Below are 72,089 nucleotides of genomic sequence, written 5' to 3'. Positions count from 1 at the left end.
TTAGCCATCTACAGTTGGAAATACTTGACCCTGATTCCTGTTTTAAAGTTTTATGAAGCCAAGGTAATCCCCATGTTGCTATAGGGATTTAACATTTTGCCAACTAAGATCTTCAACAGTCTAGCGGCATTAGAGGACCTATTTTTGGAGAAATATCCTTCATTTACTCAGCATTGTTCTTTTATCGGTGATAAGATACAAACTTGGTATACGGTCTTTATTAGTAAGGGCACAGTGGACATTTCTAATGTTGTTTCATAGAATACTATGTCCAGAAATAATTCACTATATGCTGATCTAAGGATAAAAAAGGTGATTCTTTTATTGTTATATTTTCTAATTTGTGAATGATCTTACTCTTAAATCTGTGAAAGTTAAACTCCATCTGTTTCAACAAGATTGGTCTGTTACTATTAACAGAATGCATACCTATAAATCGTTAAATCATCTGAGCAGTGACCAAAACATGCTGGAGTTCTTGCCCCTCACGATTTACCCTGATAGAGGTATCAGATGTTGGTTTTTGTGATTCAGACTTAATATGCTATACACGCAGGAAATATTGCTTAAATATGGTAATCTCCAACCTGAATTCGCTAAGTGTGGTTTCTGTAACAAAAAATGTATTATTGAAACCTTAAAGCATCCGTTTATCTCTTGTGTAGCAATTCAAGGCCGGAGATTGATGTTTTTTTTAGAAGTTTACTTACCTTCATATGGTGGATGTTGAATCAGTTTGGCAATGTTGGTTGGCAGGATGGATTTGTGAAATACTTGAAATTGGACATATCTCCCCTTGCCTTGACATCATCAGGACAAATGGCCTTTCTAATTGTTTTAATGGCTGCCTTGTCTTAATATGAGAAATCTTCTTTCTTCTTAATGAATTGATCCATATGTTTTTATCTTTGTATTAATTGAAAGATTTTAATGCGGTTAATCCATATATTTATTGGTTTTGTGTGATTTAGATTGCTTAACTTGTATTCACTTGATGTATATGAATGACTTTGTATGAATTGTTAAATGCTATTTCTATAGCCATGTAACAAACAAGAAAAAAATACTTGACTATCCCATAAAGTAAGTATTCTGGAACATTTGTAAAGCGACTGGTTGAAACCTTAACAGTAGATACCCTGTATCCGGATAAAAGCAGGGTAAACCCCACAGATGCTTAACACTTTAGGTTACATCTAAACTAACTTTAAGAACTGTGTTGCAAAGAAAATTGAGCGAAGCGGGAACTAATCCTCTTTGTATTTTTTTAATGTTTGTAATTCTTAAAGCCACTCTTCTCTCTACCATTATTTTTCAACCCCAATACAACTCTTTGTGAGCAGTGATTGCCTGTGGAGTCAGGCCATGTTTGTTACATGTTACATTTCTGATTCTGCATGCTCTTTTGGTTTCTTTGAGTTTCATTGGCTACGAAAGGACTGGCCTAAATATTTGTCTGAGGACTGGCCTATCATCTGAACATCCATGCCAAGTGATGTCTCCGAGCACAGCAGCTCATCAGTGGAATGCTGCTTGCCTTAGAGATGGGCATGAGGACAGTTCCAATGTTGTTGGCCCAAGTCACAAGGCTGCTTTAGGTTGCCAGGCAAAGACATTATGCTGTTAAGAAATGTGTTTTCTCTCTCTCTGTTCATACGTGCTGTAAATTGGAGGAGAATAATATGTAGCTTCTTCACTGTACATGAGAAAGGCCTCGGAGGAGCAGAAACGAGTGCAGCCCCCCCAAGCACTGGTATGTGTAACGCTCACCTTGTTGGTCTCTGGGGTGCCTCTCGAATAGCTGGGATGCTCTCGGGAACCCTTCGCCTGTTCTGGAATCTGGATAATCGAGGGGCAATTCTAGAAGATAGGACGGGGAGATAAGCTTTGGTTCTTTCCTTCCAACCCACCTCCCGTGTTCCCCTTGCAGTTCCCCAGAGAAGGTCTCTCACCTTATTTTCTATAAAGGTGCGCTCTCCGTCCTGCCGCGCTGGGCAGGGACGCGTCGAAAGGTGGCACCGTTCCGCCGAGTTTCTTCACTGGCGAGGGCCGGAGTTCAGGCCGGCTGCAACTCCTTCTTTCAGGTAAGTCTTTCAGGCGAAAGCAATGTCTTTTTGATGCAAGCAAAGTCTTTAGTTGAATTTCAATAATGTCTTTCTTTCTTCTCGTTGCAGGTGGCGAGTGCTGCGCTAGAAGCCGAAGCCCAGTTCGAATAGGTAAGAAGAACGCCAAGCGGCGCTGGGAGCGTCCTGGCAAGAGGCTAACCTGTGGTTTTGTTTTGTTCTATAGGTCGCGATAACCAGGAGAAGAATGAAAGATGTCTTGAAGATTGTGGCCTTCCGGGCGACCAGTGGAGCTGGTAAGGATGGCGATGATTCTTGTCTTGGATGACATCGAAGCCGATGGATGCTGCTGAGCAGGTAAGCATGGCAATGGTTCTTGCCTTGGATGAGTTTGAAGCCGTTGGATGCTCCAGAGCAGGTAAGGATGGCGATGGTTCTTGCCTTGGATGACTTCGAAGCCGATGGATGCTGCAGATCAGGTAAGGATGGCAGGGCAGGATCTGATGAGCGGCACGCTGCAAGGCAGAATAACGTGAAGCGCGTGCCCTTAGTCGGGCATGGTTTAAGTAGCAAGGTGGTATCCCAGGTGTCTTTGGGGCGGGCCCCACCCTGAAGGCTAGACCGCAGAATGCAGTTCCCTAGTATTCCGCATGGGGGCGGCCATGCTTGTCCTCTGTCCATAGAAACCCTGGCCCAGCAAGCGTCTCCTATGCCAACAGCGCCAGGACTGGCTCCAAGGCATCCGAGGGGACCCAAATAAGGTCCTTAGGGCCCCGTGAGCCCTTGGGGGGGATAAGGTCGTGACAGCACTCTCCCCTAAACCCCCTCTCAAGGCGGTTCTCCGGCCGGGTCCTGGCTTGGAGGGAAACATCCGATGGAAACGCTGGAGCAAGCGAGGGGCATGAACATACTCACTCGGTTCCCACGTCCTATCCTGAGGTCCATATCCTTTCCAATCTACTAAGTAGTAGAGTCTCGATCTCACCCATTTGGAGTCCAGAATGTCTTTTACCTCGTACTCAGGTTCCCCCTGAATGACAATTGGCTTAGGGGGAGCAGTTACACGGGTCCCCGGCCTAAACGGTTTCAGGAGAGATACATGGAACACTGGGTGTATTCTCATATGGTCTGGTAGTGTCAGTTTCACAGCTGCTGGATTAATGATGGCCTCCACCGGGTACGGTCCCAAGACCGGGGATGAAATGTCCGTGTTCCTTTAATTGGTACATGCTTGGAAGCAAGCCACACTAAATCTCCCACCTGATAAGTAGGGGCTTCGGAGTGACACTGGTCCGCGCATCTTTTCTGGTGTGCCTTAGCATGTCGTAGGTGCTCCTGAGCTTTCGCGAAGGCTTGAGTGATGGTGGTGTGTAGAGTCTCGATTGCAGGCATTTCTAGGGTTGTAGGGATGTCGTCCATAGATTGTAAAGAATGGCGTTTGTCCTGTGCTGCTATGTAGCGAATTATTATACACGTACTCGGCGATCCATAGAAGTTCCTTCCAATCCCCTTCACCCTGGTGTATCATGCAGCGTAAGTACTGCTCGAGAGTCTGATTTGTTCTCTCCATTTGGCCGTCGGTCTGTTGGTGGTGGCTAGTGGACAGCCAGATGTCTATCTGGGCCAAAGAGCAGCATTTCTTCCAGAAGCTAGACACGAACTGGGATCCATGATCTGATATTAGGACTGACGGGAATCCGTGTAGGCTACAATATGTTCCAGGAAGACTTTGCCGAGGCCGGAAGCAGTCGGAAGACCCTTGAAGGGGAAGAAATGGGCCATTTTAGAAAATAAGTCCACAATCACCAGGATGGTATTGAAACCTTGACATGGAGGGAGGTCAGTGATAAAATCGAGTAAAACGTGTGCCATGGGGCTGGGGGAATGTCCAACGGCTGAAGGAGCCCGGCAGGGCTTTGCTTGCTAGACTTGTTTTGGGCACAGACACCACATGAAGACACAAACTCGGTTACATCCTTGCGCCAAGTTGGCCACCAGTTGTTCCTTTTTATCTTAGATAAGGTTTTGGCGAATCCTGGATGGCCCTCCATGAGGGAGTCATGGTGCTCGGAGATGACCTGTCCTTGTAATTCCTTCACTGGAACGAATAGCCAATTTTGGTAGTACGGCAGTTGATTCTTGACGCTATAGTGCTCTCCCCTAGAGGCCCACTCTTGTAGCTGCTCCTGGGTGAAGACCTGTTGAATTTCGTATAGTAGTTCACTCTGCGTTATGGTGGTAGTAATACCTAGTACTCTATTCTCCGGTATGATGGCCACTGGGTCCGGCAGCGTGTGTGCCATGTCATCTGTACCCGTGCGGGAGAGAGCGTCAGCTTTGCCGTTTTTGACACCGGGTCAGTATGTGATCACAAAGTCATATTCTGCGAAGAAAAGGGCCTAGCGTAGCTGCCGTGATGATTGAGCCTTCGCTCCTTTCAGGTACTGGAGATTCCTGTGGTCAGTTATTACAGTGACGGTGTGCCTAGCCCCCAGCAGGTAGTGTCGCCAGGCCTTAAAAGCTGCTTTAATGGCCAATATCTCCTTATCGGTGATGGTGTAGTTGAGCGCCGCAGGCGTGAACTTCCGTGACCAAAAGAGGCCACCCGGTGCAATTGGCCTGTTAAAGGGTCTTTTTGGACAAAACCACTCCCATGGCCAGACTGGACTCATCGGTTTCCACAATGTAGGGAAGATCTGGACGCGGATGTCGCAAAATGGGGGCGCAGGTGAACCTGGTCTTGAGTTCTTGAAAGGCCTTTTCCGCTTCTTCAGTCCAATTAAAGGTCTTGTTGCATTTTCTGAGCAATGAGTAATTAGGTGCACGACTTGGGAGAAACCCGGGATTAAACGGCGATAGAAATTCGCAAACCCCAAAATGCTTTGGACTCCATAATTGAAGTGGGGGCTGGCCAATTGAGGACTGCATCCACCTTATGAGCGTCCATTTGTATGCCTTGGGGGAAAGGACAAAACCCAGGAATTCCACCTCTGTAACATGGAACAAGCACTTTTCCAGTATTGCGTACAGATGGTGTTCGCAAAGTTTAGCCAGGACCACCCGCACGTGCTCAATGTGTTCTTTTTCAGACGTTGAGTACACCAGAATGTCGTCGATGTATACAAGAGCACAGACGTCGATGAGTTCTCGGAGGACATCGTTCATAAAGTACTGGAACGCAGCAGGGGCGTTGCATAGGCCAAACAGCATTACTTGATACTCAAACAGGCCGTATTTGGTACGGAAGGCTGTCTTCTACTCGTCCCCTTCTTTGATGCACACCAGGTGGTACGCCCCTCTCAGGTCCAGTTTAGTGTAGATTTTGGCCTCCTTGACCTGGTCCAGTAACTCCGGAATTAAGGGTAGTGGATAGCAGTTTTTGATGGTCACCTGGTTTAATGCACAATAGTCTATGCACGTTCTTAAGTCGCCTTCCTTTTTCAGAACGCAGAATAACGGCGCCGCGGCCGTTGACTTGGACGGGCGGATGAACCCATTGGCAAGGTACTGCTTCAGGTACGTCTTCAGGTGCTGATTTTTGGGCTCAGTGAGCACGTAAATGCGTCCACATGGAATATGGGCTCCTGGTAGCAGGTCGATTTGACAGTCGTAAGGTCTGTGGGGGGCAACGTGTTTGCCTGCTCCTTCTGGAAAACATCTTGGAAATGTTGGTAGTGAACTGGCAGGGTTGCGACCCCTGCGAGGGCATGAGCCAATCCCTCCCGCACCGGGGAACTTGCAAGTTTTGTTTTCCGCCCTTTCAGGTAACAAGTATGCGTACAGCTGTGGGCAAAAACCAGTTCGCGCACTCGCCAGTTGATTTGGGGGTCATGAGCAACCAGCCAGGGCATTCCCAGGATCAGCCGGAACTCAAGAGCTTTGATCAGGTCAAATACTATAATTTCATGTTGCCCATCTTTGCACAGGAGGGTAAGTTTAGTGGTGCACTCTGACACAGGACCCGAAGCGATTTCGGTGCCATCAACTGTGGTTACGGTTTCTGCGGTTGGCTTGGGGCACAGGACTAGGCCCATCTTTGCTGCAAGGTCTCAATCGATATAGTTCCCCACCGCTCCGCTGTCGAGGTAGGCTTCCAACGAATGGATATCTGAAGACTGTTGGTGTGGAATTAAAATCACTGGCAGCGCAAAATGGGAGGACTGAAGCTGGATTTCTTCGCTCGACAATTGGACCCCTACAATTGCTGGGCTTGGTCGTTTCCCGATTCCTCTTTGGGGTTTTCCTTATCCGTGGCACCGACGGTTCGTCTGCGGGGCTTGACCGGGCATTCTTTTAAGAAATGGCCTGCTTTCCCACAATACAGGCACAAATGCATCTCTCTCCTTTTGTCCCTTTCAGCTTTGGTTAACGGGGGCCTGACCCCTCCTATCTGCATGGTTTCACTGGTTCCGTCAGAGCCCCACAGAGCATGATCCTTGGGACGTACGAATAAGGGGCGCAAATCCGATTTCCCTCGGTCACTCTTCCTATCTTGTAGTCAACGATCCAACTGGACTACCAAACCAATGAACTCTACACAATCCCGGGGTGGGTCCACCACTTGGGCCAAGACGTCCTTTAACTCCCCATGAAGACCCCGGTGGAATAACGTAGTCCGTTTATCCTCAGGCCAATCTGTCTCAATGACCAGTCGATTGAACGTCGCAATGTAGGTCAGCAGATCCTGGCTCCCTTGACGAAGAGACAAGAGTTCGTTATCTAGGGCCTGTCCATGGTGGCGTTGGGCGAAAAGTTTTTCCAGCTCCCGCTGAAATCCATCAAAGTCTTGAAGCAGAGGGTCATTTTGGCTAATAAATGGAACTGACCAGTCAGCTGCACTCCCGCTAAGGTAGGATAAAACAAAAGCCACACGTGCCTGCTCCGTAGGGAATGCCCCAGGCCTGCACAGAAAGTGGAGGCGACATTGGTTCATGAAGGTGGCGTATCGCCGGGGATCTCCCGCAAACCGTTCCCGAGGAGCCAGTGGCACAGCCCCAGGGAGGTTAATCTGAACCGGATTGCTTGTGGTAGCCGAGGTGGATTGACCAACTCCAGGCAACGGGGCTTGTCCTGCTTTTGACTGAAGAAGTTGCCTCCCAAGGTCATCCTTCTTCTCCTTGGCAACAATCAACTCCCTTCGTAACACACTGGTTTCCTGCCACGCCGAATGAACCTCCGCGCGCAACTGCCCCAACAACTGGGCTAACTGGTCTGTTTCCGAAGTTTCCATGGTAGACGCCCAGGTGGATGATTTAGTTGGCGCTTCACGTTCTGTAACGCTCACCTTGCTGGTCCACGGGGCCGCCTCTCGAATAGCTGGGATGCTCTCGGGAACCCTTCACGTGTCCTGGAATCTGGATAATCGAGGGGCAATTCTAGAAGATAGGAGGGGGAGATAAGCTTTGGTTCTTTCCTTGCAACCCACCTCCCGTTTTCCCCTTGCAGTTCCCCAGAGAAGTCTCTCACCTTGTTTTCTATAAAGGTGCGCTCTCCGTCCTGCCGCGCTCGGCAGGGGCGCGTCGTAAGGTGGCACCGTTCTGCCGAGTTTCTTCACTGGCGAGGGCCGGAGTTCAGGCCGGCTGCAACTCCTTCTTTCAGGTAAGTCTTTCAGGCGAAAGCAATGTCTTTTTGATGCAAGCAAAGTCTTTAGTTGAATTAGCAATAATGTCTTTGTTGCTTCTCGATGCAGGTGGCGAGTGCTGCAGTAGAAGCCGAAGCCCGGTTCGAATAGGTAAGAAGAATGGCAAGCGGCGCTGGGAGCGTCCTGGCAAGAGGCTAACCTGTGGATTTGTTCTGTAGGTCGCGACAACCAGGAGAAGAATGTTCTCCGGGAATCCGATGGTATGAAAGATGTCTTGAAGATGATGGCCTTCCGGGTGACCAGTGGAGCTGGTAAGGATGGCTATGATTCTTGTCTTGGATGACTTCGAAGCCTATGGATGCTGCTGAGCAGGTAAGGATGGCGATGGTTCTTGCCTTGGATGAGTTCGAAGCTGATGGATGCTGCAGATCAGGTAAGGATGGCAGGGCAGGATCTGATGAGCGTCACTCTGCAAGGCAGAATAACGCGAAGCGTGTGCCCTTAGTTGGGTGTGGTTTAAATAGCAAGGCAGTATCCCAGGTGTCTTTGGGGCGGGCCCCAACCTGAAGGCTAGACCGCAGAATGCAGTTCCCCAGTATTCCGCATGGGGGCGGCCATGCCTGTCCTCTGTCCATAGAAACCCCATCCCAGCAAGCATCTCCTATGCCAACAGCGCCAGGACTGGCTCCAAGGCATCCGAGGGGACCCGGATAAGGTCCTTAGGGCCCTGTGAGCCCGTGGTGGGGATAAGGTCGTGACATGTGTGTGTTAACATTGCAGCACTTTTCAATCACACTTCTGGCCGTGTGTATTATTTGTGTATGAGTGCAGAGTGACTGGAATGCCTGAGACGGTGCGAGGGAGCTAGATGAGCACTGGTATTGTGGGGAACAGGACAAGCCTGTGACATATGGTGCCGATACCCAGGGAGCTTCCCTTCATGAAGTGCATAACTGGAGGTTACAGCGATACAACGGGTACGTGAAAAAAGGGTTTTCGCTGTACCTGTTGCACGTTTGACTAGTGGAATTTGTGGAATTTGGAGTCTTCGGGGACTCTAGGAATAATACAGAGATAGTGCCTCAGAGTGCTGAAGTGATACAGTACAGGGTCACATGGGCAACTACAGGACTGTAATAAGGTCAGAGCATTCTTAGGTACCAGTGATACAGTTGGAGCACCTGTCGTGGAGAGGCGGTGTAGGGTTGATGCTGTAAAGGGCACAGGGTGGGAGTGTGAGGTCTGAAGCTTGAGTTAAAGTGGAATAAGACAGATTACAGATTCAGTCACAATATGACCAGGGAAAAGGTGGGGGCAGATCTGTCATATAAGTCAGGGGTGAGGGCTGTGCTGGAGAGGCTGAGGAGCATGTGGACAATTGGGAGGTGGTCCCCCAGTGGGTACAAAGGAAAAAGGAGGTGGGGGTTGCCCAGGAACAGCAGTTACAAAGGGTACCGCAGGGCAGGGACAGGGGAGATAATTCTGAATTACAAGCAAAACACAAAGATATCACAAAGTGGCTGAAGGTAGAGAGTGATCAGAGACCCTCAGATGTTGCAGTACTGCTTACACAAATTTTGATGAGGGCCACAATGTGGCGGCTGTTGCCAGACGAGATAAGGAGGGTGGTGGAAGGGAATGTGGAGGAAAAGTTACGAACCGCACAGGGTACTGTAAATGGGAGGAGAATAATATGTAGCTTCTGCATTGTACATAAGTATGAGAAAGGCCTGGGAGGAGCAGAACCAAGTGCATCCCTCCTAAGCACTGGTGTGTGTGTGTGTGTGTGTGTGTGTGTGTGTGTGTGTGTGTGTGTGTGTGTGTGTGTGTGTGTGTGTGTGTGTGTGTGTGTGTGTGTGTGTGTGTGTGTGTGTGTGTGTGTGTGTGTGTGTGTGTGTGTGTGTGTGTGTGTGTGTGTGTGTGTGTGTGTGTGTGTGTGTGTGTGTGTGTGTGTGTGTGTGTGTGTGTGTGTGTGTGTGTGTGTGTGTGTGTGTGTGTGTGTGTGTGTGTGTGTGTGTGTGTGTGTGTGTGTGTGTGTGTGTGTGTGTGTGTGTGTGTGTGTGTGTGTGTGTGTGTTGAAATTACAGAGCTTTTTGATCACACTTCTGGCCCTGTGTATTATTTATGTCTGAGTGCCGAGTGCCTGGAATGGCTGAGACGGTTTGAGGGAGCTAGATGAGCACTGGTATCATGGGCAGCAGAACGAGCCTGTGACAATGTTTGTCTCACATAAACTTAGTGACATATGATACCATGAGTGGGACTACCATCTCACCCTTGGGTGTCACCGCCCGACTTAAACTTACACAGTGGCTACAAGAGACGTTATGGGGACCTTCATAAATCCTTCCCCACTACCCTCCCTTCCTTTTAGAGGTTTCATACATTGCATACTAGCCCATTGAAGAACGCCCTGATGAAGAGGCATAGGTTACTTAAGATTCTGAGAAGGAATACCAGACACAGTAAAGTAGGGTGGTCCAGGAATGTCAGAAGGGTCCTTGGGACCCTCTAGACCAACCTCATTCCATATTCTAGCCTCCAGTATTCAGAGCAGACTACCATAAATTCCTCCACAACAGACACAGGTTCTCCATCTTGGGACCAGTAAGATCTCAGGGATCTGTGGCGGCCAATCAAGTTAAAAAATTAACTAGTGTCTGACCCGATAAGACCTTCTCTTCACCTCCTGGCGAGCCACCTGCTAAATTAGACATAAAAGGTGCTGTGACATTATCCACCGAATCAGGACAGTCCACCAAGTACAAATCAGCCATTCTGAAAGGTATATTACACTCATTGAGCCCATTCCCTCCAATTTCTCTTTTACAGGGGTTTCAAAACAATGCAAGTCCTGAAGCATCTCTGAATTTGAAGAGAATTGAAATTGATACATACTTTTGTTAGGAGCCAGTTCATTTTTTTAAAATGGGTAGATGTGTTCACATTGACAGGTGTGGGTGATTATTCCAGCAGCATGTTTTTCAGAACCTGAAGACTGTAGGAGTCTTTAATTGTAAAAAAGCACATCATCTATTTTCACCCCAATGCCGACTCATGCTACAGTAGCACTTCTTTTAGCTCATGGGATATTGCATGGTCTTGGTTCCACTTAATCTTTGGGAGAAAGTGAAATGATACTATCCACTCTAACTACATGACTTCTGTCCTGCAGAACTACAAGGATGAGCACTGGCTAAACTGCCTACTCAGCCCCCACACTTCTACAAAACAAGAGTTCTCCCAATCATAAAGGTAAAAGAGCCACAGATAAGAGGTATACCTACTTTGCGTTTTCTGGTAATGGAGCTGCAGGGCAGGCTATACTCTTAAGAGGGGTTTAAATATATCAGACAGTAGCAACCCAAAACAGCAATAGTCAAACAGTCCAAAATAAAGGAATCTCCAATCAAGATCTATAAAAATACATGTATTTTAATTAAACACACCAATATGTAATAAAACTGTACATGAACATACAAACCACTCTAGCCCCTTCACAGAAGACAGAGAAATGCAGAATATAATGAAGCAAGCAGTCTAGATACTCAGCCAGGAGTAAAAAGGCAATAGGTCGCTTCAGTGTTGTTGAAAAAGAATAGGTCTTTGAGAAAGAAGTGCAAAAGAAGCCTTAACCAGTCCCTAGGTTCCAAACAAATAGACCAGGGGGCCTGGGGACTTACAACAGTACCTTATTAGGTTCTTGGTGGTTCAACAGTGTTGAACCAGGCTTCCTATCGTGTTGAAAGTGGTTCAAATCAGGTTTGGATGCAGCAAGTAGTGGTGACCTAGGCAGGGAACCGGTGTTGAGTCTGGTTCAAAATGAGGCACGTTGTAGTTCAGTGATGCTTGATGCAGCGGGTCGATGGCGCCTCCATGGTCAGGTCTATGTTCGATCACAGGTCCAAAATGAAGATACTGGAGACATGAGGCACTAGGTCAAGATGCAGAAATTGGAAGTCTTTCACACTGGCACGCTTCTGCTTCAAGCCGAGGTAAGAACTTGCTCAGCTGGCACGGTGCAGCTGCAGACCGGTTGGAAGATGCAGCAACAGTAATTTGAAGTTTGAGTGGGTGCCAAAGGCAGCACCAGTGGGTCATGTTGGTTTAAATGCAGTGCGCACAGCTGCTCTGGTTCTCAGGAAGCCATGTAGTCCCAATCCAGGGATTTAGGGACAAGATTAGTCCTTGTTATTATTCTCCCAACCCACGGGAGTCTGGCTAACACTAGAGGAGTCCTTAACCTCCAGTGAGGTCCTGGGTATCGGTGTACCTAGCAGAGAGGCAGGTCTTGCTCCAGCAGCAGTTCAGTCCCGTTGTTCCCAGGGATTGGGTAGGGAGCAGAGCCAGCCTCTAGCTTGGAACACCCATCTTCACCTCTGGCATAGGGTTTTGAAGAGGACTACTCTCCCAACAGGCTCCAGATACATACTTCCTCGAGTCCTGGATGGTCCACAATTGAGTCAAAGCAGGGGTAGGAGCAGGGCCATGTTAAGCAGTTTTGGGGCCCCGGGCACAGACATATCTGGGCCCCCGCTCCACAAAACCAAAGGAATTAAGTGATTAAGCATATCTGGTCACACACCTCCTCGTCACGATCACAACCTATAGGTTGATATGCTGCCTCACAACATTCAAAATAAGCATGTTACCTCCCTTTAAGTACTCCTACCATCTTCATTCTTGCTCTGATCAGAATGATAAAACAGGAGCATTTGAAGGCCAACATTAAGGGTCTACGAAGAGGTTACTTCTGTTCTAGTATGGATACAGGATGCTTTTTATCAATAGCATCCAGGAAGGCATGCAGCCTGTAGTATTAATGCAAGACTGTATGTAAAAGGTACATGCAACCCAGAACAGAGAACTCACATTAGCTGCGTCACCGAAAATGCAAAAGTGATAAAGCATGCATAGAGGAGACCAATTAGAAGGAAAGAGAAAGCTACATGATAAAGAATGCAGATTAGAAGCCACCAGGAAGGTTTCTGTATCCAGACAGACAGACAGAGATTTGAAATGGGACATGGTTTTCAAAAAGTGTTGCCATTTGAAATCAAAAGAATAAAGTGCCTGTGGTGTGCGATATATCAATGCTCACTATTATAGTGAAAGCAACACTCAAGCCAGGCTTTTTTGAAGATCATACCCTGAGAAGGAAATCACTCTGAAGGGCTGACAATTGTGAAAGGTTTAGGGACTGGCAATGTGGTTAGGCAATGCAAGATAAAATTAGATGCCCAGGATCACACTTTGGTTAAAACTGACTTGGAAAGTACACAAATCACATTACCAAACATGACCATTTTTAAAAACAAAATATTATAGAAGGGTGTTACGCAAAATGGAAATGATTCTAGCTTCATTCTTTCCACCTCTTGTGGAACAACCTCTGCCTTCCTCTTTGTCTTGAGCCGGACCTCCTCAAATTCCAGAAGCTCCTCAAGACTTTCCTTTTCATTTCCTCCTTCCCTTCTTCCCTCCTCTGCTAACCTCACAGTCGCTGTGATTGGTGACCACAGCCTTTATGTGTCCTCGGGGCCCTGGCCTCCCACACCCAATCACCTCAGCTTCTGCTTACACCAAGCACTTGCCACAGCACCCACTATCCATGCCACTGTAGACTTGCACTTACCCGCTTGTTGCAGCTCAACGCTCCCTAGCACTTAATATGCATAGCACTCACATCTGCTGCTCACCCACGAGCCTGGATACTCCAGCACCTACCCGCACTCCCTCCCCCCCTTCTTCTCTCTCTGCACTTGCACCTTCTGAATACACACAAGGCATAGTAGGTTTGTCTTTATCCTCCAGTGTATATATTGTTTTTCAATCCCATGTTCCCTCCCTGTTGTCATGTGGGAGCTTTGAAACACAATTTACTTGTTGTATAAGCACATAAGCACCTTACAAATGCACAATAAATAAAATAAATATATATATAAGTACCAGCATACCAATTGATGTGATTTAACAGATTTTACCTGGGTTTGTCTTTTGTATTGTAAAGCTTTAAATACTAGCTAGTGAAACTGTCATTTGTAAAAGTGCAGAAAAACCTTTCACTTTTACAGAAAAGCAAACCATTGTTTGTGTCAAATGAGCAGACCTTAAAATATGCTTGCCTGAGGCCTACAACATCTGGTGCACTCTCTTCTTTCTACCACCCCCGCCACTCAATGGCCTACATAAGAAAAAAGATCAAGTAATGTGCTAAATGATGCCACAGCATGCGAGAAGGCAAACCTCACACCTCACAGAATACAGCATAGTGATTGAAGAGATATTAGAGGATTTGACCAGGATCACTGTACCGTCTGCTGGCAAAGCCAGGATACAAGCATGAACACTTTGGTTCCACAGTCTTGAATTTGGATACTTATTCACCTCTTGGACTAACAGTTTATGATCATTGTTGGCGGTGATTGCCTAGGTTTTACAACACTCCAACTGAACAAACCAATTTCTAGACCTTTACCATATGGATGACATTTTAATTCTTATAGCAACCCCTATCTGGTGCAAGCAGGATTATAAATGTCAGTCATAGGAAAGGCTCAGCCAGACTTGCTGGAATGTGCTATTCTAATCAACCATACAAACATTGTGAGGAAGGCATGGTATCAAATGGTTAAGACAGACACAAGTGATAACGGTTCAAGAGTGTTAACTGAACTTCAATGGGTTGATTGAGTGCCTATTTAACCCTAATTCTAAGGATGGGAGGAAGTTATGACCGTCAAATTATAATAACGCCGTCATAGTGGAGTCTCTGTCAAAATAAAAGGGCCTATAGTAATAAATTTGCCAAACCTTACTTCTAAATACAAATGGTGTGGGAAAAGGATGTATGCGGATGAAAAGTGTTTAAGAATTATTATGTCAGGATAGTTGAGAAGTTGGCTTCCCTTTCCCATGTTTACAGCATGGTACAAGGTGGCACACTCGAGCTTCGCACACACTCTGACTTCTCTGGCACGAGGACGCAGTTCAAACATAGGTATCTGGGCCTTCTGCGCCAAAGTCTCTTTTCCAATAACAGTCTCTTATTGCAGAGTGCCTGGCGTAACAAAATAGTGCCAAAGTTCCTTTCTCATCAAGATTTTCACATTCACAAGTTCTCCAGTTTATTGTTCAGCATGGGTCTCTCTCGAACTGGCTTGGACCACGGGTCTCTCTCAATCGGGCTCGGACCTTATAATCTCACTTTCTTTGCTTTCTTTTTGTTATCAACATTTAAAGACTTTTGACTGTGCGATGGATTTTTCTTGAACCATTGCAGGACCACTTCCATTCAATTCATCCATAAATTTCACTTTATTGCTTTTGTTTCTGCCACTTCTTGGCTGGGTACATCATACAGAGACCTTCGAATGAGCACACCCGCGGTGCCGGACCACTGTGTTACTTTGTCGCGTACCTTCACTGATTCATATTAAAGTTCAAACATTTATCTGCAATTGAGCTTTACTAGCATCTCTCATTGCACGTGTTAATATTCTTCGCTCTTGCGCTCTTCATACAATGTTGCCGCTTACAACCTTGACTTCGACACAGACTGGTTTTGCATCAGTCTCCCCAACTCACCGCTGTGCTGATTTCTCTGGCGCTGCTCTCCCTTCTTGGTTTGCAGCCTTTCTCCCCTTGTTCAGCTGCCACCTGGAAAACGCTGTTCCTTTGTGTGCTTTGCCTCGCTCAGTGTGCGCTCTCGTGCTCCGTATTTTATCAGTGTGGGTAAGCTTAATGGAAGTCAGGTGTGAGTTGTTAACAGTAATTGCCTGACTTTGCCTGTTGATAGTAGTGGGACATGTCAGGTACAATGCTCAGGTATGAGTCCCTTTTCTCCCAGAGCTGGCTGTTTGTGTGAAAGTGTTCTTGTAGTGAAGGGGGTGTGTACAGTTCCCAGGTATCCTACCAGGTAGGATGGAGTAAAGGTGTTATAGGAGGGATACCGCATCTCACCATCAGGTGTCCCACTCTCTGAAGACCCCTCACCCAGGTGATCCTCCCGCACTGGTCCACCCATAGGATCTGGGTACAAAGGCGATGGCTGTGCCCTGGCCACCTGAGAGTGAGACCCCTGGGGACTAGCGGATGAGACACCATCTCTGCAATGAGTGCTTAACGCACTGAGCTAATTTCTGTACCATTGTGGCACTTAACTTATCATTATGCATTTCAGCTTTGGGTATTGCACATGATCAACATAATTCCCACAGGAAGAAATTAATGCTACAGGAGTTGTGCGTAGTAAACACACAGCCTGTGTATACCAGAGTGAACACAGAAAGCATTACATGATGAATTGTTCAATGCAGAATGTACTTGTCAACAACCGACAGGCAATAGGTTTAGAGCCTCAGCAGCATGCCATAAACTATCCTGACCTGTGCTATTTAAGTCTGGTGAACAATGGTATCTTACTTCTTTAGAGCAGGGAGCCTTGTGCGCCCCCCCCCAAGGTGCGGGCCCGGGGAGTGTGCCCCTTTTGCCCTCCCACAAAAACATCTCTGGGTAGGAGACACTATTTTATAGGCAAAAAGCCACACAGCATTGGAGGAAAGAAAGCCTGCTTTATGGGGTCCAATCCCTGTCCTTGTGACAAGTAGTCTTTGCCTTCTTGCATCATACCCAAAGTGCTTTCTGCAATGGGAAGTGTAGGATACAGGAAGGAAGGGGAGGTACAGAGAAAAGCAAGATAGTGACTCCTTCGCAAACCATGTTAAGCTCCCTCTGACTACACGAATTCCACCCCCTTCCCCCCTTCTGAAATCCAAAGCTTCAAAGTCCCTCTGGTATGCAACACCTGGTGTGAGGCTAGTCTTTTTGATTAGGCTGAGCCCTTTGAATCCTGTTTCCCATGACAGCTCCTGCTGAAAGGTGTCCTGATGGAGAGAGGTGTCACCTGACCTCGAAAAGGATCAAAAAGAGAGGCAGCTCCCACGGACTATTGTTCTGCTGGTTGCAGCAGAGACAGCAAGTCTAGGGAGACGGCACATAGCCTGTCCAAGAGTTGCTAATCCCATAGGAAGAGCACTTTTTGGGTGGTTTATAACTTCGCTCCCCCTGGATGAATCCTCACCAACCTTTTCATAAAAAAGTATTTGGCCCACTCTGAATTGTTCTGCAAATTTTGGTGAGGTTTGGCACAGGTGGGGAAAAGTTGTAGGGGGGTCACAAAACGTCTGTTTTTCCCATAGACATAATGGGAAAAAACTTTGCTCATGCCTACAGCCCAAACCACTGGACGGATTTTCACCAAATCCATGGCAGGAGCAGCAGCATTTTGTCCCAAAAGCATGCTTTTGTTAATTTGGTGTAAATGCGTCCAGTATTTTGTTTTTATAAACGGCCAAAACGTAAGGTAAAAGAATTAGTGATATCTATGTCCGCTCCGTGTACACACTTCCCTGTTCGCTCCGCGGACAAGACACTGATTGGCTACTTTGCTTGCATCATGTCCGCGGACAGGCAACGTGTTCTCTGATTGGCTGGGGTGAGGCGTGAGGTGCGTCACATTGTTTCGATGCGCCAGCCATGTTGGATCCGCCGACAGCGTGGCGGCGAACAGAGGCAAAATGTAATTTTGGGGAGTGTGTTGGGGCAGAAGTGCTTGGGGAGTAAGAGAAGGGGAAATACTGTATTTGTTTAGGTGGCAGGTGCCCCTGATGTGTTCATCATGTCCGCGGTCGTAGCGGTTGTCTGTGGATATAGTCAATGCACCACTGGCTATTTTACTTTAGTATGATGTTGGTTTTGGGTTGTTCGTAGTGGATTGTAATTAATATCCCCTATAAGCAGTCCACATACCAGTCAAAATGTTTGGTATTATAGGTGTGTTATGCTGCAGTGGTTGTGGCCAGGGCCTAGAGTCTTGGGTGCAAGGCCGAAGGCCGTAGGCCATGCACCCAAGACTCTACGCCCTGAACACAACCACCGCAGCATAACACACCCATAGAATCAAACATCCATCAAATATCCGGAGCGCAAAAGTTTGTGTACTGTTTCATTTGTAGAGTTTGGAGAAGGACTGCGTTATAAGATATCTTTGGAAGTAAATATTTTAGATTGTGGTGTATGATTGTGTACATTTTCTGTGAGATCTAATGCCTTTCACTAATTTACTAATTTAGAGGGAGGTAATTTTGCTGTTTTTGTTGAAGGTGTACTGACAGTGCAGCGGCGAACAGATGCAAAATGCAATTTTGAGGAGTGTGTTGGTGAGCAGAAGTGCTTGGGGAGTGTTGGGGAGTAGGAGATGGGTCAAATACTGTATTTGTTTAGGTGGCAGGTGCCCCTGATGTGTTCCCCATGTTTGCGATCGTAGTGGTTGTCCGTGGATATAATCAATGCACTATTGTCTATTTCACTGTAGTATGATGTAGGTTTTGAGTTGCTGTGTGAACAAGAGATGGGCTGAGGTGACAGGTGGTGTGGCCTGACTGTGGGAGTCGCTGGGAGACTGTGAAGTTCTCCAGAGGAACAAAATAAATCTGTAGAAATGTCGGCCTCATTGGTGAATGGTAGCCAACAATTCATATGTTTTTCAAAAATATTTGTAATGCCTCTGTGCTGTGAAGCGCTATCAGTTTCCATTCTGAGTGAAGGTCAGCGCCCTTGAATTTTTGTTTCCTAGCTGAGGACAGCCACACATGGTACAGAGTATAAGGTTCAATTGTTTTTTGACCTTGAAACAAAGGGAGGATTGCGAACGGAATGCGTGAAGGATTACGAACGGAATGCATGAAGGGAGGGATGTAAGACTTTCAAATATGATAATGTTCACCATTCAAAAATTGGACAAATGAACATGTAATTTCATTTTATGAAAATTCGTTGAAGTGGAAGGAGTGCTTGTTTTACACCGATAGAATAGAAATGCCGAATATTATGTAAATTTTACTTTGGACGATTTTATACACAAACTAGTCAAACTAGAATTTGGTGACAATTTTGGTGGGGTACATTGTATTGTGTGTGGTATATTGCAATGACACACAATTAGAACTTGCGTGTGTAGTTTGTTTTGTCGTGGGGATATGGGCAGTGCAGCATCAAGATGGGTGTAGTGCATTAGTAGGTTCCCCCAGGTTCACAAACGTGTAATTGAACACTAATATTTAAATAAAATTCTGTGTATCTGTTCTTTTTGGGTTTTTTTAGGTCTCTGATTGCAGCTTCAGCGTTAGCATCCCATTTCAAGCTCACCATACTCCGTAGCATTAAGGTGTACAGCAAACTGAAGAGTAATTGCACATTCTTTTGTAACGTTATCACATAGGTGATGATTGGGTGTGTTTTACTACGCTATATAGCAATGTTCTGGAGATCGGTGGAGCATATCACTAGGTTTGGTGATGTTAGAGTCAGGGGCGGGGCATATGCATTAGTGTCGCCAGGGCAGTCCACCTTGCGTGATGGGGGTTACAAGTAAAACTGAAAAACCTCCGAAATTAACCAGTTATGGTAAGCTAAGCAACCATAACTCGTGCCACCACTGTGCACTGCTAAGACTAACACCCAGGACATCCAAGATGAATTTTATAGGTTTTTATTAGTGCAACTTAACCATAACCTCCCTTTAACAACGTTTTTTCACTGAATTTCATAGGTTTTTATTAGTGTAACTTAACCATAACGTCCCATTAACAAAGATTTTTCAGTGAATTGTATAGGTTTTTACCAATACATGCTATTTTCCTACAATTTACTAATATCATACTTACCCCAATATAGCAACATTTTTGTCCAATGTACAACGTTTCACCTTAAAACTCTTCCATTTCCCACCTTCTAGCATAATTTTTACCACTTCTATACTTTTCCACTGTTTTTGCTTCCGTCAATGTCCGCGAAAATCTGATGTCATTGTGGAACTTCCAGACAGTGCCACGTGACCATGAACTTGCGCGCGGTATGATGACATGTCCATGAAAGCATTTGCACTTCGCGTTCGGGTACTTACTTCGAGGACAGTTCGGAACTGCATTTTCTACTGATCTAGGAATGTTCTAGCTCAAAATGTACCTTTGTACAGCTTCTACACCTATTCTTACTCATTATTCATTAATAATCTAGTACAAAGCACATACTTGGAAGAATATTAGCAAAACCGCTAATTATCTTAAAAATCGCATCTGCTATTGCCATCCCTCCTCCCAAGAGCCACTACCACCACCAGCTGGTGGACCCACACAACAAAAAAAGCACAGTACTTCCAACGACAATGAAGAGGATCAATAATATGAGGTAGAGGAAGTGCCTACCTCTAGCACCCAGAGAGAATGAAGGGTGTGGCAGTTCTTTACCACTGTTGGGAATGTACCAAAGGCTAAAGCTACAAAAGTGAAATGCACAGAGTACTCATTCGCAGACTACCCGGACATTACTCCTACGGGACCACCTCCATGCGCTGCCACACCAAATCCAACTACCGCAATGCTCTCAGAAAGATTGTTCCTTTCTTAGCAAGTAGTAGGCTGTCTTCCTCCACATCATCATCCTCAACCAATACTGTAACCACACAGCCTACTTCTGTGGGACAGAAAATCCCACCAGCTACCTTGCAAGCAATAAAAGAGGCTGTTGATCCATATCTTTGGAAGACAACAGTCTGTCCTCTGTATATACTTCAACACACCACTCTGCAGGGGGAAGCAATTTCGACGTGTGTTTGAAGCTGTAATCAAGCAGCATGAGAAACACTGCCCACTACCTTAGAAGAACACACGTGCAATCTTCACCTGTCCACCTGCTCCTCCATATTAGTGCTTGGTGCCTCTTCCCTCATTTCCCTTCTCACCTTACATTCTAACCTATCCTGAAAACATTTCTTTTTTAAAGCAACAAAACTAAGGTTCCTTTAGGAATAACCTTTCAAAAAATAGAACAAAAGGGGGGTGTTGTTGAGCAGCCGACAAAATGGCTGCCTAGCTTTCCAGCTCCGTGCCCGGCTCCTTTCCATCTGCTACCATCTGCGGTCAGCTACTCTGCTCCGTCTCCAAACTCGACCCCTACCTTGCTGAAACCTGGGGCTACCTGCCTGTGAAATCTGGACCCGAATCGGACCTCCTGACCCGGTGTATGGCCGCCTGCGCTGCCCCTGTGTTGGGCCGGGGCTGGGCCCTTGCGCTGTGAGTGTGCGTGGCAGACCCGAGTGATGCCCGCTGCTGCCTGCGGCCCTGCGGCTCCCGGGCTCTCATTACCCGTCTGCCAGACTCTCTCTTGGGCCCCGCCGTGCCCGGCTGCCTGGAGGCCGGGGCCGTGCCTGGAGCGCGGGACCCATCCGCGGGACCTACGCCGGCATGCATGGGCAAATCCTATGCGAGACGCCGGTGCCTGATGTCTGGAGCTCACGGAGACCTGCCGCCGCTCTGCCTGGCCCTCCTCGGCCCCTGTGATACTGCTGCACCCTCTGCAGATACTGCTCCCACCACGCTTAGTGGCCGGGGACCCCGTTGGGACACCGCAGTGTCTGGGCCACCCGCCGCGCATGTTCACCACATGAGCTCTGTGTGGGCTCATTGAGGATCCTGCCACCCTGATTCTGGACACGGACCCGAGCCAAGCTAGAGGTGAGGAGCTGGGGAGGCTACTGTGTGTGGACTCTCTCTGTTGTCCCCCTGGTCTGGCTACTGCCCCCCACTCCCTCACTAGGACTGACCTTCTGGCTCTGCAGCCCTGGGATCCTGCGCTGCGTGCCCATCTTGCCTTCTATGAGCCATTAGGGTGAACCTCTTGAACGGACCCCCGTCCTTCTCCCCTGGCACTGTCTCCTCTGAATCCCGGCTCCAGAAATTGATAGTCCTCACCTGATAGCTCTGTGTTCTGTACTACGCCACCAACAAGAGAGCTGTCTCTCCATCTTGTTTCTGCTTCTGGGTGTATAATACCCACACGAGACTCAGCACTGCACTCTGAGTATTCAGACTCTATACTACACAATGTCCAACAGATCCAGGAATACTAATAAGATTGGAGCCATGGACAAATTTGCTAAAGCCACCCCAAGGTCTTACTCTGCCCACGCGTCCTGTGGACCCAACGGTCATGATGGAATCAATGGCTAGAAATTTTGCAGTCTTTCACGAAAAGCTGGATGACATTAATTCAAATGTGGCATCTCTCAGGGCCAAACTAGATCATCAAGGGATGAGAATCACCAAAACTGAAAACAGGTTAAGTGCTAATGAGGACAATATAACCACACTACAGAGCATGATATTCACTCTGGTCATGGACATGAAGTCAGTTAAGGCCAAATGTGATGATCTCGAATCCAGATCACGGAGGAATAATATATGTATTATCGGGGTCCCGGAAAATGCGCTGAAGGGCCGACTCGAACTGGCAGTTGAGAACCTCTTGAAAAATCTACTGGGCAACCCTGACATGTCCCCCTTCTTCACCATTGAAAGAGCTCATAGGGCACTGGCACCACGTCCAAATCTGGGGACTTCCTGAGGCCCATCATTGCGGAAATCTTGAGTTTTAAAGACCGCGATCAGATCCTCTGCCTTGCATGTGAAAAAGGAGAGCTCAGGATGGAAGCACAAGTGATCCGAAGTTTCCCGGACTTCTCAACCGGAGTGCAGCAGGAGCGCCACCAATTCCTCGGAGTCAAAAAATTGCTCAGGGAAAGAAATATTCCTTACGCCATTTTATTCCCTACATGCCTGAAGTTCACATTCAACAACAAACTTTATTTCTTTACGGTGCCCTCGGAAGCAGTGAAATTTATAGAAGCACATGTTCCCCTTCGTCCGCCTGCTGATGACATAATGGACAATGACTGAACTTGTCCGTGGCCTGTTCCCTTTGGTCGTCCTGCTGATATGCGGATTGAGAACCTCACTGGTCATTGACCTTACTCACAATTAACTCTGTTATTATATTTACCCTGTTACACAGCTCGGGCTGTATTTATGCCATCTATTATCTCGGATACACACTGCTGAACTACCGTAATATTGAACTGACCATGTTGATTGTCTACTAATGTTCAAAATGCAATGTTTCACATTTATACCCCTAATTTCTATTAAGAGATACAAGGGCATACTTTATAAGACCGCAAAATACTGCTTGTTTTGCAACGGATCCCTTTGGGTGCCAAGCGTGCTAGTGCACGGCAATAGCGCACCCCACTGCGATTGCACTGTTCTCTAAACCTTTGTTGTGGGTTAGCCCCAGTTGGGCTTCTGGACAGGCTGGGCCAGGTTTGAGATGGCTCAGCTGTGCACAGTTAAGGGTGGGTGATGTTTACACTGCCAATCTTGGGTTGGTGGTGAGGGAGGTGGGTGGGGATGGGGTTTCATCTTAAAAAGGCATACGAGGTTTCACGGCACGTACATTAAAGGGCCACGATCGCACTTTCAACTCCAATTTTGGGAGCTCACACTATTGCTGGATCTGGGATGTTCACTAAAACATGTATGGTAGGATTCGATATCTGTCACTGAAATGTCTACCGTCATAATGTCCTGGAACATCCGGGGGTTAAGCAATCACACCAAGGCCCGTAAAATCATGGCCTATGCTAACTGGCATGGCTGTAAGGTACTGCTTCTACAGGAGACACACTCCAATGGCCACATACCAAGAACCATAGCCCCGGCATGGGGGCCTGCTAGATTCTTTACTTCTTATTCCACCCAATCCAGGGGCGTTCTCACGATGATTCATAAATCACTTAAGTTTATATTACATAAAAGCTACACAGACTCTGAAGGATGCTATGTTATACTATACTGTACACTGGTCAACAGAGAATATCTCCTTGTCAATACCTACTGCCCCAATGTAGACTCTCCCGAGTTCTTTGACACTATTACCACCATACTGCTGGGCTACGTAGGAATTCAGATTATATGGGGTGGTGGGTCTAAATCTTACTCTAGATACTGTCCTGAACAGGACTGGTACCGCTGCCCATGCGCTGTCCAATACTGCACGCAGACTACATGGCCACATTAAGACACTTGACATCTGCAATGCCTGGAGGACGCTGCACCCCCAGCAGTGGGAGTACACTTATTATTCATCTGTGCATGACAGCTCATTCAGAATAGTCTTCATGGGTAGGGTGGAGGGGTCCCGGATCCTACCTCGCACATTATCAGACCATGCTCCAATCACAGTATCTGTGGGGCTGGGAATACCTATCCTGACATTCAGCACCTGGCGTTTCAAATCCGAGGCTCTCAGGGATGTTGTATTCAAGGCTGAAATACTTGCGGACATTGTATCTTTCTTTGAGCACAACACTCTTCAGTACATGTCAGCTGCGGTTAGATGGGACGCCTTCAAAGTGTATATTAGGGGTATGTCTGTTTCCCATGAGGCTGGGGTGCTGAAAGCAATCAGAGCTGCCCTCGGTCGCTCTGAAGCCAAACTGAGCAATTGGAGCTGCAATGTTCCACTGGAGCCGACCCCGCCATACTCGCCCAAATCAGTGACGAACTCCAGGCATACAACGCACTTACCATCAACGAAGTCCAGTACTTTAGCCGCCCACAGGCCGCCAGGAAATATGGCGGGGGGACAGACTGGGGAAAACATTAGCGACACTAGTAAAAAGGGAATCTAGCCGACTCAAATCACCTCTATTAAAGATGAACATGGCAACGCACAGTGGGCTGACCAACAAATCCTAGACATATTCACTGAGTTTCCCTCTATTCCCAGCCTGCCGAACACACCGAACAACATATGCGAGAGCTTCTCGACCAGATCCCCACCACAGAGATCTCCTCCCCCACCCAGGACCAGCTGGATTCCCCAATAACACAAGACGAGATAGTAACGGACATCTCAGACCTGCCCAAAGGCAAGGCCCCGGGCCCTGACGGGCTCACCGCCGATTTTTATCAAGAGCACATCGCCATATTAGCCCCCAGGTTGCTTGAGTTCTGGGACGAATCACTGTGTGTCTCTATCCTTCCCCTTTCCATGCGTGAAGTTGTCATCACGGTGCTGCTCAAGCCCGGCAAGCCTGATGACGAATGTGGGTCTTATAGACCTCTCTCCCTTATGAACCTCGATACAAAAATCTTTGCTAAAATTATAGCGAATCGCTTTCTGCCCATCATGACATATCTAGTCCATGAAGACCAGGCAGGCTTCGTACCTGGAAGGTCTACCTCCCATAATATCAGAAGACTGTTTAATGTTATGTTCCGCATAACGAGATGCACAAGCTGTGGCGGTCACGCTGGATGCTCAGAAGGCCTTTGATATGGTCTCTTGGAGGTACATGTAGCTAGTGCTGGAGACAATGGGTGTCGGCCCAAACATGATTGGGTTCATCAAATTGCTATACACTTCCCCTGTGGCGTGGATGAGAGCTAATACATTGACATCCGACCTTTTCACACTCTTCAGAGGTACCCGACAGGGATTCCCCTTCTCTCCGATTCTATTTGCTCTAGCAAAAGAGCCGATGGCGGACTATGTGCATGCACATCACGCCCGCAGGGGAATAAGACTGAAAGATAACCCCGAAATTATATCCCTATATGCGGACGATGTTCTGCTATACATCAGAGATCCCACAACCCATCTTGACCCTATATTGAGAGGTATTACCCGCATCGGCACCCACTCTGGATTCACAATTAATTATTCAAAGTCAGAGATCTTCCCGCTAACTAAATCCACCCAACAACCCACCACCGAATACCCCCTCCGCTGGTCCCTGGATGGTGTCAGATATCTGTGTGTACAAATATCTCTGACCAAATCTACTCTGCATGCCGACAATTACACTGTGGTAGCACAAACAGTCGAGATAAAAATCTCACTGTGGCGTACTCTTCCATTATCCATTGCTGGTCGGCTTTCCCTCATTAAAATGATTCTACATCCCAAACTCCTTTACACTTTCAGTAATGTACCCGTATGGCCTTAGAGGGAATTCTTCACTAAACTGCACACACTATGTGCACAGTTCCTCTGGCATTCTGGCGCGGTGTGCAAAAAGTGGACTGACAGGGCGCTCCCATACAGCCAAGGGGGACTCATGGCTCCAGACCTGACACTTTACTGGGCTGCGGCTCAAGCCCAACACGCCACTTCATTGGTACCCTGGTACTCCGGCGCGTCTGCACGTCAAGCTGGAACGACTGGCAGCTGCTGGCATCAACATGATGTCCCTCCTACTACATCAGCATTACACATCTGACTCTCCTATTGATCCAATCAGCACGATTCTTCACGCTTGGACGCGCCTGCTATATCCGACACCTGAGTCCTCCCCATACTATAAGTGGCTCCCTGTGTGGTCCTTCCCTGGCCTGGAGCCCACACATGACACAGCGTTGGCCCGACATTGGGGGGCGTTGGGATACCAGGCACTGTCGGACTTCTACCCCGAAGGCAGGTTCATTGACCCCCAAACATGGAAAAAGGGGCACACCAGATCCGCCTTAGAGACCCTCCAATATTATAGACTTCGGGCCGCGTTTCGCACTAAATGGCCCTCATTCCCAGATGAGCCCCCAGACAACCAGGTGATTGCATATATTGCCAACTCTGGCGGCGCCCTTGGAGTATTATCCTCACTCTATAATATCCTACAGGATGCTACCCCGACTCCTGCTCTCAAGGCACGCAATGAATGGGCAGTTGAACTGGGCCTAGAGATTTCCGACAAGGTCTGGGGGGACATGTGCCTACACACCAAAAAAGTCTCCCTCAATTTCCGTCACCACTTCATGCAATACAAACTTCTAAACAGGCTCTATTACACTCCACATAGGACTTCGAGGTTCACCCACACCACGGTGCACCCCTGCCCCCGATGTGGGGCGGGAGAAGCTGATCACTTACACATGTTTTGGACCTGCGATAAACTGTTTGAATTCTGGGAAAGTATTCTAGAAACACTCACTGTTATAACTGAAACTGTGGTTGATCCTGACCCTTTACTAGTTCTGTTTGGAGCTTGGAAAACGGATGACACTAGACGGTTGGCTAAATTTCTGAACATAGATTGTATGATAGCCAAAAAATGCATACTCCAGAGCTGGAAGAGCCCCTCACCCCGGTCTATCAGAAATGGCTCTGCTTTCTCACTTGGTCGCGAAACTGTGAGGAAGAATACCTGACCATGCTCCCTGCTCACTCCCGCCCCAAGAACATCTGGGTTGAATTCAGTACGTATCTTAACAATCAAAGTGAGGGTACGCCCGGGTCCGGCTTGTCCCCTACTCCATCTGGGACTACTCCTGTATCATGAAATCCTATTTGCTCTCCTCTCATGTGACACTCTTTTGACATTGCTGTGATTAATGTACTATGATCAATGTGTTGCTCCAAAATATGTTTGTCATGCACATTTGTTGCCTTGATGTATGTGCCTAATGTGAACCTCTGCAACCAAAAATAAAAGTAAAAAAAAAAAAAAGAACAAAAAAAAATCTTAGAAACTCGATCTACTTTACATTACTCAGTAAAGTACATATACTCAATATGTTTTTCCAACATTCCGTTTTGTGTTATGCTAATGGAAAAAATGGGACATTCATCCACGTTCCAGGGAACGGAATGGGGGATAACGGCCCAGAAGCCCAAGTTATCGGCCCAAGCAAAGTGTTTCTGTGTGGACTCTGATGGCTGCGGGCTTCGGCGCCTTATAAATAAATAATGAGGGCTCCGGACCATATCCTCTAGTTTTGCCCCCTCTCGACAGAATCCCACCAAACTTTGCTAAACTATTACGAATTAGAGTATGGTGTGTGGTGGGGTCTTCTCTTATCAACTTAGAGATGCTTTGCGCTAGTTCCAGTGTCGCATGCTAGTGAAGCTAAGGAGAATTCCCCTTGCTCCGTGTTATAAATACCAGATGGGAGGTAGAACCTCCTGCTTCACTTCTTAGCAGCGCCATGCATTAATTTGAAACAATACTAGTATTTCTCCTTAGTGCATCACCGTATTTATTGTTTAGATAAGTGGGTTTCCTTATGTGAGACACGTGTTTCGGCAAACAACTGCCTTTTTCAATCAGTGCTAATCATACCAAAAAACATGCATAACAATACAGTGTTTAAAAAACCAGTGAAGGGGAAAAAAGTACAGGTAATATTAATGTTAAGGCATTTCCAATATATCCAATGTATAATTAAAACATTATCAGTTAAATCCAGAAACATTCCCATGGTAACAAAAAACATACATAGCATTGTCACAGAGAAAGAGGGGGGGATTGGGGTGGATTGTTGTGGAGGGCAAAAAAAACAATTTTGAAAGAAGAAAAGAGAGAAAAATTAGACCATAATTGTAATAGTAATTGGATTTGTTTACTATTATGTTTAAAAGTATATTGATTCTTATTTGCTTCTCCTAAGTGACGTACCTAGTCATAGTTACCATACTAGGTTTCCTTGAGGTTGATAGAGTTATGTACAAAACGATATATGGGTTTGAATCCCACCTACAAAGGTAATTGGAAAAGGACATTTATGTATTATTGTTTGTGTCTTCGATTGCTGTATCTCTATTTCGGGCAATATTGCCTACACTGATTGTGTTACAAACGTAAGTACAAAGTAATGTAATAGATAATAGAGCATGTAGCAGCATCTTGCTCAGGTATTGTAGCTCCTTTCTTTACGGCGCATGCTGCAACTATTGCCCGCGTTCTAAGTGTAGGTAAATATTACTGCAGCACTTCGAAACGTGCGTGCGGCTGTGATCCACTAAGTTATTTTATTTTGCATTATTCAGATGTGACCACTGCCCGTGCTGCATAGATGAAAGGCTTGTATTACAGCATAAGTGCATTTGAACGGCTACGTGTCCCAGATGTCCTCATATTTGTCTTATTTTCCCTTTTCCTTGACCGTGTGCTAATCACAAAAAGCTCTGCGGTTTTTACAGTAGTTCAAAGTGATATCTATTCTTTCTTAGTTAGTATCAGATATGCGCGTGATGCTGCCAGCTCACATTAGTGTCTCATTTCATTGAGTATGAGGGGCTTAGCAGGCAAAGAACGGCTGTCAGTCTGGCTTCCAGAGTGCCGGGAGTGTGCGAGTTAGATTGTATTTACCGTTCCCTAGGTAACGGTATTTCTTTTTCGATTTCCTCCGTGTTACGGAGACGCGGGCGGCCATCTTAGAGGGGTAAATAGTACATATGTGTTCTTATTGATTTCCCCAATATTGGCTCTGGATTTACATAAACTATCTTGCAGAGTTTGATTTATGTATAGTCACATGTTCGATTTTACCTCACAACCTTAGTAGATTAACCCCATCCTTTGCTGTTATGTTCTATGTTGGGAGCTTGAAACCTTATTGACAATCTAGGATTCTTGGTTATTATTGACTGATCCACTTACTTATACATAACTCTTAACACGCAGAATGTATCTAGTGCTTTAAATTATAGTATTTAATCCAAGGAACCTGCCTTAATTAACATTGGGGTAAAATGGAAATATCGAAGGCACTAGATTCCGTTAATTTGTGTTTACAGAAAACTTTTCTCAGGTGCTTGAGGAGTTGAGTTACACAAAAGGCATAAAAGTCCCAAAATCCAAATGATGGGAGATTCCAGTCAAAAATATTGTAGTTAGTTTACTTTGGCGTGACATAGTGTATATGATAGTAATGTCACATAGGGGCATGTTTCATTATTCATAGAAAAAAACCCATTTCATTGTCTGTGTTGAGGCCAACCACAGTCGATCTGAATTGACATATTGTCCGTGCTTCTTCTTGTCTAAGTGCCTTTTCTCTGTTTCCTCCATGTCTTCCTAAATTGGCTTTTTTCAGACCAATTAATCTAATGTTGCTCTTATCGTCCATTTGGTGAAGAGTTTGCCAGTGTATTGCTAGGGGCAGTGTGCCATCTTGGCTGCCAATGAATGATAACTGTTCACGTATTCTAAACCTGAGTTCTCGAATTGTACTTCCGATACATATTTTTCCACAAACACAGATAATGGCGTATATGATGTATTTAGATTTGCAGTTCATGTTTTCTTTGATAGTAATGGTTGTGCCATTTGTGTCCCTAAATTTGTTGGTGGGTTTGTGTGCATACTGGCACATGGTACATATGCTGCATTTCCTAAAACCGGGTGTTGCGTCTTGTAGCCAAGTTCTCTGGCTACGGGGGATAACGGCCGAGCAGCCCAAGTTATCGGCCCAAGCAAAGTGTGTCTGTGTGCGCTCTGATGCCTGCGGGCTTCGGTGCCTTATAAATAAATAACGTGGGCTCCGGACCATTGTCCTCCATTGCAGCCCCTCTAGTTTTACCCCCTCTCGACAGAATTCCACCAAACTTTGCAAAGCCATTACAAATTAGGTCTAGAATGAAATTCCAAAATTACATGCAGTTTCATTGAGTGGCACCAAAGTTATAAGCCATCCAAAAACTGCTTTTCACTAACCCTGTAATGCAGAAATAGGCACAGATGTCCTAGGACATCTGAAGTGTCCACCAACACTGGGATGGGAAACACCTGTTTTTTGGCTTCTTATGGACATATGTCATCCCATCCTCATCACCCCCACCTCCCCAGAGATTGATTGTTGAGTTTCACGAGTGCAATGTCGTGTTTTTTTCCTTTTTCTACCACGGTTCCACGGACACCGGCAAAAGTCTGCGGATCCAACATGGCGGATGTTTCAAGAAAGCTGATGCATTGCTTTTCCCCATCTACTCAGCAGGCACGCCCGATGCCCCCGGACTTCACATCGCCAGATGGGCCAATTAGATGACTGTCTGCTATGTCTGTGGAAAAAATATATAATTGGGACCCCCGTATAACTTTGCCCCCCTTTGAAGAAACGTCACCAAACATGCCAAAAAAAGATTCAGGAGCGGGCCATATACTTTTATTTTACAGCAGGCCATGTAATATACCTACATATACATATACATATACATACATACATATGATACAGATCAGTTGTGGCTTTACTACTTATGTGGATTTCCAGCCACCATTTCACAACTTGGGTGCAGATTTTAAATGCAACCTCTATACTGCAATGATTTGGCTTTCACCACAGCTGTCAAAGGGGCACCTTTGAACTTGCTTTGTGCTACTGGAGAGCAGGTGCTGCAGAACATTAGACAATTTAGCTGGGCACATGTGACACTATGTTTTTGGCATGGAGCTTCAGGAAATGGGGGTCTGGAATGACCTGCATCATTTTATATTTAATAACAATCAAAAAAGCCAGAGCTTCTACACCCTTGCCAAGTGGCAATTCCTCACATCCACAAAAAAACTTCATTGCAGCAGTAAAAATGTATGTCAACTGTTTGTATCATTACCTTAAAAATACATTGCAATATGGTGCCCCCCCTTTGTCAATGTATGCATGTTTTCGGGCATGCTTCATCACCAATATTCCCATAAAGGCAAACACATGTTCCCAACTGTAAATCCATGTATGTATCAATCTCGATATGCTCTGGTTAAGGGCACACAAGGGATGGAGGGGACAACAGCCTGCTGTTACTATCTTAGGCTCCATAGGTGTGCCACATCAGGAATATCCCCACTGATCCGTATTTGATATCGCATGTAACACCAAACCTGTCTAGATGTCCAGTCATGGTGTGACTGGATACATGGATTTGCGGTGAATCCAAATCTCCAAATGCCAGAATGTAACATGACTGGGCCACCACAACCAAAGGGGAAATGCTCTTTATATGTTTATCACTGGCATTATAGGAACAATGTGATTTTCACACTTGGATAGCCTACATCAGTGAATGTACAACATCATTTTGTAAACCTCAATGTTACACTGTAATCACAAGATCATGCTCAAAAGTCACCATTCTTTTGAATCTCATGCAATCCGAAATGGCCAGAAAGAGAAACAAGCATAGTGGAGGTGTGTCTGTGTGACATCAACACATTCCAAACTATTATCTGACATGTTGTTGACACGTGTCTTTCAATATCCTGCACACCACCCCAGTCAAGTACTCCCAGCAGAAACCCATCAGCAAACCTTCAGGTCCTTCAAGAACTTCCCAGTAGAAGCTGAACTAGGGCACCCGACCCAGCCCTTTAAGACAAGGTAGAAATACTTAGAGACAGATGGAGATGGAGATGCAGAATATTACACATCAATAATCAAAGCTGACCCAGGAAGTTGGCAAAGTGCGACTGTTTTAATATCAATTATCTAAAACAGGAGTTACAACGAACATCAACGCGTTCGCTCGGTCTTCACACTCAATTCAACATATACAAAAAGCAAAAACCTATTTGGAATGGTGATAGGCTTACAAGGAACATCTAGGTATATGTTCCATACTGGTCAGGGAAAATTATTGGGTCTCTAACATCAGGTGGGGCAACTAAGCCCTCCTCTAGTGGAGGTCACTACGTAAGTCATCAAATACATGACGTCCCATTGGTTACACAAACTATAGGGCTCTCTATTACTTGTTCCTCTATAATTGGTTGGCACCCTTGTACCCCTCTGTAATATTCCACATGCGTAAGCAGCACGCAGGCTGGCATCCAGGTGCCAGTGGGCTGGTCACAACCATAGCTTCCCACTAATTAGCCCTGGCATCCATCATCACACTTGCAGCCTAGCAGTCAATTTAGGCTTTGAACTCGGCCTTGGAAATGTTCTCTATGCTGGAGAATATGAGGTAGTATAGTATACTCTGTCTTCTCAGTTTTCATACAGCTCATCATAGTGTCCATTTTCATCTAACCACGTGACTGTAGACCACAATTTCTAGTCTTAATGATTTTAAAATACTATTTGATGAACCTCTGACATCTTCACTGTTCTCGCCCCTCACTAGAGACTAGAGCTCTGTTCTTTCACACAATATCTAATTGTACGCACAACCAGGCCCAAGCCCGCCTTTACTTCTTGGTGTTGATCCAACCAAACCTTTCTTTGATCCACCTCCATGGGTGAGTTTTCGATTTCTAAGTGCAACATACTAAAAGCGCCTCTCTGCTTTCAGAATCCAGCTCTGCTGAAGCACATTGTGGATTCATCCATAGTCCTTACATTTCCTGTGTATATAAGTTGGTGCATCGCCACAATCTATTCACTACATAGCCAGCTTTAAAGAATACTTTGTCTACCTGCGTTGCTGCTTCTGTACAATTGTGAAATCACTTAATATCTTCTTTATTTATTCTGTAGCATGAGCAGCTTCATCTCGAGCCCGAAATGTTGCCCATCTTTAACACCTTGAATTTGGAGTTTATAGAATATTAATGTTCTCTTGTCTCTGCATCTCTTCTGTGTGCATTGATTCTACTCTTCATGACGTCACCAATCTGCTTTCTCGCTTGCTTTTCCCATTTATTCCAGGATTTCATTCAAATGGCCATCATATTGTTGTGTATGCATGTATGGCTTTCTCAATGGAAATCTTAGTTTCAGGATTATCTTTGGTATAGGTATTCTCACTGGCAATGCACGTGTTTCACATTCTGGCTCCCAACATATAGGCATTATGAGGGAAAGAGCTTTGGGTGGGGGTACTTGGCTCTACCTCTACACTCCCCTCTCTGGGCGATTCATCGACCACTCTCTCATCAGTCTTCATATCTAGAAATCCTTGCCTGAAGAAATGCTTCGAGACCCATATCTTTATTACTCCCTTAGGCATCCTGCTGATTTCACATGCTCATCCTTATTCCAAGACATAAGCATGCATTATCCATTGGGACAGGCGTTAAGGTGAACCCAAAAGCAGTCCTTTAACACAGAAGCAGGTTTGTGTACGTTCAGAAACAGAGATACGATAACATGTAGTGGAATTCTGAAGAGACTAGTTGAATTGAATACTGGGGTCAAACAAGGAAGTAAACAGGATAAAGGAAACAAGGAGTAACGTAAGCGTACTAACTTCAAATAGAAACGTCTGCGTTTAGCATCTTTCCCTATTTAACAGCCATGGCAAAACGCATTGACGTTTCGTTGTGCGTCCGGTTTCCCTGACAACGGGGACACTCCCAATGCGGATGTGAACTGGCAAAAGGTTCCTGGCATTGGCAGAGCTGCCATGGCAACCGCAAGGAATGTAGGAGGGGGCAAGAGAACTACGCTGTTTGCGCAGCGATGATCGTTCACTCCTACGAAATGTGACACTCCCCCACTGTTGCTTAATTATTAAAAGTGTTGAACTGCATTTTTCATGTTGGGAATATTCTATTGGTCTCACATTGTTACAAATGAAATTAACAGAACCTGCTCCATGTAGTTCGCCATGGGGAAAACCCTAGAGTAAGGAGTTGTCGAAACAACATCTGCAAATTCCTGGGCAATCAACCGTTTCCTCGCATTCCAATATCACAGAGATCCCAGAGAGCCTATACCCAAGCCCAAGAGACACCACAACTCAATGAATAAGAGACAAGCCCTTTTTCAGAGGGGATACTGACCAAGTATAGCAGCCATACTGGTAAAGTGAAGTATCACAATGAAAGGAAAGGACCAGAAAACAAGCATTCTCTGCCTATGCCCCAAGACTATGGAACCTCCCTGTCAGCATCAGACTCGCCTCCACGCTCCTACAATTCAGAAAAGAACTCAAGACCCACGACTTCAATGAGTGTCTCTTCCTCAACACCTAGACCAGCATGTTACCACCCGCACTACGTAAGTGTCTAGACACAGTCTGCCCCTCTCCTCCCAGCAACCCTGTACAGGTGTACCCCACTTCTGTATACTACCCCCCTGTATATCTGTCTTGTTACCTTTGAAAGTGCGCCATTATGCATCTCTACTGATGTATACCTCTGTAAAGCGCTCTGTTGCTTCTCGAAGCTGTCCACACTCAAATACCATAATAATAACAATAAATACCATAATAATGATATCCTGGAGTATTTGAAGACTAAAGTGGTTAATGCTGCCCATTCCAGCCAAATGTGACCCACCAAAGATAAAATCTTGGTAGAGTGTTTTTACTCATTTTAGCAGATCCTGTGACACCAGGGAGATCAAGAGTTAGATGGGGGACTTGCATGGCCCACTGATGTATGCGAATGGGGGGACAAAATCACTCACATACATTAAGGCAGCCCCAAGTCTTGCATGCATCACTTTCGTAACTGTGCTATGTTTGCAGCATGTTAAAATGTCAAGAGCAGATTTGCACATTAAAAGCATCGAAATGGGAGACCACCAGGGGGCGCAGACCGTGATGGCTGCGTAAAGCTGCAGCACCGTCCAAACACTGTTGTTTTGGAGCTTGCAGGGCTTTCCCCATGTTAAATTGGCCAGGAGAAGCGTACCATGCACACCCCCAGGGACACAGGCCGTGGGGCGACCTGAGGCACCACATATTTTGGCCCCCAGGAGCTGAACCCCGCACGGAAGGCCGCGGCAGATCAGACTGAAAAGGAGGTCCGGACCGGAGAAGCATCCAGAACAGAGGCCCGGCATCACCCTCTGACGCAAGGGGGGGAATCGGAAGGGCCCGTCTGAAGAAGGGAGCGGACCGCAAGTGGGGGCCAACCACATCAGAGAGCCCAGGTCCTGGTGCTCGCGGCGGACCCAGAGCAGGAACAGGAGAGGAGCTCTGGTGGTGCAGAGGCACCGACACACTTGAGTTTGGTGCTCGGAGAGCAGGCGCGGACCTGCCTCCCTGACGACGGCGGCATGAAAGATGGCGGCAGATCCAGTCCCGACACGCCAGGTGAGAGGGAGGGCAGAAGAGGCACTGGGGGACCTCGCTCAAGCGTGGGGCGAGCCCTCATCTTGGGCCCCACGCCAGAGCGAAGAGCGAAAAAGCAGAAGCATTGCAGCCCGTCCTCCCCTCCTTGTATTAATATGGACCGGGGCCTGGAGGAACACGCTGGAGGCATGGAGTTGGCCCTCCGAGATAGAAGCCCAGGCCCAAGGTGGTGAAAGACACCTCCCCTACCTTGGGGGTAGAATATACAGGACACAACAACAGTGGAGTGGGGGGGAATTAAGGGCCCTCCAAGTAGAAAGCGCACAGAAAAGCGCATGGCCAGATAGAGCACAGTAAACACTGGAGTACCACTGGGCCCCCAGCAGAGCCATGCACAGGCATCACCCATAAGGAAATATGGGGCCCCACCCACACTAGTATGGTAAAGCAGGCCCGGTGACAAGCATACCCCGCAGGTCAGTGGAACAGGACACTGTGGAATGTACCATGATCTGACCTGCAGAAAGGCAGCATAGGGGCTGGGAGGCTTATGGCCCGAGGTAAGGCCCACACTACAGAGAACAAGGAGGTTAGCAAGACCACAGACCCCCTGTATGAGGACTGGGCCCTGGTAATTGGGGCATATTGAACACGCCACCTGGTGGCTAGGGGGGCCCTGAGTAGGCAACAGACCCACGTAGGAACCACAGCAAAGGTGTTGAGAGGTCTGTGTAGCCCACGATTGTACAGACGTGAGCAGAACTGTGCCCGAGACCCAGAAGTGCGGCCCAGGCAGGCAGCAGTGCAGTCGCTCCAGCACTTTAGAAGAAGCACAGTAGACAGTGACGCGGGGAGCCACCCAAACCAAGAAGAGATGGCAGCGGGGGCAGGGGCGCACAACGGCCCCGGCCCTCACCAGGGATGATCTTAAAGATATACTCCGAGAAATAAAGGTGATCAGGACGAACATATGGCCTCCATATGTGATCTAAAGGGCAGAGTGGACAAGCTGGAAGACAGAATGGAAGGGATGGAGAACAACCACCTGCAGGTAGACCTCCTGGACATGAAGTATGAGGCATGTCTGACGGACCTGGAAATGCGGGAGGAAGAAACCATCTTGAAGCTCGACGACCTGGAAAACAGGGAACGCCGGAACAACCATTGCATCCTTGGAGTCAGGGAACAGAAAGGAGAGTCTGCGCTGGAGGTCGGGAGGAAGGTCCAAGGACTGATTAACCAGTTGCTTGCCCTGTAGGGAGGGAGGAGGTTCAGCTGGAAATGGTGCACAGAGGAGGCGGAGGTGGTGGAGGCAGTGGAAAGGGCCCTAGGTCGATAGTGGTTTGCTTCATATGATATCGGGAAAATAATTGAGGTTCTGGAGAAGGCCAAGCGGCTGGGGAGTTCCCAATATGAAGGAGACATGATTAGGGTGTTCGAAGACCTGTCGGGACTCACCCTATCCAGGCGCAGAAACCGTCACCCCCTCACACAATGGTTGACCAAAAAAGGCACATAATACCGCTGGTTCTTTACGTTTGCGCTGTTATTTGAGAAGGGAGAGGCAGATTACAGAGTAACCAGTGGGCATGAGGCACAGCAAGTTCTCCAGGTTCTCAAGGGAGAGGACTCCAACGCGGATCAGGAGGGGGCAGAGGAGTCATCAGCAGAAACTGTGGGGTCCAGAGGGCCCACAGAGCATCAAGAAAAAGATGCTGGGTGGCAGGAAATTTCAAAAGCTCAACACCCCCCCACATAAGAATTTGGGAGACTCCTGAAGTGAAAGGAGGGACGACAAGGCAGTGAAAGTTTAATAGGATAATGTGTTTTCATGTTTTAATGTGAAGAGGTAGGGGAGAAGTGGTGCAATCTAGAAAGATGGGCTGGGCCAGCACACACCCCTGGTGACCGATCGCATGCTGAGCATCTCGGAAGGGAAACTTATTGTTGGGGGGAGGGAAGGGTGAAGGGGGAGGAAGGTGGGAGGGCTGGGGAGGGGTACAAGGAACAGACAATTCCAGAGACAATACGCCCACCTTCAGGCGTATTGTCAATTCAGACAATACGCCTGAAGGTGGGGTGGGGATAGAGTGGCACACACCTAAACAGTGAGAGTTGAAGGTAAGGGCCGGGCTGAGGCTCTTAGGGTGGGGACCCTGAACTTTAAGGGCCTGAACTCTCCTACTAAGCGCTCATTGCTGGGGAGGGAAATGCAGAATAAAAATAAAAATGTGTTACTGGTGCAAGAGACACGGTTCAGACAGGGGGAGGAAAGACGTGTCCCGGAGGCACAGGTAGGACAGGCGTTCAGGGCTTCAGAACCGGCTAAGAAAGGGGGGGTAGGTTCCTGCACCCTCCAGTGTGCAAAACGGGCGGATTGGAGAGCACTGCTGGTTACGGGGTCACTGGAGGGGGTATGGTTAACTATTGCAGTGGTAAATGGCCCCAACACAGGGCAGGCACAGTTCTTGTGAGAAGCCATTGGGGAGGTACTCAGTTGAGTGGACGGCCTGCTGTTACTGGGAGGGGAGGGGGATTTCAATATGTGGGTGGAACAAGCCATGGATCATAGCAGGGAGCGGGACATGGGGGAGCAGAGATCGGGCGATGGGAAGGGGAGCTCCTGAGATATATGCAGGACCAGGTGATTGTGGATTTATGGAGGGAGGGACATCCCACGGAGAGGAGCTACGCCTTCTTCTCCCCAGTCCATGGGACTTTAACTCGGATTGACTATTGGTTTCTTAAACAGAACAATGTCAGTAGGGTCACCATTAGTGAACGCTCGCCGGTCAGTTGGTCAGACCATGACATGGTGATCATGGGACTTGTGCTGATGAGACTGAGGCCTCAGGATTCCTTATGGCGCTGCAATGACAACCTGCTGAAGGACGTGTGTTTTGCAAAAGAAATGCGGGAAGCGATAGAGGAGTTTTTTACCCTGAACGACACAGGGAGATGGAGCCAGGTATGACTTGGGACACAGATAAGGTGACATAGCAGGGCCGCATTATCAGGGAAGGGGCTGCAACAAATAGAATCAGGACGCTGCAGGGGGAGAAATTGAGGAGCTAGATCTGAATGCTTGAGACAGTGGAGGGCAAAGAAGAAGAGGAGATACTGGGGGACTGGCTGCTAGCGAGGGAGAAGAGACAGGAATTGCAGGATCTAGAGATAAGGAAAGTGGTTACCAGCCTGCAATTCTTCAAACAAAGGTATTACGAGGAAGGAGATAAGGTGGACGCCCTGCTGGCTGCTAAATTGAGGGGTCAACAGGCGGAGCGGTGGGTATCCATGGTCCGAGATTCAGTGGGACAACTTCATTCCCTTGCCGCGTTGGTGGCCCAAGAATTTGTCGCCTTTTATGAGCAGCTGTACGGGCAAGATGGAGAGAAGACAGATGAGGAATTAGATATTTGTGAGGCATGCCACTTCCGGGTATACTGTACAGTAACAGGGCGGGAATGGAGACAATGATTACACATGAGGAGGTTCTGAAGGCAATATCCAAACTGAAACTGGGTAAGGCTCCTGGAGAAGATGGGTATACTGTGGGGTTCTACAAGAGCTTTGCGGGGTCACTAGCACAGCACATGGCCAAGTTGTTTAATTACATCCTAGGCCCCCCCATCGTTTGGGAAGGCTCTTATTACGGTTATTCCGAAGGAGGGTAGGGACCCGGAGAGCTGCAAATCCTACTGTCCCATCTCCCTATTCAACGTCGACACAAGGATTTTTACTAGAATATTAGCAACGTGTATGGAAAACCTCATGCTGAAACTAGTCCACTCGGATCAGATAGAGTTCATCCGAGGCAGGCAGGGTGCAGACACTTTACGTAAGACACTGCATCTGATGGAGGCCATGGCAGGGAGGGAAGGGAATCCAGTGCTAGTAGCCCTCGCTGCCGAGAAGGCTTTCAATTGGGTGTATTTGAGGTTTTTGAAGGGGACCCTATGGAAATTTGGGTTGGGGACCAGATTTTGAGAGGGAAACAGGCACTTTACGGGCAAGAGTGACAGTGAATCACCGACTGTCAAAGGCTGCGTCTCCATACGGACGATGTACTGCTACACTTGTTAAATCCCACCAGTTTGGTTTCCACAGCACTAGCAATCATAGAGGAATATGGGCATTTTTTGGGGTTCAAAGTCAACAGGGACAAGTTGGGAATCTTTCTGATCGCTTCGGGGGACTCCAGCCAGACGGAGGTGCTTGGGCCTATTGGGCTGCAGATACAGCTTGAGAGTTTGAGATACCTGGGAATAAATATTGTTCGGCCAGGGGAGGATCTAGGCGCAGCTAACTACCCCCCAGGCCCCTCTTTGCCAAATGATTTGCCGAAATGGTCACCTGGGGTAAGGGACAGCTGTCATGGATGGGGAGGCTCAATGCGATTAAGATGAATCTGCCTCCTAGGGTCTTGTATCTATTCCAGATGCTGCCAATCCGTGCCCCGGAGGCACGCCTGAGAGAGGCAAAGTCATGGATCCTTCAGTTTCTATGGAAGAATCAAAAACCCAGGGTGGGGTACAAAGGATCCAAAGGATCCTTTGTATCCAAAGGATCGAGGGGGTGTGGGGCTACCAGACAGAGAGACAATGGGTATTTCTGTAGAACCAACATATGCTCCCGGCAACTGTGGGGGAATGACTCTGTGTCCCGAGGGGGGGGCTCTCGAGAAGAATCCGTGAACATACTTTCATTGGGGTCCACTGGGAAGTGTTGAGCATGGGGCGAAAGAAGGGTGGGATCACTACATGGCCCTCATGATGAGCCATACATGGGCACCCCTGGCACGAGACGCTGTACCGGAAGTCTGGAGGTATCAGGAATGGTTTAAGGGTGGGCTCTCCAGAGTAGGGCAGCTCTGGAAGGGGAGAACATTTGTGACTTGGAAGAAGCCTTGCACATAGGCAGACTCCCTGTGCTTCTCTACGTTAAGCTAAAAGGCATTTTCACAGCAGAGAGGTGGAGGGAACTGGTTCAGAGGGATCTCACACCGGTGGAAAGAGTCCATGGCCCTCATTACGACCCTGGCGCTGGACCATGGTGCTAATAGTAACTTACCGACTCCCCCAAGGCGGAATGGGGAATTACCGCCCCATTCCAAGGTTGGCAGGGCGGTAATTCCCCATGCCGCCTTGGCCCTTCCCCATTCCCATTTTTGCCCCATAGGGCTCAATGGGAATGGGGAAGGCGCTAACTACGGTGCCGCAAATTGCGGCACCGTACTTAGCACCAAGGTCCCTTTGCGGGTTGGTTTTTAACGCCTGCAAAAAGTAGGCGTTAAAATCTCCAACCCGCAAAGGGACCTCATAATCAGGCGTTAAGGGGTTAACGGCGCCGCCACCTTTTACGGCGCCGTTAAACCCTTAACGCCAGGGTTGTAATGAGGACCCATGATGGGCAGAGGGAGATGAAGGGCCTAATCTCACGTCTTTATGGAGCTCCCCTAGAATCCAAGGGGGAGGCGGTGCAGGGGCTGCGTCATAGATGGGAAAGGAACCCGAACATAGAGTTAAGAGGAACGGCTCTGGCAACAGATATGTTGGAGAGCTTTCAAGACCTTGATCTCCTGTCAATATAAACTCTGAGTGAAATTGTTACACCGGTGGCAATACGACCCAAAGCAGTGTGCACTGTGAACAGCAAGGGATGTGCGTGGAAATGGAGTAGCAACATTTTTGTAATACCTTTTGCTAGAGGCTTATGAAGCAATGCCCTTTGAATACAGGGCATGGGGCCCGGGCCGCTTAAATCTGAGATGATTGGTGGCATAATTGAAGATTGTTGTGATGGACCTTGTGCCCCTGAAACCACCGGGACTTTGAAGTATCTTATTGTGGCTTTATAATTGGACTTGATGGGAACTGTTCCTTAAGGGTGTGGGGGGGGGTAGGGTTTGAGGTAGTAAGGGTACGTTCTAATTTTATGTTTGTTACTATGAGGGATGTTCCCTCGACAGATTCAAGTTGCTCCATTTCTGACTGTGCAAATAAAAACAATCAAATTCAACTTTAAAAAAAAGCATCAAAATGTTCCACAAACTACATGCCTTTCGAATATAATGCACCTTACATTTGCCTTCTCTTATTGGAAACCTCTGGTCGGTATAGCAGGTCCTCGTGCTTGAGAAATGAAAGACTGTCACTTTCGTTATTTACCTATTACACAAAGGAGTACAGCTGTGTTATTTACTTTACAAGCGAAGTCCGCCGTTGCGTTAGTTGTTGTTCAACGCGTGCAATCTGGGCTACGCTAGACTCATGGTGTGCTCAAAATGGCCACTTAAAAACCCTAATCCGTCAAAGTTGCCAAATTAAACTTTCGTGTCATCCACATAGAGTATCCATTACTCCTGGATATAGCACATTAACTGACTCATTAGCTATTTCAAACCATATGGACTTGGGTTTGGGCAGGTCACATGGATAATACGGTGAGGTCATCCTTCTAATTATTGCAATTATGTGATCTGCATGATGGAGCCAGTCACACAAAACAGTGTCAGGCCCTCTGAAATAGGTGTCACTGCGCCCAGACAGTGACTGAGCTGAGAGACGTGCCCTCTGTTTGTTGTGATTCCCTTGATAACTGAACACAAGTAATTGCCTGAAAAGTTCTGTAAAGCTGCCAGGGACCGAGAAGTGAGCAGGTGCTCAGCAAACGCATACAGGAGGCTGCTGCAACTCCAGCTAACACAACCAAATTTCCCGATTAGCTGCCCTCGGGCAGGTAGTCAGTTTGGGAACCTTCCATAATTGCACCAGCATAATGAAAGGGAAATCAGGCCGCGGAAGAGGACATTGAAACAAGTTCAATAAAGTGAGTGTTTAAATCACTATGCGTTTTACCTGTTTTCGTTATTTGCAATATTTTTGACACAGGGACCATTTGGAAAATTAAGTTGCAAATTGTACATTTTGAAAGCACACACGTCTTGTACTGCGTGTACTGTAGGTTAGGTAACATTTAAATAGATTATAAATACAAATTAGCATGGAGATTTAGGGAGCTCCCCTAAGAACTCAGTGCTCAGATTATGATACCAAAGTAGTAATGATGGCCAAAAATGGATGTTATGATGTGCTTTGTAGAGAGTGAATGGAGTGAATTACTTGTAATAGACAACAACCTCTGCTTGCTGCATTCATGCTTCCTTCTGAGCAGTCTTGCATTGGGGGTGGATTGAATGGAAGCACATAGTCTGGAGATTGACACACCTCTCTTCTGGCTCTCTTTCATTACATTTCCTCCTCTTGTTCAAAAAAGTGTAATTGTTGTACAGTGAACCTTGCCGGTCCGTAGCTGTGGATACATGGTTTTTGGCGCTCTTCCGATTTACACTGAGGTATTGATATATATCTCTTTCTGAATCTACCTGGCCTTCCACCACAAATCGCAGGGTCTTATTTAGCATCCTCATGAACCGCTCTGCATCGCTGTTTGCTTGTGGCCAGCATGGCGTGATTCTCTGTTGGTGCACACCAAGCATCCCTAAAAACACTTTCATATACGAGCCCTGGAAGGGAGGACCATTGTCCATTTTGAAAACATCCGGTAGGCCACGTGTCGTGAAAACATTTTCAAGTTTTGTGATTACCGGAGCAGCTGCTGTAGAATCAACAATCTCTACTTCGGGGTAGTGGGAAAACTCATGGACCATGACCAAGCTGAATTTTCCATCAGGCAACAACACAAAGTCTGCACTCACTTTCTCGCACGTTTCCCCTCTTGGGGCATTGACTGAATCAGGGCTGGAGGATCAGCAAACACTGCTGACTCACAAGGGATGCATCTTGATACAAGTGCTTTTACTGCAGGATACGGCCTCAGGGACCAGACTTTTCTCTCAGTTGAGATTTTGTCTCATTGATTCTTTGATGTCCCGTGGCACCAGAGAACGGATACTGACACGAGGGTGGCATTTTGGTTGGTAGAAACATTCATTTATCAAAAAGAAGCAACACTCACTATCCCTATCTTCTGTAGTGGGGCAGCTGTATAGATCTGCAGAAGATCCCGTCCCCCCTACCTCTCCTGTATTGGAGACATGAGACCATGCCTTGCCTGACACCAGCTATCGTACCAATAGTGCAGAGAGTATTCAAAGGAGATACCCATTGAGACAACCCTATCAAATGTACCCCCAAAGTGATGACAACCTACAGGAGAAACTCCCTGAAGGAATATGAGGAAGAGCTAAGTGAATCAACTAATGAAGTCATAAGAAAATGTGCTCGACATCCCGAGATACTGAATGAAGACAATATGTATGGATCCAAGAGGACAAATTACGACGTAAAGAATCGAGTGAACTATCAACGTGGAAAAGAGGATTACACGTTCATCAAGTGCTGCAGAAAACAGAAGTTCAATAAATGTACAGACGCTGAAACATAAGGTAGATGAAGTCATCATAGAGGCTAGCTATTAGTAGTAAATAGAATGCAGGCGAACCATTGATTGTACAGAAACTGGACATTGGTATCATGAAATAAATAAGCCAGAAACCATGAAATCAGAATGGAAAGCTGTGTTTCAGCAAAATAGCAGGCTAGTGGAGCAGTGTGGCGAGGCTGTCTGGCCTGGATTTTAGGGCCGGTCAGATGCAGTCCCTGGGCTGCAGGCCAAGGATAAGTAGTGCAGCCCTATTCTGGATTAGTTGAAGGGGATGAAGAGTGGAATTAGGCAGACCGAGGAAGAGGCTGTTGAAGTAGTGCAGCCTGTACAGGACCAGAGTTCTGGAGATATTGAGTTTCTGGGGAAGCTGAGGAAAGGGAGAATGCCTCTAAGGAGGTCCAGCTGAAAGTGGGCCTCCTTGGCAAAGTCAGTTATCGGATGAAACAAGTAGAGAGAGGAGTCGAAGATGACACCAAGGATTTTTGCCTCACAAGAGGGCGAGTGGGACCCATGGAGGGCGACCTGAGAGTAGGAGGGAGTTGGGGTCCCAATGAGAAGGACCTAAGTCTTACTGGCATTAAGGCAGAGATTGTTAGCAGTGCACCAAGCCTGAATAGCAGACAGTCAGCCATGAGAGAGGACGAAGAGGAGGCAGTGGAGGGAAGCTTGAAGTAGAGCTGAGTGTCATCCACATAACACTGGAAGTTAGGAGAAAAGGCGGAGATCAAGAGGGCAAGGAAGATGTTGAAGACCCACGGCAAGAGGAGAGAACACTGAGGGACACCACAGGTGGAGAGTGTGATGGAGGAGAGGAAAGGGCCCAGCGGAACCTGGGAAGGTATGCATTAGAGAGGGTGAAGGTGGCATCTTGTCATGTCGTCACCCACTGCCAAACCCTTGGTAAGGTACCAGCTGACCCCATGAACAGGGATAGGTGGGGGGGCCACCTGTAAAAATGTTTCTTCAAGGGGAGGTTGGCATACAAAAAGTGTGAAGATCACTGCCCTAAAGACTTAACTGTTGGGTTGAAAGATGCACCTAATGGGCCAAAGGAAGACAAAATAGCTATTCAGCATCCTGGGACAAAAGTTCAATGGGTTTAATGGTCCACACTCACTACCAACTTTAAAAACTGTTGCTCAGCCCCCCGCCCTCCCAAGAAATGTTGAAGCTGGCTCCGCCCCTGGACTCACATGCCTGCCCTATGGTATCCAGGCACAAGGATAGATAAGGACACCCCTTCTCTGGCCGTCGCTTCATCCAGGGAATGTGGACAGCTATGTGAGATGCAAGACATGATGCTCTGGGAAATGGAAGTTAATCATTGCACATTGTTTAGTTTTGGACATTAGGTGGTGTAAAAGCGCCATCTATAAGCTGGAACTATTGCTCGGAAGTACAGCTAGGAGAGCGATGGGATACGAGAAGGGACACAAAGATTGTTATGTGTTTGGTCATTTACCCATCAATAGACAGCCCATAGCCATTCTACTTCATATGGTTAGTTCCACCCACTTTCTGCCCCTCCCCCCCAAAACACTTCGTGCTGGCATCTCCGAGATAGCTCTATCAATCAGTAATATCACACTATCCACGTGCTTGCCAGTGTTATTTCAAAGCAGTCCTCCGAGAACGAATGGCTTCATTGCAGCGATAAACATGCTACTGGTGTAAAATAAACCAGGTCTGTCTTCAGCCACTTAATTTATACGCACTATGGATGTCCTCCGCTGAAAACCTATTAAAAACAAGCATGGGCAAAGCCAACTGTTTTAGCTTGTGTATAAGTATACGCAGCGCCTGGCAAATGAATATGCCCAGGTTATTATGCAACTGCTGCCATTAATCAACAGTTACCACTATTCCGGCAGTCTCCGTTTCTTTTTTGTTGTTGTTGCATGCATGTGAAATTCAAGCAGCAGTTCCTGGAGCCAATGCGGCCAACTAGCATACTTTCACGCAAGACTCTCTGGAGTAGGTCAGTGCTGGCATTGCCATGAATGCTAGGACCCTGGGAGGGGGCTTTAAGTTGGGTGTAGTCTATGCCACAAAGAAAAGCGGGCAAATGTAGAAAATCATAGGCTGAGCGAGCAAGAAAGGGAAAATCCCCAGACCATAGAAGCAAAAACGAGGACTGCGTGCTTGCTCGAACGAGGCCGTCCTACTCCAATAACGCCTCCCTTCCTGAACGAGGCCTTTTGCTTGGAATGAAACTTTTCAGTTTAGTGTTTTGGCTCGTGCACAGACGCTTTCTCTATGGGTAGTGTTTTGCCGTTTTGGGGCACAGGGTGAGAAAACGTGGAGGGACACTGAGTGTTGAAAAACAAAAGGGCAGAACTCTGGTTGGATGTCACCTTCCACGACACACACATATTACCCTGTCTAGTTCACCTTGACCCCCATATTCAGGGATCACTAAAGTCGAATGTTAGATACCCTCTGATGCACCATCAACTCGAGACACCAGTTACCTATTTCACTGCTGATCAAGCTTGATGTCCACTAACTCTCAGTGTGATAGCCGCCGTTGGAATGAACGACTTTAAATGGTTATACAGGATAACACCTAGAAGTAGATACAGTAAGTGTCAGCTACACGCATTCCATTTTCACCAGTTTCTGCAAGTATAATTCTAGCAAAACTGATAGATGAAGAGTGAGTTTTTTTGCAACGCATGCACTCCCTTTGGAAATCTTCCTGTCTTTGCGACCACTCCCTTCACATTTCCATTCTATTTCAAAGCTAATGACAAGACTTCGTGCGAAATGGAATGGCTGTCGCTCTCTCTCACCCAGTGCGCTCTGTCGCTCGCTTTCTCTCCCTGTGTGTGCCATTGCGCTCTCTCTCCGTGCACTGCCGCCCTTGCTCCACGCGTGCCGTGTGTCGCTCCCTGCACCCGCTGTCGTGCTCTCTCTCTCTCCGCATGCGCCGTCACTCCCTCTCTGGCACTCTTGAAGATACCACCTTTTTCGTCTTCTCCAACTCTCACATATGCTCTGAGCCCTTACTTTTTCTCTCATCCTTCCTCCCACACTCACGTTTTCTCTTACTCTCTCACCCTTTCGCGTTCATATTTCCTCTTGATCCGTTGTTCTATTTCCCTTCTCATTCCACTGCACACCTGCACCCCTTATCTCATCCTTTTTTTAAAAATGTTGCACTCTCCTCATTGCACCCTGGTGCCTATGCATGCAAAATGCAAAGAACAACAGTAAACTGCAAAAGTGTTGCCATTGTCAATGCTGGTTTTGTTTATGTATTCTTTTCTGGCTTGCGTGTTGTCAAAAATACTGTGTACTTATAGAAATAAAAGAAACACAGGAATTCCTGATAGTAACTGTAATTACACGTTTTTATGAAGTGTATTATTCATGTTTATAGCTTGATTTATGAAAAAATAACTTTTGGGTTTCCACCCAATGCTCACATTATTAGGGAAAACAAGTATGCTGTTTGGCAAGCTGTACAATGCACAGACGTGAACAACAAAGAACAGGAAAGATGAACAAATAGAAGTGGAAGCAAGTTTATGGTGGCACACAGGAAGGAATGGAGGTGAAAGAAACTGATGGGAGAGAAAAAAAATGATCACATATGTAGTGGTCGATGAGCCAGGTGGGGCCCAGGCCGGCTAGAGTGTCAAGTCATTGCCCGGCCAAGCAACACCAGGAAAATATTCTTCACTAGCCAGGGGCAAGCAGTGTCCGTTATGGCTGGCTTTGGGGATTAAACTCTTAGGAATTGATTGAGTCATGCAGGTTTAGGTAGGTGGCACATTCTCTGAATTGGAGGCATCACTCATTAAAAAGGTAGCAGCAGTAGACATGGGGTTGAGTAAGTATCTTACACGGGCATGGTGGAACTAGCAACAGTATTCCAATGTGGACATGACAAAAATGTGGCCATTTTAGAGTATAGGCCTTAGATTGTTCAGGCGCGTGCAGACCAGGGTGAGAAGCAGGGTAGTGCACATTGCACACTACAGACCGATCACTAGCTCTCAGGGCATGCTATTCCAAGCTATGGTTGAACACTAGTTCACCCTATTAACTGAGAATATGTTTCTGTGACAATGCCCCTCATTTAGTAGGATTTCAGCTGGAACAGGAACTTTACTCACCACTTTTTGTAATACTAATTCTTTTCTTTCTATTGTTCAGTTATGTTTTCAAACCTTTCTTTCGACTGAAACTTATTTTCATGTTGCTAACGCTCTTCTTTCTGCATGGCATGTTAAAGAGACGCCTGTGTTAGTTTTAATTGAGCTTTCAGTTACATTTGACAATTTGTTTGCCTACTTTCTTCGGTGGTACTGTTGCACACACATTTTCCTCTTATTTCTCTGACCAAACATATTCCATGCCCTGGTACTTACCAACTTCTTCTTATCCACTCCAATATGGGTTCCCTCAAGGCTCTGTGGTTGGTAATTTTGCTTTTTTCTCTTTACACTGCAACTGTTCGATTTAATTTCTTGCTTTTATCTGTCTTGTCATTTCTCCATAGATGATTCTCAAATCTTTATTTACCCTTTTCCAGATCTCTCCATTACACTCTTATCAGCCAGGCAAACCGTTATTTAGACATGGATGCTCATAATTAGAGGCCTGTTTTGACCCCACTCTTTCTTTCTCCCTGCACATCTTGTATTTGTCAAGCACGGCAAGGCATCAAATAAGTAGGCTCACATAGCAATTTGCTATGCAATTCTTTAGGTTTGCTAATTAAATTGACACATGTGTAGCAAATTTAGCTATTTAAGTTACACTGTTCAATAAAAGCACTGTTCACCCTAAATTCCTCTCTGTTCACTGCATGTTTAAAAGGGGATAATCGGGAGAGAGTGCAATCATGATCAACTCCTTCACTCTTAAGTGCCAAACACCTGTGTGGGAGTGCTAGGCAAGATTTTATTCTTTTTCAAATAATTGAAAACCAGAAGTAATCTGGATGATACTTTTATTAAGTTAACTATATCCTCTTTCGCATAGATATATTCCCTTTGACAAAGACCAGTATTCCTAACATATTAAGTTGTTGCATAATGCAGAACTACAGTATTGCTTCTGTAAAACACTGCATCGTCCCCATGGCTTAAAGTAAAGTTTAGGTTAGTGTATCTAAATCTCAGTGTCAACCAGAATTTCTTTTGTTGGGAAAGATGCATCACATTGATGAGTGAAGACTTTTGAAAATGTACATGATCACACGCCCAACTGCTTTTTAATGGCAAATCTAGTTCTGTGACCTGCTGGTTGCATTTATCTGTGCAACTGGTGCTCAAAGCATGAGCGGTTTTATATCAGCTACCCTGACAGTGAGATGGCAGAAAACTACAGTATTCCACCTAGTTTGACCAGTTCTCTTCCTGCTAAGCCATCTACTCTGCTTAGTCTCTTACTTTCTTTCCTCTTACATAATGAATACACAAGGCTAACTAGATGTTTACGCAAAATAATGATCAAAAGTTCTATCCAGACTGTACATCGACCCATCTACTGCAATGCCGCACACTGTAGTTAGCCACCAGAGCTCACTGCTCTATGATTACGATTGCATAATATATATTAGCACCTGGGGGAGAGAGCTGGCCAAACTGTTTTCAGAGCCTTTTTATCATATTTAATTTGTGTCCATTCATGCAGCTAACCTTTTACAGACCCTCAGCCAGAGCTTGCAAAGTCCACTCACCCAGTTGTATAGTCTAGTCAATTTTATGAAGGACGAGTACCATTTGCAGGGGATGTTTGAAACTTTTAAGTAACATTTACTTTTTTCAGTAAATGTCAAATAGGTTTTACTTTGCACAGCTGGCTTCTGGGTGGCAGCAGCGTGCCAAACAAAACGCATTTGTGGTGACATACACCATTTTGCAGAAAGTGCATTTAGATTCTTTGTCATCCATTGCTATAGGTAGAGTGCATTTTTTTAGGTAAAGTAGGTGAACTAAATTACTTAACCTGCAGGTCTAGTGGAATTTAAAGAATTTACAAGGCCTGATTCGTCTCACTAATTTATCTCTTGCACAGGTGTGTGTTTTTCTATCCAATATTTCTAAAATCAGACCAGTTATTAACTTTCAGGATGCCAAACTGCTAATTACAACTCTATGTTTTCACAACTAGATACTTTTTCTGCATTCCTTGTTGGTCTGCCCGGATGCCACTCAATCTTTAAATCCTAAATGTTCTGCTTTTCTTTCCACTTGTCACCAAAAGCTTTTATTTCCTCCCCTCTTGTGTCTGTGTTGGCTCCTGTATCAAACAATGTCTTCATTTCCTTTGCATAGTGTTTAAATTTGTTCATGGACTGTGCCGCTTTATCTTTCCTCATTTATCTCATTATATTCTCATTCATATACACTCTTTTCTGCCTATCAAAACCTCTTATCTGTTTCTCGTCTTCTATGTGCAAAGTCGCACTTACTTTCTTTTGTATTTCTGGCTACCAAACACTGCTGCTCCCCATCTGTATGGATACGTGTTGCTTGTCTCTTGCATTCTTTTGCTCTTTACTTGAAGGGCATTTTCTGTCATCTGTTTTTTCCTGACTATTACTACTACATTTCATTATTTTAATTAATTTCACCTTTAATTGTACAGTTCTTTTTTACAACTTTATTTAAATCGGTTGCATAGGAATAAATATTACAACATTGGCGCATTGTAATCAAAGTTCTTTGAAATAAACAAACAATCAACCCATTGTCCTCCCCTCACAGATCATTTGTTACATAGGACACCTTCACTGGGGTGGCAAGGTACACCAGGGAATTGAGGGGGGACAAAGGTGGGTGTTACTATGTTGGCGTCACTTGGGTCCTAGGAAAGGTTTCACCAGTCGCCGTGGGTATGTTTGCGCTGGGGAGACTTGGTCATATTCCAGTATTGAGGCCCAAATGTCTTTGAAACAGTGAAGCGTTCCTTCTTTAGCCGCCATGACCTTTTCTGTAACCAAGTTATCCCAGATCTTGGCCCACCATAGTTGTATCGGGGTCCCTCCTGAGTTTTCCATTATCGGCGAGAGTGATTTTCGCAGCTTGTTTCCGTCTTTGGGTAGCTTTCCCGGTTTGTGACGTCCCTAGTAGCATTACCTTCGGAGTCAATGGCAGTGCCACATGAGCGACATCCTCGATAGAATTGGCCATTGCCTCCCAGAAAGACCGCGCCACAGGGCAATCGGAACACATATGAAAGTAGGACCCATACATCCCGCATTGTGGCCAGCATTTAGGATCGAGAGATCTCTCGAACTGGTGTAAGCGTGCTGGGGAATAGTACCAACGGTATAGAAGATGAAGGAAGCATTCTTTGTTGGTAGCACATCTAATGGTGTTAACCCTGGACCAGATGTCGACTCAGGTTTCATCTATTGGGTGACACAGGTCAGCTTCCTACTGAGCCATGCATGTAGGTCGTATGGTTAGCATATCGTCTTGCAGCAGTTTATAAAGTACTGAGGTGTTTCCTCTCGGACAGACCTCCTGTAGCGTGGGTTCTAAGGTATTGAGTTCTCTTGTGGCCCCTCGTTTAATGTGTGGTTGGGTGATCCAATGTCGGATTTGGCTGTATGAGAATCAATTCCGACAGGGCAAAACTGTCTTTGCATTTATCAAAAGTTGAATGGTGTGCCATTCTCAAAATGTTGATACTTCTGCAGCCCTCCCTGACTCCAGTTCTTAAAGTTCGCCAATCTAGAGCATAGGGTAAAGTCAGGATATAGAAAAACTGGCGGCCGTGGGCCCACTGGGAACCCTATTATTTATTTATTTATTTATTTATTTAGTGCTGATCCCAGATTCTCAAGGTGGTTCTAGTGGAGGCAAGAGTGTTCGTCCAGTACTTGACGTGCCGCCGCAGATATATGGAGAAGGGAGCTGAATGGGGGTGGACACCTAGCTTGTTCGATTGCCCTTTTGCGGTGGTTTGTGGCACTGAACCAGTCAAGAATATTCATTCATTGTGCTGCTATAGAGTAATTATGGAGGTTAGGTGAACTCATGCATCCACGCCCCCCCTCCATATAAACCAGGAGACCTGTCTCTGAAGTTAAAGGAATGGTTTTAGGTGGGGATTTCCACTGAGATGCACAAGCACAGGTATAGAAGTCTGGGCAGTAGCTTCATTTTACATGCCGTGATTCTTCCCATGAGCGAGAGCTCTTGGGCTGCCGATCTCTTGAGGTCCATCTCCAGGTCACTAAACAAGCGAGGGAAGTTGGCTGCATAAAGCCCTTTAGGATTTTCCGCTATGTGGACCCCCAAATATTTAGTTGTAGACGTGCTCCATTCCAATGGGCAAATAGGCCGGAGGACATCTATTGTTTCTTTTGTCAGTCCCACGCCAAGGCTTCTGATTAAGCATAATTGATAGCGAGGCCCGCAACCCTTTCAAAGGAATTGAGTTCTGCCAACGCCTTTGGTAAGGAGGATTGTCTATTAGTGAGGGAGAGCATTATATCGTCGGCTTAAAGGCATACTTTGGATTGGTCCTCCTTTATCACCAACCCCTCGAAAGTGATGTTCTTACGAATTTGTTGAGCAAACGGCTCCATACTTAAAGCAAAGATTAACGGGGAAAGCAGGCACACCTGTCTCGTCCTTCAGGGGAATGGTATGAGAGCAGAGAATTTCTGGTTAACTTTTAGGACCGCCTTTTAGTAGCATTTTACAGAAAAGGGGGCCAAAGCGGAGAGCCTCCAGAGCGAGGCACATGAATGACCAGTCAACCCTGTGAAATGCTTTGGAAGCGTCTGAGGCAAGTAAAACTAGTTCACAGTGTTCTGTTGTTGCTATGTCTATTAGGTTAATGGCTTGCTGAATATAGTCCCCAGTGCTTCTTCCTAGCATAAAGCCTTGGTCGGCGTCAATGTTATTGTGAAGTGCATTCGCTAGTCTTTTTGCCAGCACGTAAGAGTATATATTCGCGTCTATATTAAACAACGAGATAGGCCTATATGAGGTGCTTTCTCTTGGGTTTTTTCACAGCTTTAACAGCAGAAAAGTGTTAGATTCTTGCATGGGGGATGGGGTAGTGATGCCGCCTCCCAATAGGAGTTTAGTATTTCTGTTAAGCCATCAGGACCCGGGGCTCTAGCTTTCAGGGACTTAATTACTGACTCGACTTGCTCTGTAGTGATTGGTAGTTCTAGTGTTTCCCTATTCACCTCCGCTAGACTAGGTAGTGTGGCATCTGCTATGTATCGTTCGTTTTGGGCTAAGGTGCAGAGGGAGGAGGGGGGGGGTCGCTGACATAGTGTCAATCCAGTGTGAGGTTGCTAATTGTAGCTTGGCTTCTTCTGAGTATTAGGTTAAGCCCTGTGAGTATCTCACGCTTATAATCAGATTCTGCGTTCGGGTTTTTGCTAGTTTCCTGACCACACATGTGTTAGCCTTGTTGCCATTAGTGTAGTAGCTTTGTTTGGTTCCTATAAGGGTTTGAGCGGTTTCCTCTGCGTAATAGGCTTCTTATTTGTTGCAGGTGATGCTTAGGGCTCAAGCTGCTTTGGGGGACCAGCCTTTGCATGGTTTTGTTCGGCAGCCACAATTTTGTTTTCTAGTAGCTCTTTAGTCTTTAAACAGTGCTTTTTGTAAGCCGCTGCTGCTGGTGTAAGGCAGGAGTTGGGGGCTAGTCAGCAATAGGACGATGCAGGAGGAAGCACGATGTACATGTGATAAAAACAAGTAGTCTTTCGTTTCCGGGTTTAGGACCCTCCATGAGTCCACACATCCATAGACTTAAAGAAGTGGAGCAGCCATAGGGCAATTTTAAAGTCTCTCAGTGCCGGTTGGGAAGATTTATCAGCCTGAGGGGCTGGAACCCCATTGAAATCTCCTCCTATCACCACCTGACCCTCCAGGAATGGCAGTAGATTGGACTCCAAGTCTGTTAAAAAGGACTCCTATCTTTCATTATGGGCATAGACTGAAACCAGGGTATACAGTTGGCTGACCAGCTTACCTTTGATGCCAATGTATCACCCTTTGGGACCGTTGAGCACCTCCAATTCTGTAAATGGAATACATCTCGCCAGCAGGATTGCCGTGCCACCTTGTTTGGAGCCACTGGTCGGCAGGAACTGTCTCTGGAAGGCTAGGCTGCGTAGGCGTGGAAAGACTGCTATGATCAGGTGAGTTTCTTGGAGGAATACTACTGAGCTGACCAAATTGTTTAGACGGAGTGCTGATCTGCGCTTGTTCGAAGTGTTCAGACCTTGTATGTTAAGCGTCACAAAGCAATGTTTTTGATGCAGAGGGGCGGCCTCTTGTGGATCTGACAAGTCGTCCCGGTGGAGGCAGGGGGAGGGTTCGTGCTCAGTTGCTCTTCAGCTGCCATCAAGTAACAAACTTTCCCCATTGTCGCCGCAAACCGGGTTTTCAACTTTTGGAAACCAAAACCAAAATTAACTTGAAAAACTAAGAACAAAAACAAACCTGGACCTATAGGGCATTGAGCGTATGCACACTCTAGGTTGGCGTATGCCGTGGAAGGCACAAGATCCCTCAATGCCTCATTGTGGGGTGCCAAGGGTGTGCTTTCTAGGAAGTGTGGTAGTAGAGAATCTGTAGTCCGTGTATTTTATTTATAACTGTTGTGGAGAGTAACCCGGTTTCAGTCCTTTCGCCACCTTCGCCCAGGTGTTACGCTGTGGCTTTGGGACTATTCCCATTCCCCTCATAGGCGATGCAGAAGTGAGGTCTTTGTCTGGGGTCGAGGGTCCCCCTGTCAGGATACCCTCAGTTTCTGCCACAGAGTTAATTATCCATGTCTGCCCCTGGAGGGCTGCCAGGAACAACCAGTGATATTTTATTTTCCAGTCTTGGAGGAACTTTCTCAGGGGTTTGAGTGCCCTTTGCTTTTGTAACGTTGCTGATGCCAGGTCTTGGTAGATTTCCATCGGTGTATAGATTTGTATTGGAAGGGTAACTCGCCCTGCAGCCGCATCACCACCATGATATCTTGTTTGGTGGAGAAAAAGTGAACGCAGGTAACCACGTCTGAAGGGTTTTCTGTGGATGCACCTCTGTGATTCTGTAACCTGCAAGTACGGTCTCGAAGCAGCATTGCCTTATCACAGTCTGGGAAGAGTGTTTGGAATATGTTGCTCACATAATCATGTAGGGCATGATCTGTAACCGAGGCGTGGACACCTCTAATTCTTAAATTTTTTCTCTGGGATCTGTTGAAATCCTTCCGGCTTGGGCATCATGCCTTTGTTCTTCTCTTCCAGCACCTGGATCTTCCTCTGCAGATTGGTCAGTTGCATGCATGGTTTAGAGATTGATCTTCTGTTTCGCTGACCCTGTGCTCCACAGCTCCTCCATCCAATTGTCCAGGTGTTCCACCCTAGACGGGATTTCCGTCATACAGTACCAGAATTTAGATTTGAGGTCCACCAAGAGAGACTGGACGTCTTCATTTGTAGCCCATTGACCCATTGGTCTCTTGGGTGAGTGGGTCAGGGAGCGTCCCAACTCTAGTTTCCTGCCTTTGCCCTGCGGCTGCAACAGGGTGGCTATGTCTGCTGATTTTGGGAGCTTTGATTGTTTGGCCATTGTGATAGGGGTCAATGTTCCCAATGTAGGTCAAAAAGCTCAAGGCACTCTGGACATGTAGGTGTGGCCCCATTGCTCAACCTCCTCTCTCCGTCCCCAGGTCACTGCGCTCCAGGTGGTCGGAAAGAGTGTTAGGCAGAATCATGCGCAGTACCCTTTGGGAACACTACACACAATTAAGACTATAAGTGTAAGTACAATTTCACCTTTGATACAAGCCTGTACTACACAGTAAAGTGGTAGCGATGGCTGAGCAGCCAGACTTATCTCAAGAGTAAAGTGAGCAGTAGAACAGGTTATACAAAGGACCAACAATTACAGTGATTCAAACAAACACTTACTCAAAGTTTCTTGGTAAAAGAATATACATTTATTTACACAGTCAGTTTGAAAACATTACACTAGCAAGAGAAACTCAAATAAACCACAAATACACAACCGGTAAGTAAATGAACAAGTTCAGCGGGAGCAAAGTGGCACTTCAGATACTTTCAAAAGGAGTAAAAGGACAAGGTTATAAGAAAAGACAGCACAAATACTTGCATAGGCAGGGCAAAGGGTTTCAGTAAACTACAAACAGCAATTCAGTTCATAGGCCTGGGCCAAAGTCAATGGTTCAGAGTCTTTGTATAGGATAGCACAGTTCTGGCAGTAAACGGTTAAGTCTTTGCCACATAGTTTAGAAGAATTTGGCTAGGCGTAAAGTTTGATGAATGTTTAGGGAAGGGCAAGCCTTCAAAGTTGAGAAAGTTTCCACGAACTTTCGCAATGGCCGAAAAGATTTCCGGACCACGTTTGCACAGTACCTTTATATTGAAGAAGAGCTGTAGCTGAGGCAGTTGTTCCTGGCAGTTCGAGCAGATCTCGCTGTTCCTGAGCTTCAGTCGTGGGGACAAGAAGGAGGACATCAGGAGGTTCCTGCACTGCCCAGGAATGAGGCCAAAAGCTTAGCAAGATGTTGGTTTAAGGTGCGAGTGCCTTAAAGTCCACGAGCTGGTTTCCTTCCCTCTGGCTATTCGGTTTTCAACAGCACTCTGATGAAAATTCGACCAGATGGGGACGACGGTGTCCAAGTGGCTTACAAGTTGGTTGTTCCCACCAAACTCAAGGGGAAGAAGTTAACCTTGAATAGCTTCTCTGTCGATGGAGTTTTAGGCAATTCGGAATGGCAGCAGGGCTTCACTGGTCGTCCAGGAGTTTCAGCAGTCCTCTTCCTTTAGCTCATCTTCGGTTCTTTCGTTCCAGTGGTCGACTCTGCTTTCCAAGTCCCAGAGACCTGCTTTTAAACAGTTTTCCCCCATTAATTTCAGCCTGGCTGTCACTCACACAGCAAGGTGGCTGTCCTTGCCGAATGGCCAGCCAGCCAATCACACCAGAGTGCATTCAGGTCTCCTAGGAGACTAAGCACAGGGAGCTTTGGGCACCTTCCTCACATCCTGTCGACCCCCAGACACTCAGGCGCCAGAGGAGGGCTTCAGCACTGAAGCCTGCCAAAGGCCAACGAACAAAGGGACCAAACCTGGTTTGGCGCGCAGAGACAAACACAAGAAGGACCTTTCCTAAAAGAAATGGAGAAAAAAAGTCGACCGGAGTCTGTTTTTACAGATAGGTCTTGGGCGCAATATTGAAAAACATGGCTTACCCGATTTTTAGGTACCGTTGTTAGCGGTCGGGAAAAATCACGGTAGTTTGATCTAAACCACTGCGACCAGCCATTTAAAGTAGGAAAGGGTAACATTTGACTGTTACATGAGTGTTTTGATTCAGGGGAAGCTAGAATACCCCTCCAGCACTCTATAGGAAGATCTTGTGTGCTGGGTCAGTAAATTTAAAGAGACACAGTCAATTTAACTTTACATGCTCTGGGAGACGGGAGTCAGTCCCAGAGAAGGTACTTATACCTTACAAAGTCTTAAAGACATCCCTGTGCCACTGCACAGATGGTGCTGTGTGACACACAGAAAAAGATCATGCCCATGGAGTTGTTTTAAAACTCCATAACTAAAGAACACAAAAGTAAAACACACATCAAAATACATGGAAAAGTGGGGGAAAAAACGCACAAACTTCCCAGGTAAAAAAAATCAAATCCTAGAAATCCAGCAAAGTTGCTGGGGGTCTCAAAAGGTAAGAGAAATTAGCACATGTTGAGAATTCTCCCTTACAAAGAGCATCCCTGCAGTGGGGATGGGAGCTGAAGAGATGGGTCGCAGTTTACCGGGTTCAAGTTCTTGGCTCTTAAATTGCAGTTGCCAAGGTAAGCAACTAGCCATTCCCACCTCTCGTTGACTTCATATTACTCGGCCCGGTATTCCTGTGCAACTGGTGTGGGGTGTGGGGGAGGCAGTGACTGTGCAGGTTGGAGCTCCAAACTTTACAGACTAATGACAGAGCAGGGAGCAGTTTGCTGCTGTCCCTCCGGGCTCCGGAGGGCGCAGCGCTGACCGCTTGCCGGGTACAGGGCTCCTACCCATTGCAGATCCCTTGCGCCTCTATTATCTCCTCCACGGAGCGTTCCGTAGCTCTGCTTCCCCAGGCCCTATACAGACACCTCCTTACTTTGGCATTAGCCGACTTGGCGGTGCCCGCTCACTCCAGTAGCTGCGTCCTTGGTAGTGCGAGCGAGCGAAGCGCATTCTCACTCACCGTCCAATGTGGCAGGCGCTGTCATCTTGCCCAGCGCTGTCATGAGCTGGCTCCTACCGGGGGCCCACTCTGAATGCTCATGCCTGGGAGGAACAGCAGGGGGTGTCTGTACCTGAATCCTGAGGCACGAACAAGGTAACAGTACTCACAAGACTTGACAGCTTCCTGAAACAGGAACCAGTACACTGTAAACAATGGCACAAAGTACAACACTGAAACGCAACAAGGGAAGGGCCAGAGATTGCCTGCTGGAATCCAACAGTCAAACATAGGATTTACATAAAACACAAGTGAAGACAAGAACAGAAATATCCAGGGAAAAGGAAGTCAAAGAGAGCAAGGTTCAGAACAGAGAACCGGAAGAAAGGAAGGGCAGAAACCTAGTATCTAAATGCAGGGAATGGCGACCGGAAACTATACACGGGAATCAAGAACAGTTACTCAGGGCTGGAAAGACAAGAGAAAGCTAGCAGAGGGAAATTAAGGAAACAGTATAACTGAAGTGGATAACCAAAGGGGAGGACTGAAGACTCAAGGAAGTCAAGGACAGGAATCATGAACAGAGGGCTGCAGGCAAGGAAGAGAGCAAGGGAGCAGTAGCCAGGAAACAGAGGGCTTTAAATAAGAAAGGGAGCAAGGGGGCTGTAGCCAGGGAACAGTGGGCTGCAGTATGGAAGGCACAGAGGAGCAGGCAAAAGGTAGGGGAGAGAGGGCTGAGAAGCAGGTCAGCAAGCACAGGGCTCTGGAACAAGAGCAGGAACTGGAAGCCACAGGGCACCGCAAATATCCAAGGAACAGGGCAACAAAGGGCTGGTAGAAAGCTCAATGCAAGAGGCCTGTGCTCCTGCAGGCAGCTGCTTAGTCCTGCGAAAGCGAAAGCTGCACTGTTCTCCAAGGCTTCTCGGAATTGTAGTGCTAGAACTGCTGTATAGGAATAGCCAGGAAATGGGAACTGCCACAAGGTGCATTATGGGACATGTAGTTTGTAAAAGTAAATACGAAGGTTCCAAAGCCTTGCAAACGGAAAGTAAAGAATATAATATGAAAAGGTGTTGTCCAGGGAGTATTACGGAAACAATTGAGTCTCAAATAGTCCACGATGGGTGCCAATAGGTGCGCCAGTCGCACAATCGTGACAACAGCTCTGATGCACCATGGTATGGACTCAGCTCCATTATTCGCCGAATTTCACAGAATTCCCAGGCTTTCCACTGAGGCTCTCTAAGAAGCGACCGCATTGCCGGTGCTTGAAGCCATGCCCCATCCTCCCCTCAAATTGTACCATTTCATTAGTACAGCGCTTTAGTGAAGGCACTATATAAATTCAATAAACTAAACATGTCCGCAAACTCTCCAACTGCAGTAAGACGAGGCCCATTTCAGCCTGTAGAGCAGCAGACTTTGCCTGTAACCTTTCAGCGGAGGTAAATCGAATCTGCACACTGACTGTGCACGAAATGACCCATTCCTGTGCAAGTAGATAATCTGAGAGCTTATCTGAAACTGGGCAAACCATGCCCTGTGAAGGCATCATGAAGCAAGACACAGGCAACAGATTCAAAGGTCAAACAAAAAGGAATTTATTAACTCAAATGTCAGGATGGTGTAAGGCCTAAATTGCCCAATGCTAAGGTGGAATTTCCCTACCTAAATAAACTAAGGATAGTCTGAGGCAGTAAGTTCAGCAAACAAGTCCGTCTGTGTCCAAAACCGATACTTGCCCTCAAAACTAAAGCTAAACAATGCATAGGGAGGTCAGTAACCAAAGTAACAGTGTCCAAACTAAAGTTCTGATCTTCCAAAGTTCAAAACGGTTCCAACAAAAGGTCTCAGCACAGGGTTCCCTTCTCCAAGTTCAAAACAGCATCACAAGGCTTCCAAGTCAGAGGTAAATCCACTTGTGTAATTTGCCTTTTCTTGTCATAACTTGAACACATTTTAGGCAGACCAGCCTCAGCCTCTTGACTCTTCTTGGGTTACTCCCAAGAAGCGTTCCTCAGTCTAGGCGCAGTTGTCGGACCACACGGTCCAGCCATGACAGGTCATGCAACAGATAACCCTTGGTGCTTTACCACAGTTCATGCTTTCTCAAAGGACTTCCTTAATAACACGTTTCCTTTCTGCATTTGCGTTATAAACCCACTTGTTCATCTGATGCACTTGAATGGCCACTTGCCTTTATCCACATGTGATTCACGCACTTTGTGGTATTTCTTCTGCTTACCACCTTGCTTTCACACTATGCAATAGTGTTTTGTTTTTCTGCACTTTTCACTTTATTTGCCAGTGCGGTCTCTTTAACCTCTTAAATGCGAAGGACGAGGTATCTCGTCCTTGACATTATGTTTGTAGTGCCAAGGACGAGATAGCTTGTCCTTTTTGGCATTCTGTTTTGTGCGATCCCTACAAAGCAGGGATCGCACAAAACTAAAATCCAACCCCGGGCTATGTGAGGAGGAGGTTCCGCCTCACGGCCCGGGGTTTTGATTTCTTTTAGTTTCACGTTAGCACACGTATGCGTGCTGACGTGAAACAAAGTAATGTTCACTGCGGCAGCCAAAAATGGCTGCCGCAGTGAAAATTAAAGGTGAGTCTCCACCTTTCTCCCCCTCATCCATTTGGGGTGGGGGGAGAGACCACTGGAAACATTGGCAGAGCCCCCCATCCCCCATCCTGGGGCAGTACGTTGTGCCCATCTGCCCCTAGAAAAGGGGCACAAAAAAAACAGAGCTTTGGGTGGGGACTACTGGCCACCAGGAATTTTTTGATAAATGCCTAGGAAGGGGCATCTGCCCTCGGGGAGGGCTACATGCTACATGAGATGCCCCCACATCCATTTGGGGTGGGGGGAGAGAGCGGCCGACAGAAATGTTGGTGCAGCCCCCCCAAAGCATGGGGCTGCAGGTATGGGCCCCCCTGTGGGCAGATGGGTGCCCATCTGCCCCTAGAGAAGGGGTCCCAAACAAGACAAAAAAGAAAAAAAATGATTTCAGGTGGGGACACCCAGGGCCACTAGACCACCAGGCTTTTTTTTTAATCATGAAATTGGGGTGGCCCTCTCCCCCCACCCCAAATGGATGGGGGGCCATCTCATGAAACCCTCCCTGGGGGTAGATTGCCCCATCTGCCCGCAGGGAGGGCTACTTGAGATGGCCACCCATCCATTTGGGGTGGGGGGAGAGGGGCCACCAGAAATCTTTTCACAGTCCACCCACCCCCAAGCCTGGGGCAGTAGGTTTTTCCCACCTCAGGGGCAAATGGGCACACTAATCTGCCCATCTGCCCCTAGGAAAAGGGCAACAACATTTTTTTTTACTTGTTTTGGGTGGGTGTGGGGGGGCCAATGAACCATCATGGATGTTTTTAGTGGAAAGGGGGGTGCCCACAGGTGTCTTTCCTTGGTGGCTTTGACACCCTAGGCCCAAATCTGCTCTGCGGGAAGGCTTGGGGTTACCAGTAGGCTAGCCTTTTCCTTTTGCGCCCAGGTAGATGCACTCACACATGTGAGGTAACATTTTCGTCTGGATACCTGTGGGAGCGCGGGAAGGTAGGACAAGTGTTATTTGCGGCATGTTTCGGTGGGTGGCCATCATATTTTGGACTTTGTCAGGGATTGTGGGTAATAATTTCTGGGACGATTCGTGCAAGTGAGACCTCTGTAGATTCCCACAATGTCTTCTTTTCGGAAATGCATGGGGTTGCCAGTTTTCCTTTGTGGCTTTGACACCCTAGGCCCAAATCCGTAGGTTGTCTCCCCAAACCCTTTGGGGGTTCCCATGGTTTGGCCTTTTCCCTTTGCGCCCAGGTAGGTGCACCCACACACGTGAGGTACCGTTTTCGTCAGGACACCTGTGGGAATATGGGAAGGTACGACAGTTGTGTTTGCGTGGTTTTCATAGCGTTTCCTACATTTAGTTACTGCTTTAGGCACTATACACTTTTGTAACCTGCACATGTCACCTACCCTTCAAAAGGTCTGCCTGTGCTCCTTCAAAAAATGTATGCTTGCCCTCCCTCACCACATTTGTTTTCCTTATTTGCACACAAAGTACGCCGGTTTAGCCTGTAAGCATAACAATCCTGTGTACCATGGCTCCGTTTTGGCTTGTGGTATTGCTTGTTTTGTGAAACATTACGAAAAATGTGTGATTTCCTAAGTGGAAGATTGGGGGGAATGTAGCTGAGCATTGTTTTTCTCAAAATTCACAGAAGCCATTGCCTCACCGGGCCAACCATGTCGACCACACACCTTTTTTTCTGTCATTTTCCTGATCTTTCCCCAAACAAACCTGCACAAACCACCCCTTCCTAAACCTGGAATTGTGTCTACTTTGCAGAAATGTATGACTTTCTGTATTCCCATTCAGCTTTCCTACCCTTCCATTCCGTCCACGCATGTCCTATTGGAAAAAAAGGCCAAAATTCCCTACCTCTCACAAAACGGCTGGTAACCATATCAAAATATTTTTTTTTGGTTTCCACTCAACCTGTTCTCGGAAGCCTGGAAAATGGGGAATTCAGCACAGCAAACCATTTGTTCCTAGCACTTACAAGTAAAAAACCACAGACTTCTTTGTACATCATTTTATTGGCCTTTTCTGAAATAATCCAACATTTTCTCCCTTTTTGGTTATTTTCTCTCACTCCCCTACAACAAACTAGGGTTCCTTGGTGGCGTTACAACTGCCTACATGTGGGAATAAAAGGGGCCACATTTGCCCGAGATATCTCATGTAACAAAAAGGTTACAAGGGATTGAATGTCGACATACCGAAATCACCAAAAAAGGCATTTGCATTGGGGGGTGGGAACACCATGGCAGTTAAGGGGTTAATTTCATCTTGTAAACAAAAGCATACCACATTCTGTTTCATTCATGCATTATTCTCATGTCATTTCTTCAATTCAGCATTCAAACTTTTCACATACTTGTCAGTTTGTTTGATATTCAATATTTCATCTTTGGTCTTCCAACCCATTTGTTATTATTCATAAACTTGTTTCATATTTGGCAAATAGTTTGGTATTCAATAGTTTATGCATTTGTTCTCCAGACCCCCTTTCCTTGTATTTCTTTTTGTTTGGCATTAGCCATCACCCACACCATGGCCCTGGAGAGCCCCAGCCTTAGTGAACCTTCCCTGTCACTCACCAGTATGTGGCTGCTCCTCCGAGTGTACTCGTCTCCTTCATGGGTTCTCGTTCACTCCTGTCGCACTCCCGAGGAGCTCCAACGAGCAGCACTCGCTCTCTCAGGTCTCTCCTGCTGCAGTTGGTGGCTGCTTGTTGTTCACCATTCCCAACGGCCCGCAACGGTCTTGAGCCTTCCTAGCTTTCCTTCTGTCTGCATCCTTTTCCCCGGCCTATTTGTTGCCTGCTCCACCTCGGATTGCTGTGCTCTCCGGTCCAGCTGCCACCCTTGTATCAGGTGAACACTCAGTTTCACTTGCCTGACCTATTGGGACATGCCTGACCCTCACAGTACTCCTCAGGTCTATTACTCGTCCCAGTACCAACGTGGTGAAATTAGCTGTTAGCGTTCACTCAGCTTAGTCGCCTCTTCCTCGTTCCAGTATGTCCTGGTTAAGGTACTGAATCCGCCTAGCTAGATCTCAAGAACCAGTTGGACAACACATCAAAAACTCGAGTCATTTAATCCTACTCCTCCTACTCAACCTTTCGGCGGCCTTTGACTTGGTCGATCATCAAAACCTATGTCACCACCTTGAATCAGCAGCACACTACTCACCTGAAGTCATCTCATGGATCAACTCCTTCCTCTCAGAAAGGAGCACGAGTGTGTTCTCAACTGATGAAGCCCCTGTTTAGATCGTATCTCAGGGTTACTCATAAGGGATACTCTGATAGGCCGGAGATATTCTTCACATTACTTTAATCAGGTAACATAGACCATCAGGTCATATCAGGTTTATTAAGGAGATAGGGAGGTACAGAGGGGAGCCCACTTAATGACGATAAAACCAAGATCCTTCTTATCGGCTCACGGCACATTCTCAACCAGCTAGACTCTTCACACAAGATGGAAATGCCATCCAAGTTTCCAACAATGTTAAAACCATGGGCATCTATCTGGACTATACTGTACCTCTCTCGTGACAAGTGTATGCGATTGCTTCTGCAGCCTACACACATGTAAATTGATTAATGCATGCAGACCTTTCCTCAACACTGAAAGCTGCATCACCATTGCCAGGGCTCTTTTCGGCTCGAGACTGGACTACTTTAACACCCTCTTCACGGGCACTACCTCTTGCACCTGAACAAGCTGCAACTCAACCAATATAGTGCCCTCGGGGCAGCCCTTAACATTCCAAAACACGACCACATCTCTGCTGTATGAACAAATGCCCATTTGCTACCTATCAGAGAGCACATCATTTTGAAATCACTATCAATCACCCACAAATGCCTCTCCAACACTGCTCCTAAATACCCATCTCAAAAATTCACCAAGGCTCAATCTTAAGACCTACCTGCACTACATACTCTCACCAACTTTCCATACACCACTTCAAGCGCACTAGAGCAGTGGGTGCCAGCTTCCCAGTCACAGCTGCAAAAAACTGGAACAACCTACCACTATCCCCTAGACTGGAACATTCATTCTGGGCCTTCCAGAAACAAATCAAGGCTCGTCTGTTCTCGGACCATAACCTCCGGGCCCACCTACCTTATGATATGATGTGGTATTAGTAACGCGCCTATACACAGGGGTTTAAAGGATAAACGAGGCAATGGAGGGGGAACAAAGGGAAGACAGAGACAACGATCTTACTAGGCCAGGTGATATTGAGATCCTGCAAGTGCAGGGGAGGGGAAAAATGTGAGGGGGAGAGGGCAGTGCAGTACATAGGATCAAAAAGTAAAGCAATAAAAAGTGCAGCCAGCTGCTGGCAAAGGTAAGTGCAGACATCAAGTGTCCAAGTGCTGGTAGGGGGACTGTAGGGATACAGATACAGACCCCAAGTGAAAGGGTAGCCAGGGGGGCAGTGCAGGTCTGTAACTGATGGGCAGGGGACCTGGGCACGAGAACAGAGGGTAGCCAGGTGACCAGTGCAGTTTCAGTTTCAGCCAGGGTTTCAGCAGGGGAGAGGAAGAGAGAAAGCAGAAGCAAAGAGGAAGGTCTTTCGGTGCTTCTGGAAACGGAGATGGTTCTCCTCAAGTTTCAGGGAGGCTGTTCCAGGGGGAGGCCCCAGCCGAAGAAATAGATCTACCACCAACTCGATGCTTGGAGAAGCGAGTGACCCTGAGGGAGTTGGAGGTGGAGGAGTGAAGGGCTTGAGAAGGAAGATTTTTAGTAAGAGAGAGTTGAAGGTATTGAGGCCCTATGCCCCAGAAGGCCTTGTGAACAATGCATAGGGTTTTGAACTTAATCCTCACAGCGACTGGGAGCCAGTGCAAATATTTCAGTGCTGGAGAGATACGATCCCTGTGCTTGAGGCCAAGTACACGTCTTGCTCTAGATGAGTTACAGAGGGTGGAGAGTAGAAGCAGGCAGATTTAGAAAGAGGCTGTTGCAGTAGACCAGCCACGAGAGAACCAGAGCTCTAGACATGGTGAGCTTCTGGGGAAAGGAGAGGAAAGGAAAAATACCTCTGAGGAGGGGCAGTTCATAGTGTGAGTTCTAAGAGACGTCAGAGATGTGAGGGAAGAAGGCGAGTGTGGAGTCGAAAATGACCCAGAGGTTTTTAGCCTCAGAGGTGGGAACAGGAAGATGGCCAACGGAGGCCGGCTTGAGGGTGACAGGAAAGGAGGGAGCAGGTGTTCCGATGAGGAGAATCTCCATCTTGCTGGCATTATGGCAGAGATCGTTGGCGGCACATCACTCCTGGATAGCAGACAGTCAGAGGTGAGAGAAAGAGAAGAGATGGCAGAGGGGAGCCTGAAAATGAGCTGAGTGTCATCCGCATAGCACTGAAAGTTGGGGCACAGAGCAGCAATGTGGTGGGCAAGAAGTGCTAGATATTGGTTGAACAGCCAGGGAGAGAGGTTAGACCCCTGGGGAACACCACAGGTAGAGAGAGATAGAGGAGAGGAAGGGCCTTTGTTGGACCTGGGAGGGTCGATCGGAGAGGAAATAGTTCAGCTATGCCAGGGCCTTATCAGTGAATCCAGGTTATCATGGAGACGGTTGAGCAGGATGGCATGGTTGACTGTGTCAAAGGCAGAAGATAGATCAAGTAAGATGAGGACAAGAGGGGTATTAGAAATCAAGGTTGGCGAGCAGGTGTTCGCGGATGTTCAGAAGAGCAGTTTCCGTGCTTGTGGCTGCTCTGAAGCCAGACTGATGGTCATGGAGACAACCAACAGATTCAGTGTGAAGATTAAGCTGGGAGATGGGCAGCTTTTCCAGGAGTTTGCCCAGGAAATGAGTGATGGAGATTGGGCGATCGATAGCCGGGCAGGAGGGGTCGGCTGAGGGTTTCTTAAGAAGAGGGTGCACAATAGAGTGCTCCAGGGGGGGAAGGGAAGACCCCAGTGGCGATGGAGTGGTTGTAGAAGTCAGCTAGAGCAGGAGCAAGGGTGTCAATCTGGTCCTTGATGATTTTGGGAGGAATAGGGGAGAACCTGTTTTGACGAGACTATCATATATCAGACTTCTCTAGAAACCTCATCAGGGAAGAACAGAAGAAAGGCAGAGAAGGAGGGAGGAGGGGTGGCCACAGGGGGGCCAAAGGAAGAGCAGAGAGTGGAGGGAGAAGGGGGAGAGGAAGAGAGAGAGGACAGGATGTCCTGAGTTTTAGAGATGAAATGAGAAGCCAGAGCGGTACAGAAGACCTGGGAGGGGACAGGAGAGGTAGAGACTGCAGCAGGATTGGCCAGCTCCTTGCAGATTTTATAGAGTTTAGCCGAGTTGTTGGATGTCGCAGAGTCCCGGGCTTGGATGTGGGCTCTCTTCTTGGTGCAGCCAGAGAGACAGTATTGCCTTTGGAGCAGGCGGCAGGCCAGTTTGTCAGAGGATGCACGCCATTTCCTCTCAGCCACATTGCATTTGTGTTTAAGGGTGACAGGTCTGTGTCGTACCAGGAGTTGCACTTGGGTTTGGGCTTCAAATGGATCCTCATAACAGGGGGAAGAACATCAAGAGTATCAGATATAGCAGAGTGGAGCATGGAAAGGGATGTGCCAGGATGTGAGTCAGCCAAAGGGAGAGGAGGTGGTGAGAAAGTGGCAGCGAAAGCCTCAACTGACACACGCTTCATAGCTCAGATAACCGAGAAGGTAGGTGGCAGTGCTGGAGTTGGCTTGGCCTGAGGAGTAGAGAGGGTGAGATGGGAGGAAAGGAGAAAGTGATCACTCCAGGAGAGAGGAGTGGTGAGCGGGAAAGTTCTGAAGAGATCAGAACATCCAGAATGTCCACTGCAGAGTGAGTCGGGCCAGAGGGGAGGATAGAGAGTGAGAGAGTTGCAGAGGTTGCGAAAGAGTCCAGAGGAAGGACAGGAAGCATGCATATGGATGTTAAAGTCTTCAAGAAGGAGGAGTTGAATGGTCTAGGCCAGGAGGGAGGAAGAGAGGTCCGCCCACTCAGAGAGGAAGGAGGAGATCTGACCAGGTGGCCGATAGATGGTAGTCACATTGGGAGAGTGGCTAGGTGACAGAGAGAGCCTGCAGATGAGGCATTCGAAAGAGGAGTAGGCCTGCGTAGGAATGACAGAGGCAGCAATCCACTCCGGGAAGATCAGAGCTACACCCTCTCCGGAACGGTTGGATCTGGGCGCAGAGAGGGTCTTGTAGCCATCAGGGAGGAGAGTGTCAAAGCTTTTGACACAGCTGGCCGTGAATCATGTCTCAATGAGACCGAGGACATCGAGGTCAAGTTCTTCCAGGAGGCGGCAGATGTCAGAGCAGTGTTTGACAGCTCAGCGAGAGTTGAGAGTGGCAATATGGAGAAGGTTGCCATCCTTGAAAGACTTCCAGGGAGGGGTAGAAATCAGAGGTATGCCCTGCGGAGGTATAGAAGAAGCCTGACAAGGGGGCAGAAGAGGAAGAAGGAGAGGGCAAGCTAGCCAAGGAGGAGATAGAGTGGGGAGGCAAGGAAGCCATGGAAGGGAGAGAGGGGACAGCAGGAGACGAAAGGAAATGATCAGGCGTGGCAAGCATCTATCAAAGAGGAGAAGGTGGGCCTGAGGGCCTTGGACCAAGACGGTACCATTCAGGTATAATATGATATGACTTTTATAACGCGCCTATAGACAAGTGTTTCAAGGCACGACGCAGCAAAGGAGGGGGAACAGAGGGAAGATAGAGACAGAGATCCTACTTAGCCAAGTGTCATTCAGATCATGCAAGTGCGGAGCGGGGGGTGTGGGGACAGTGCAGTACAAGGGGTAATAGAATAAATAAAACAATAAGAGAAGTAGGACCAGCTGGTAGCAAGTGCAAGGATAAGGGCAGAAATCAGGTGTCACGTGCTGGTAGGTGACTGTAGGGATATAGAAACAATCCCCAAGTGCAGCGGGCCCCGAGATCACAGGGTTGTCAGGTTACCAGTCCAGTTTCAGCTAGGAATTCAGCAAGGGAGAGGAGGGAGAGAAAGCAGAAGCAAAGAGGAAGGTTTTAAGGTGCTTCCGGAACCGAAGATGGTTCTCCTCAACTTTCAGGGAGGCAGGGACGCTGTTCCAGAGGGAGACTCCAGTCGTAGAAAGAGATCTACCACCAACTCGTTGCTTGGAGAAGCGACTGACCCTGAGGGAGATGGAGGTGTATGAGCGAAGACCTTGAGAAGGAAGATATTTAGGAAGAGAGAGTTGAAGGTATTGAGGCCCCAGGCCCGAGAAGGCCTTGTGGACAATGCAGAGGGTTTTGATCTTAATCCTCGCAACCACTTGGAGCCAGTGCAGAGAGTTCAGTCCTGAGAGATACGATCCCTGGGCTAGAGGCCAAGGACAAGTCTTGCAGTCCTGTTCTGGATGAGTTGCAGAGAGTAGAAGCAGGCAGATTTAGAAAGAGGCTGTTGCAATAATCCAGCCTAGAGAGCACCAGAGCTCTGGAGACAGCGAGTTTCTGGGAGAAGTTAAACATTAATGATGACTTTAGAGGAGTGGAAAGGGCCAGGAGGGCCTCCCACCAGGTGCCACCATTAACGGGAGAAGAAGAGAAAGGAGAAAGCACAGAGACTATATGAAGAGTCCATAGGTCTTGCGAGGGAACAACAAAAACGATGTCGGTGAGGGTTTGCTGTCAGGAGGAAGCACTGGTATAGGTGTCGGCGATAGGGAGGCCTGGGTTGGAGACCAGGATGTCCTTTTTAAACTTCTTCCTACCAGATTTAGTGAGGAGAGCAGGATACTCGATAGAGAAGCAGCTAGAAAAGATAGGAGAAACAGAGAGCATCATAGAGTAGGTGGGGAGAGGAGAGATGAAGAGGTAGGGAGTTTGAAGCGGGGGCAGAAACTAGGGAAGGACACAGGGAGGGGGTGCAAGCAGACGAGACCGAGAAGAACGAGACAATAGTAGACAATTGACCGATATAACAAGAGCTCAGACAATAGTAGAACAGTTTGCTAAGTGATCGATTTGCTAAAAGGACAAAACCAAAAATAACAAGGACAAAGTAGTTGAACGTGGAAGAAGGAAGAGTGCAATGGAACACACAGCAGTACAATATAGGACAGGGCAGTCAGTGAGGCGAATACAAAGCCACAGAAAACCACAACAGGAGAAATGGTCGAAAGAGGACCTAGATGAGGGAGGAATATAAAGGAGAAATATAGGCGAAAGAGGACCTAGATTAGGGAGGAATATAAAGGAGAAATACAGGCAGTAAAGCAAAACAGAGCAGTCGGTGAGGAAAAAAACAACAGCACCGAAGAGTTATGACCTAAGTAGGCCAAGATACGGCGGAAAATGGGACAGTAGGACAAACAGTGATCAGGGAAGTCAAGGCATAAACAGAGGGGCGTGTGGGAGCGGGGGGGAGGAGGCAGCTTGAGACAGTGCGCGAGGCACGCGGTCAGGAAAACCGAGGAGTAGTGAGGACATGCTATTAGGGAGTTGCGAGGAACCTCGCAATCAAGGAATGCGATGTAACATGCGGGCTAGGACGTGAGGAAAGCGCAGAGCACGCGATGAGGGAGTTGCGAGGGACCACGCGGGCAAGCACGAGGCAATGCCCGGGGCACGCGGTCAGGGGAACGCAAGGAAAGTTGCGAGGACACGCAATCAGGGATAAATCGAGGAACCACGCAGGCAGGGGTACACCGCTGTGAGTGAACCATGTGGAAGGGCGAGGAACCACGCAATCAAGGATTGCGAGGGACCAAGCGGGCTACGGCGCGTGGGCAGGGGAAGGGGAGGAGGCGGGACGTGCACGAAAGCGAGGGTGGAGGAAGCTGAGACACGCACATAAGCAGGGGTGGAGGGTGCGGGAAGAGGACAAGGAAGTGGGGAGCAGCAAGCAAACTCCTCACTTCTTACAACCCTCTGTCCGGAAATTCTTTATGAACTCACTGACAATGTATTTCTTTTTGTTTTACTGTAATATGCAACCAACCATATTCATGTGTAACTAGTGCCTTGATGCCCTTGGGCTAAGTGCGTTTAACAAATGCCAAAATAAATAAATATATACATTGTTTACATGAGGGGAAATGAGAAATATGGTTTACAATAGCCTATAAAGGAAGGGGGGAGTTTGACTCTCATCAGAAAGGTGGGGAATATCATGTCTCGCCTGTGGATATCCTCTCCTCTCGCCAATCTCCAAGGACCCACCACCCAAATGATCCTTCCTCACATTTCCATCCCTAGGATCAGGATCCAAAAGCAATGGCCTTTCCCTGGCCACCTGAGCTGACGATCCAAGGGGAGTAGGTGTGAGGTGCCACACTTAACTCTGTGTCAGGGTATACCAGCGAGATTCCCCCCTCGTGCACCTTGATCAGACCATTAGCCCTTATCAACAAACAAACATATTTGTACCAAATAGAGATGAGAGATGTGGTCAAGTATCTAAGTGCCCATTGGATTCAAATCATGGCTTCTTCTCTTAACTAAAATGTGTGGTCCTGGTCAAATGATAATTGCAATGTTTATCTGTCAAAATTGGGATGCCCCGTGTGGTGAGTTTTATATTCTGGTGGGGTAAGGAAGCAAGATATGGGTATTTTGTCTGCTCGGATCCTGTCCTTGTTAAATGTACTTGCTGCACGTGGGCCTTAACTTGGTTGTCAGGGCCCATAACAGTAGGTACTTGGGTGGTTGGTACTTAAAGCTATTATATCTCTATAAAAAAAGGAAATCTGCCTGGAGTGGTTACTGTGAACTCTTTAGTTCCCAGCAACAAACGTGATGAGGATGGAGCATGGCTTTATTAGCAGCCAGGCCACATCTGCCAGGTGCGGGCCGGCGAAGGCTGCAGGCAACAAGGGGGCAGCTATCCGTCCCCCTCCTAATAAGTGGTGGGGCTCGATCAATAACGCTTAATTAATCAGCAGTAAGAAAAGAATATCGAAAATAAAAAAATGAAATCAACTTTAAATGGTTCAGTGCAGGTAATAATCCTTTTGTTCTTTTGAAGAAAATGAAAATATTCCAACAGGCTTTTGATTCAATATGTTTTTAAAAAAAACACTTGAATCCCAAATGTACGAAACGAATGATGTGCTTCTAAACATAGGTTGATTTGACATATACCTACCTAAAGTAGTAATACCACAATTACCCCCCTCCCCCCCACCCCCGATTCTTTTTTCTCGATCTATATGCATGATAAAATCAGGTCGGTGAGCTCCGGCTCACTTGAAACTCTGCTTGAATCACAAAATAGGTTAAATTAGGAACACTGCTCCATTCACGTGTAGGTTTACCAAGGCAACAAATATTCGTGGTATCTGATTTACATACTTGCCAACCCTACAGATTTAGGCAGTAGGCTACTGCTTTTTAAGCAGTCCTACCGCCTACAGATTTGGGTGACCGATCCCACTGCTTTTTACAGTGGCAGGTCATTTATGTGACTCTGAGGCAGGCTGCAGTACAAAGCATGCAACACATTAGTCTGTCTGTACAGTGGGCTGGTAGGTGATTACTTAGATTGGGCTCCGACCAATCCACTGACCTGATAGCTACGTGACTCTGTCCTGAACTCTTGCTGGGACAACCCTTAGGTGAACCATCAGTGAAGGCACGTGGCAGAGCATAACACCATCAAACAGCATCTGCCTATCGGACTGAGGGGGCTATCTG

This window comes from Ambystoma mexicanum, chromosome 4q, assembly GCF_040938575.1.
Source record: "Ambystoma mexicanum isolate Mex_15411 chromosome 4q, UKY_AmexF1_1, whole genome shotgun sequence".
NCBI classification, from domain to species: domain Eukaryota; kingdom Metazoa; phylum Chordata; class Amphibia; order Caudata; family Ambystomatidae; genus Ambystoma; species Ambystoma mexicanum.
This window is presented reverse-complemented; position numbering follows the sequence as displayed.